Source organism: Grammomys surdaster, unplaced genomic scaffold, assembly GCF_004785775.1.
Source record: "Grammomys surdaster isolate TR1022 unplaced genomic scaffold, NIH_TR_1.0 369, whole genome shotgun sequence".
Taxonomy (NCBI): Eukaryota; Metazoa; Chordata; class Mammalia; order Rodentia; family Muridae; genus Grammomys; species Grammomys surdaster.
In genome coordinates this window covers 920,478-992,566 of record NW_021604788.1, presented here as the reverse complement: position 1 = coordinate 992,566, position 72,089 = coordinate 920,478, and the positions used below count along the sequence as shown (strand labels likewise).

The following is a 72,089-nucleotide window of genomic DNA, read 5'->3' as shown; positions in this document are numbered from 1 at the left end:
ATAAATAAATAAAATGAAAGTAATGAAAAAACAACTGTATCACAAACATAATAACAAAAAATGACATAAATTATATGAAATAAATGAAAAATTTTAAGTAACGAATTAATAATAGCAAAGTAATAAAACAAAAAGGAATCTTGTCCATCAGCAAACAAGAACAATAAAATGGAAATCGGGATAATGTAAGAAATAAAAAAAATAGTAATGGATTCAACATAAACCACAGGGTACCAATCTCATATACAGACACCAAACCCAGAAACTATTGTGGATGCCAAGAATTGCTTGCTGACAGGATCCTGCTACAGCTGTCTCCTTAGAGGCTCTGACAGAGCCTGACCAATAAGAGATGCAGATGCTAACAGCCAACCATCAGTCTGAACACTGGGTCCCTAATGGAGGAATTAGGGAAAGGACTGAAGGAGCTGAAGTTTGCAACCCCACAGGAAGAACAACAGTGTCAGCCAGCCAGACGCCCAAAGCTCCCAAGAACTAAACCACCAACCAAAGAGTGCACATAGAGGAACCCATGGCTCCAGCTGCATATGTAGAAGATGCCTTATCTGGCATCAGTGGGAAGGGAGACCCTTGGTCCCATAAAGGCTTCATGCCCCACTGTAGGGGAATGACAGGGCAGTGAGGAGGGAGTGGGTGGGTGGGAGCCCACCCTCATAGGGCAGGGTGAGGGAGGGCCAGTTGGGAGTTTGCAGAGGGGAAACTGAGAAAGAAGATAACATTTGAAATGTAAATAAAGAACATATCCATTAAAAGAAAAATATGGAATAAATATCTTAAGAAAAAAGAGTAGTGTGGTGGAATATTATCTTTTTGACATGATAAGGCCATCACATCTATCAGTGCATGAGCAACTGTGAATACTGGAGAAGACCTACACAAAAGAGGGCCTTTCAACATCCCATGATACAGACCAGAATGGCTTATATGGCCCTACTCCTCTCTGAGAAGTTTTTAAAAGTTAGTTAATGATTGCTAGGAGAAGAGGTGTCATTTTCTTCAGTGGTGTCATTACTGTGAGTTGTCAATGCTCCAATAAATAATTCTCTACCTACACTAATGTAAGGAACACTAATAAAATTGAGAGGCCTACAAAAAGCAATTAATTTCAAAATAAGAGAGAACCTTATTGTGAAATAGAATTGTATGGGCATGAATGGAAGGAGTTTAAAATAGGATAATTAGAAGTGAATAAGATTGCAAGATATTGTATATGTGTGAAATTGTTAAAAGTAAAGGTAAATTTAAAAATTAAAAAACAAAAAGCCTGGGAGAACTGGTGTATGTTTATGATCAAGCAGTTCAGGCTAATAATACTGGGATTGTGAAGCAAACAAACAAGCAAAATATAAAGCAGCCACATAAAATTTAAGTGAAATGAATAAAATTAGGATAAAGTTAAAACAAAAAAGAAATAAACATAGGAGATAGAAATAAAAATAACATCGATGGCATAATTTAAACATAGAATTTAAGCCTTAGCTTGTTTCCAGCACTTACATGGAAGCATAATATAATTATGTATCCCTATAATGTTAGCACTGTGGAGAAAGAAAGAGAAGGATTACTGTGCTTTGCTCATCATGAGCCAAATTCAGGTTCACTGAGAGAATATGTTTTATAGGAAGAAGACTGAGAGTGCTAAAATAGGATAGCTAATGTCTTCTTCTGCCCTCCAAGTGTGTATACACTAGCAAAACTAAGAGTACTTGCTCCACACACAAATACATACCACCTTCTTTTCTATATCTAAACAAATGAATAAATAGAAAACTACAAAATTTTCCTACATGAGTGCTTGGATTGAGGAAGTCTCTTTTCAGGTCCTATTGTATTAGACAGAGCTAGGAGGGAGAAAGGATGATGTGACACAAAATGAGTAAAATGTAAATCCTGAAGGTTCCTGCCAAATAAGTAGTGCTCAAGTGATAGTCAAGTTAATGTGAGTGACCAAACAGCATTAGCATCAGATACATAACTTCCTTGAATATCAGTGATTGCTGTAGGTTCCAATTAACTTTGATTCTTTTTTTTTCTGGAAAAGATTGTGTTTCTACCAGAAATGTCAAGTTTTTGCATTTGTAATCATAACAAATATCATCACCAAGACTTATTTTCGCATGCCTTGGTGAAGTGGAGAAGTAAAAGTCCCACGCTTTGGACTACAGTAAAAAAGGCTTAGAAAAACAAAACCCCAGCCTTGGACTTTCCCCCAGGAAATGTGACTCCAACTGCATTCAGGGATGGGCTGTCTGAATTAACCTTGAACAAATTCTGTCAGAACCTGACAAAAGAACTTTCTATTCCAATAAAGCTTGATTTACCCTCACTGTCATTACCTAATTCAGGCACCCAATATCATCTACATACAGGGCAATGCAGTTTGTAAAGATAAAACAGATTTGTCTGAAATGGTAGCCTAAAGAATGGAAAAATATTTTTACTGACTCCACATCAAATAGAGGAGTTATATCTCAAATATATAAAAAAAAAAAACTCAAAGAAAAATGTGTGTGTGGGGTGTATGTGTCTATGTGTGTGTATAAAACAAAACAAAATTTTACAAATGGGATATAGATCTAAACAGAAAATTCTCAATAAAGTAATTATCTGTGATTGAGGAACCATTTAAAATATTCAACATCCTTAGCCATCAGAGAAATGCATATAAAAATTAGTTTGGGACCCCATCTTACACCTGTCAGAATGGGTAAGATCAATAACACAAGTGACAAGTTGTACTGTCAAAGCTGTGGAATAAGCAAAACACTCCTTTATTGCTGGTGGTATTGAAAACTTGCACAGCAATGTTGGAAATCAATATGGCAGTCACTCAGAAAATTAGTAACTGATCTACCTCAAGACCCAGCTATACTGTGCTTCGGCATATATCCAAAGGACATTCTAATATACCACAAAGATACTTGTTCAACTATGTTCATAGCAGCTTTATTCATAATAGCCAGGAACTACAAACAACCTTGATGGCCCTCAATAGAAGAATGGATAAGGAAATTATGATACATTTATAAGATGAAGTACTATTTAGCTGATAAAAATGTATTGTGAAATTTGCAGGCAAATGGCTGAAACTAAAAGAAATCAACCTGAGCGAAGTAACCTAGACCCAGAATGATAAAAATGGTATTATAAATGATAAACATAGCTTATATGTTGATATTAGCCATCAAATAAATGATAACCAACCTGAAGTCCATAGTCCCAGAAAAGATAGGTATAGAAGAACTGACTAAGGTGGGTATATGTGATCTCCCTGGGAGGAGGAAATAAAATTGATTTTATGGGTGGACTGTAGGCTCATTGGGATTATGGGGAAGATCAGGTAGGGAGAGTGAGGGGGCATGAGGTTGAGGGAGGAAATGTGGGGAAAACAATAATTTTACACCCTCCAAAGTCTTACAAACTCCTAAGACTATAAAAGTCAACAAAACTTGACTTAAAGATGTATGTTTAATCACTTATGCCTTTGCTAATTTTGTTTAACTTTAGCCATTTGGAGAAGCTGAATCATATAATACTTTGTAAAATTACACTAAAAAATGATCAAAACAATAAAGTTATCATTCTTTCCATAGACTTTTATCTATGTTTTATAGGTTTTCTTTTGATACTCAAAGCATTTAAAGTTAAAAATAAAATATTTAAAGATCAAAATCTTAACAGGGAAAAACTTACAAAATTCTAGTCTTATGAGAGTTACTAATTTATTGAAAAATGTTAAAAATAATTAAGACATAGAATGTCTTTAAAAATGATCAAATATTTTAAAGTACTCAAAACTATGTTTATAGGCATGGTAAGTACAAATGTAATTTATTTAGAGAGACAAGCTTGGAGAAAGATACAAACTTATACCTTCCATTACATAGTCCTCTGTACATGTTCTAAAATTTAAACTTAAAGCAAGTTAACTCAAAACAATTTTAAAATAAACTTAAAACTTAGTTATGTAGAGTAACATCCAAAGCCATGTATATTTAAAATCCAGTTATAAAAAACTTAAATACTTGAATAATATGGATTAGTTTACAATACACCTGCATGGCAGAACATCCCCAAGCTCAAGTATTGCCATTCTCTTGTACTAGACCCAGTCCTACAAGAGAAGGTTGAATGAGTTCCCAATACAATAAAATATGCATGGAGAAATAAGACACACTAGAAATATTCTACTCTTGTCTCTGTCTGTGTAGGTCTGTCCAGCACTGGATATAAAGAGCAGACCATGAAAACCTATTCATCTATAAGGAAGAAAAAATTAGTCCTCATGTTTCACAGGACAGGGGGAAGGATTCTTTTGGGAAGTGTTAGTACAGCCTTAGGGTCTGCATCACACTTTAAATGTCAATGTAACAGAGAGACAAATGGGAATCACACAGTCTTCAACATCTCCCAAACTGACACATGAAGATTCTGTAAATAGAGAAACCTTATACTTAAGCCTACAGCCTAACTGGTATGAGAGCTGTGTGTTAATTCAATTTGGCATGCCCTTTATCCTGGTTTTCAAATATTCCTCTTAGCAAAACCTAATTCTAGGGTCCATACTATAACCTCCCATGTTCCTTGATTAAAACAATCTTCTAGTAACTCTGTCTTTGGAAACTTTGCTAAACCATCCAATAAAAATTACTCAGTATGATACTGTCTCTTTTAAATTGTCAGTTAGATGCTGATTTTAACTTACTACTTTCTACTTTTGTCTTTTACAAAACTTTTCCCTTATATTGGAGTCTGATATAACTAATTATAGTTAACTTGTCTTTCTATGGAACTCTGGTATATGGCCCAGACTATTCTATAATTGCATTTAAACTTCCTAAGCAAAACTTATGTTAATCTTGCTGTAAAAGTTTCTTCATTAATTTTGTCTCATTAATGTTCCCCACAAGATTGTATAGTTATTATCTCCTGACTTAAATTCTGGATCTTTGCCACCTGTTAAGTTTTATTGTGGTGTCTTGGATAGATCCTCCATGAGGCACAGTAACTGCTGTCTTTTCTACATCAACCCTTTTGTTAGATCAAAACAGTTGAGACATTGGTGCCCCAAACTCCTGAAATTAATTTATATGATCTCTGAAGGAGCTATCCTACTCCTTCTTCTTGCCCTTCTCAGGATGTTTTCAGGACTCAATTAAATATCTGGACCAAAGCCTTTACTTCTTCACTTAACTTCTCTGAATAACCTGCTCTCAGAAAGCCTTTAAAATTTTCAGCTCAGCTTGATATCCTACAGAACCAACTCAATAATTTGGCTTCTATAGAACTGCAAAACTAAATCTTGCTACTGCTAATGATGGAATTTATGCTTTCTGTGAATGATGCTGCTTCCACATCAACAAATTTTAGCTGGGTTGATATGGGTCCCAAAATAAAACTTAAAAGACAAGCCTTCCCCTATGTTTGGGTTTTTAAATTTACTCCCATTCTGCATCCTCCACTTGCCTACTTCTTTCCTCTTTATCATACCGGATACTTATGTTTATATTCTCTGTTTTAAATGCTTTACTTACTGAACCCACTTTCCTTAAAATAGCCAGACTTCCCTCCATAACCTAACAACATGTTCCACTACGCATTCCAATGACTTTCACCCTACCAGAGCACCATGTCTTTATGACACAACTGCAAAATATCTCTTATAATCTAAGACTTAGATGCTCTGAAGAAACTCTGCCTACAAAGGACCATCATGACCTGGGCCCCAGGCCAAATAAATTTCTTTTTTATGGTATGACCTGTCATCAACTAGGACTCTCTCACAGATGCCCTCTTTTGGCTCCAGGGGACTTTCATCAAGTACACACCAGACCAAATCCAGTTTTTCTCCCTCTGCTTGTATTTCTTCCTCTTTCTCCTCGGGGAATTTCTGTAACCTCTGTAATCTGCAAGCTGGATACGGAGTTGCCCTTCTCTTCCTAGTGGGCCTGCTATCCATAGACTCTCAAACACCTGGAATTAGAATCTAGCGTTCCTGTATCTTATTCTTGCATATCACTAGGAGTTATCTACTACCATCCCTACCTCAAGACACCTTCTAACTAGACACCCCCTGAATTATGTGCACTCAAATATTGACCCTTTACCCCTGTACCTGCTTCAGCTTCCTCTTGCCACACACTGTCACTCCAGTGTCACAACAAAAATGGAGGATGACCTGTTCCATGGTATGTTTTTCATTTTTGAATTTTTAGTTAGATATTTTCTTTATTTACATTTCAAATATTATCCCCTTTCCTGATAATTCTCCCCACCAAGAAACTCCCTATCCCCTCACCCCTGTTTCTTTGAGGGTGCTTCACCATCCACCCAACCACTCCAACCTCCCCACCCTGGCATTTCCCTACACTGGGGCATTGAGCCTTCACAGGACCAAGGGCCTTGATGCCAGATAAGGCCATCCACTGCTACACATGCGACTGGAGCCATGGGTCTCTCTTTGGTTGGTAGTTTATTCCCTGAATTCCTGGACCCCCACTCCTCTCCTTAGCCTCTAGCACCTCTTTTTTCAGATGGTATGGGTTGCATGGAAGCCACAAAACTGACATTTGCCTTAATTATCATTATGCTGTGTAGGGACCCCATCAGCATGGACCAAAACATGCACCTCTTTCTTAGTCCTACAAAGGACATTTGGGCCTACAGGAGCGTTCCCCAAGATCTCATATATTTTTTCTCAATGTGTATGAGCCTCTTGTTCCTATTTAAAATGCCACCTCACCAGCATCAACAGGGCCTTCAAGGGTCTACACCAGGTCAGTTCCATGCATATTATGACTTCCAGGTTAGTGTTCTAATAGGACTTCTGAGTACGCAAACAAGTAGGTCTCTGTTTCTTGTGCCTTCTCTTAAGCTCTTTTCATTCTGTTTGTTCTGTCTAATTCCAATGTGTTAGTTTCTGTTTTATTATATTTTATTTTAGTTATTCAAAAGAAACCTGTCTTTTTTTCTAACAAAAAGACAGAAAAAGAGTAAATCTGGATAGGAAGAGAATAGGTGGACAGGAACTTGGAGGAGTAGAGGGAGTAGAAACCGCAATCAAGATATAGTATATGAAGAAAAGATATATTTTCAATAAATAGAAAACTAAACTGCCTCACTAAGTTTCTTCAAAAGATGATACAAGCCTTTACCACCTAGAGCATCACAGAATTCTTGATGAAAGGAAGATATCAACCATTACCTACCATCCATCTAGACTGTGCTTTTAGAATTCTGTCAACTCTAGATCTCTACCCATGTTTACTGAGAAACTACATACCTATTCCTGGATCCCCTATACTCTCTAATTCATTCCTTATCTCTTAAGAATTGGGATTCATTAGAGTAAACCTTGAACAAATTCTGCCAGATGTGACCAAGAGACTTTTCACTTCCCTATGGCTTTCTGAATTTCCCCATGCCTATGTTGAAAACCTATTCCCTATCCTTTAGTGCCATTACCTAACTCAGTCACCCACTATCACACACATACTGATAGTCAGGGCAAGGCAGCTTATAAAAACTATATATCTTTATCTGGGCAAACACTCTAGGACAACGAGACAGCAAAAATGCCTGTAGCATCCTGAAGCTGCATTAGTTTCGAATTACTTCTGAAGCTCACCTACCTACCTCAATAAAAGACTCTTGCTAGAGTTCTCTCTTTAAAGATATTCCCATTCCTGAAGGAGAAAGCCTGTCCTTTAAAATGCAGAATAATGTATCTGTTGAGAGATTATATCACTTTTTTTCCTTTTGTCTCTACATGGCAGTCTTTCCTCTCAAATTGGTCACCAAATTGACCTGTACAGCTGAAATTTTCTGATGTTTAACTACCTCCACAGTTTATTGTCTTTTGCATTAGTCTCCCATATAGACAATGTAGGTTGTACCCAAGCCCCAATGTGTGATTATTTTATGTACTAGGACCCTAGGAATGGCTTCAGTTTAAATATTAGACACTTCTTAAGAGGTCCATTGCTTTCACTCTCTCAGATTTGGGGACTGAAGGAACGGGATTCTCCAACTCAAGGTTTCTATGAAGGAGTGACTGTCATGTCAATTCTAGGTGATTAATTTAAGCCCAAATATTTCAAGGCTTCTTATATGGCTAGAACCACCAGTCTGTTGTCTCTAGGGGTGCTTGTACTTTTGAAAAGTTTGACATGTTCACGGGGCATTGTTTTCCCATTCATTGTGGGAATCTAGTTACTATTTACAGATTACTTTCTGCTTTTCCCAGGCCTACCTTCCTGATTCTCGATGGTTGTTAAAGATATTGTTTCCTCTGTCTTAGTTCTTAATGTTCATCCTCTCTATCACCTTTAAGAAAGTGGTATCTCTGAGTTTCGTCATTGCCAGACTCACATAGAATCATCCTCTATTCTAGTAGTTCTCATTGTGTGGATCAAAACCACTTTAGGGGTCAAATGACCCTTTTAGAGGGGTCAACTAAGACCACTGGAAAACACAAATATTTATATTATGATTCATAAAAATAGCAAAATTGTAGTTTTAAAGTAGCAACAAAAATAATTTTATAATTGGGGATCACTACAATACAAGGAAGATTCATAGCATTAGGAATGTTGAGCTAGAGCTCCAAGGTAAAATTCCAAGTGTTTCAATGCATGCTCCCTGTGAACTCTGAGTCTCTGTTATTAGCAATGCAATGAAGTTAGAGGAAGTTACTTTTGTTTCTGTTTTTTTGTTTGTTTGTTTGTTTGTTTGTTATTTATGTTTTGTTTTGCTTTCTGCTTTGTTTTTGTTTGTTTGCATCAGGGCAAGTAGGTTACATATTGCCCCCATCTCTAAACTAAACAAGATATTTGAGCCTTCTTAGGGATAAAAAAGTAATTTCTCAAATTTTCATTAATCTTGAATTTATCTCTTTTAAGTTTACTTTATATGAGTTCACTGTGGTTTTTGTGGCTGATACGGAAGAGTGCTACTAATAAGTCAAATTCTATGATTATAATACTCATGCTGCTATCTTAATCTTCTGAAATTCCCCTGATCACCACCCATCCACCAACCTCCTTACTTTACTCAAGTCGAAGCTGCTTAAAGGTCAAGAGGAAGTCAGGAGATATCCTCCTTCCTCCCTGGTTCTCCCTGGAGGAATGCTTGGTTCTGGTTCTGGGTCCCTTTGGTGCTATATCTGGCTTCCTTTGGTGAGACTTTTAGTTCTCTTTCCTCTTCGTTATTCCTCCAACTCTATCATTTGTCCTTGGCATACCTGTCTGTAAGTTTATGTCTACAGTTTCATTTTGTTGCTTGATTGTTGTGTTTCATGTTCAAAAGAAAAAATGATTAAAATTTCATCTGCTGCCTATTCACCCCTTGGTTTAGTTTTAACTCATTTTAGAGATTTTTAAAAAATGTGGTTGTCATCCCACAGTCAAAATTCTGATCCAGAATTATTTCTGTCTGAAAGAACTGCAGGAACAAAAATAGAGAAGAGCCTGAGGAAAAGGAGGTCCAGTGACAGGCCCAAATTAAGATCTAACTCAGAGGGAGGCCCCAAGGCCTGACACTATTACTCAGGCTATGGTGTGCTTATAAAACGGGGCCTACCATGACTGCCCAACAAGCAGTTGAAAGAATCAGATACAGATATTTACACCCAGCCAATGGATAGACACTGCTGATCCCTGTGGCTGGATTACGGAAAAGCTGGAAGAAGCTGAAAAGGAGGGCCACACTGTAGGATGACCAGCAGTCTGAGTTAACCAGGACCCCAGAGATCTCTCAAACACTGGACCACTAACCAGGCAGCATACACCAGCCCCCAACATATATACAGCAGAGGACATCCAGGTCTGGGTTTAGTCAGGGACTGGAGGCCCCAGGGAGTGGGGAAGTCTGGTGGGGTGGAGATGAGTGGGAGCATCCTCTTGGAGATGGGGAGAAAGGTGGGAAGGAGGTATGGGATGTGGAACAGTCAGAGGGTGGACCAGGAGGGGAATAAACTCTGGAGTGTAAATAAATAAATAAATAAATAAATAAATAAATAAATTCAAAAAAGAAAGAAAAAATTATTGATGCAACAATACCCAATAAAATTTTTGCAAACCAAATAGAAGAGCACATCAAAACTATTATTCAACATGATCAAGTAAGCTTAATTCCAGTGATGCAGAGATGGTTCAATATACATAAGTCCATCAACACACTACATTGTATAGACAAACTCAAGGGAAAAAAGGCCTCATGATCATATCATTAGATGCTTGCCTTTTACAAAATACAACACCCCTTCATTTTAAAATTCTTGGAGAGATCATGAATACATGCCACATACCTAAACATAGTAAAACCAATATACAGCAAATCAACAGCCAACATCAAATTAAATGAAGAGAAATTAGAAGCAATCCCACTAAAATCCAGGACCAGACAAGTTGCTTACTGTCTCCCTATCTATTAATATAGTACTTGAAATTCTAGACAGAGCAATTAGAAAACAAAAGGAGATCAAGGGGATATAAATTGGAAAGAAAAAAGTCAATGTATCACTATTTGTGGATGATATGATAATATTTACATAATTAACCCCCAAAATTCCACCAGAGAATTCCTAAAGCTAATAAACTACTTCAGCAAAGTGACAGGATATAAACTAACTCAAACAAATCAGTAGCCTTCCTTTACACAAATGATAAACAGGCTGAGAAAGAAATAGGGGGAACAACACCCTTCACAATAGTCGCAAATAATATAAAATACCTTGGTGTGAATCTGCCCAAGAAAGTGAAAGCTCTGTATGGCAAGAACTTTAAATCACTGGAAAAAGGAATCAAGCAAAGTTGGAAAGATATTCCATGTTCATGGATTGGCAAAATTAATATAGAAAATGGCCATCATACCAAAAGCCATCTACAGATTCAATGCAATCCCCATCAAAATTCCAACATAATTCTTCACAGACATGGAAAGAGCAATCTCAACATCATTTGAAAAAACATAAAACTCAGGATAGCCAAAACAGTTCTTAACAGTAAAAGAACTTCTGGGGAAATAATCATCCCTGACCTCAAGCTGTACTACAAAGCAATAGTGATAAAACCAGCATGTTATTGGTACAGAGACAGACAGGATGATCAATGGAATAGAATTGAAGACCCAGAAGTAAACCCATACACTTCTGGTCACTTGATATTTGACAAAGAAGCCAAAAACCATTCAGTGGAAAAAAAGACTGCATTTTCAATAAATGGTGCTGGTCTAACTGACAGTTGGTATGTAGAAAACTGAAAATAGATTCATATTGATCACCCTGTACAAAGCTCAAGTCCAGGTGAATCAATACCTCCACATAGAACCAGATATACTGAAACTAATAGAAGAGAAACTGGGAAAGAGCCTCAAACTCTTTGGCACAAGGGCAAGTTTCCTGAACAGAACACCAATGGCTCAGGATCATCAACAATTGATAAATGGGACTTCATGAAGCTGAAAAAGGCTTTTATAAGGCAAAAGACACCATGAATACAACAAATAAGCAACCTACTGATTGGGAAAATATCTTCACCAACCCTAAACTCTCAGAGGGCTAATATCCAAAATATATAAAAAGATCCAGAAGTTAACCTCCAAGACATCAAATAACCCAATTAAAAATGGGGTACAGATATAAGCAGAGAATACACAACAGAAGAATATTGAGTGACTGAGAAATAGTTTAAAAATATTCAAAGTCTTTAGTCATCAGAGAAATGGAAAAAGACCCTTACACCAATAAGAATGGCTAAGATAAAAAACTCAAGTGACAACGCATGCTGGCAAGGATGTGGAGAAAGGTACAATCCTCTATTGCTGGTGGGATTGCAAGCTGGTATAACACCACTGGAAATCAATCTGATGGTTCCTCAGAAAATTGGAAGTATTTCTACCTGAAGACTCAGCTACAGCACTCTTGTGCATATACCCAAAAGATGTCCCACTATTCCACAAGGACATGTGTTCCATAATGCTCATAGCAGACTTATTTGTATTAACCAGAAGCTGTAAATAACCCAGATGTCCCCCAACCAAAGAATGTATACAGAAAATGTGGCTTATTTACACAACTGAATACTATTCATCTTTAAAAAACAAGGACGTCATGAATTTTGCAGGGAAATGGATGGAACTAGAAAATATCATCCTGAGTGAGGTAACTCAGACCCAAAAGGACATGCATGGTATGTACTCACTGATTAGTGGATATTAGCCAAAAAATACAGAATACCTACAACACAACCTACAGACTGTAAAAAGTGTGACAAGCAGAAAGGCTCAAGTACGAGTGTTTCAATTTTACTTAGAAGAGGGAAGGAAATTGTCATTGGAGGCAGAGGAAGGGAGAGCAGGGGGGAGGGAAGGGAGAACAAGATCAGGCATGAGTGGACAGACAGGAGAGAAGCCCAGAGGGCCAAGAGAATGAATGGAGAGAAGCAGTATTGGTTGGGTGGGAAGTGGGTGGACCCTCTAGAAAGTACCAGAGATTCCAGAGGAAGAGATTATAAGAACTCAATGGGGGTGGCCTTAGCCAAAATGCCCAACACTAGGGATAATGAACTCAAAGATACCATCTCCATGAGATAGACTGTGCCTCAAGCAGAGGGAAAGTACTACTAACCCATAGTCAAAATTTCTGCCCCAGAACTGTTTCTGTTTAAAAGAATTGCAGAGACAAAAATAACTACAGGGACAAAAATAGAGAAGAGACTGAAGGAAAGGTGGTGTAATGACCAGCTCAACTTGGGATTCATCTCATGGGAGAGGCCACCAAGGCCTGACACTACTATGCTCTGATATGCTTACAGATGGGAGCCTAGCATGGCTATCCCCTGAAAGATCCTACCAGCAGCTGACTGAGTCAGAAGCAGATACTTACACCCAACCATTGAACTGAAGTTGGGGATCTCTGTGCTTGAAATTAGGGAAAGGCTGGAAGAAACTGAAGGTGAGAGCAACCCCATAGGAAGAGCAGCAGTCTCAACTCACGAAGACCCCAGGGAGCTCCCAGAGACAGAGTCACCAACCAGAAGCACACATGGGCCAGTTCAAGGCCCCTGGCACAAATATAGCAGAGGTCTACCTGCTCAAGCCTTAGTGGGAGAAGATGAGCTTAATCCTTAAGAGAATTGAGGCCCCAGGGAATGGGGAAGCCTGGTAGTAGGGGAGCATCTTTTTGAAGGCAAGGGGGAGGAGAAATGGGATGAGGAACAATGGAAGGGAGGACTGAGAGGGGAGGCATAGATAGGAATGTAAATAAATAAAATAATAAAAATAGAAAAAAAGAGAGAAAATAAAGGAAATATTTCATATTCCCCCATGCATGCTATTGTTATTTCTATGTATAAAATTTTAACATTGAGCCTTGGAGTTCTGATAAACTAATGGGACACTGGCAGTTTATAATTCAGTAACAAGCTCAAGACATTAATTTCTGTTTGGTTGTCTTCAGAATATAAACTTGAGGATGCTTCCCATCATGCTAAAAAAATCTCTGTTCAATTTGTATATCTAGCCCTCTTGATTGAAGAAAGAATGTTCTGTGCCTTTGATCTCAAACCTACAGCTTTTACTATGTCTCAAAGTCTACTGTTGTCTAACAGATACCTGTTAACTGTTTTTTTTTTTGCTAAAATATGGATTTCAATACAACGGTAAATACTAAAGTTCACATAATATTCAGGGAATCAAGAGTCCTATGACTTGGATCTGCCTGCCACAGATCAAATGGACTCCAGATAAGTATACCTGCCTGTTCATGATAATGGGATTTTCCCTTGGTCTTGGGATTCCTTGCCTTACACAATTGCTAGACAATTTTAATTTTTGTCCCTAGTCTATATTTGTCTTAGCAGATTTTTCACCTGGCTAACTCCATCCAGGGATCATCTGTGGAGCTGCTGAACCCTGAACTTGCTGAAAGCTGATGTTAAGTAGTCCAGTTGATGTGATTGCTCCCTGTCTTTCATCTGAATCATCTACGTAGATGCTTCTGATAAATGCTCCATTGCCCAGCCTTTGACTAATACCTCAGCCTTCATGGGCCCTTTGGACAACTTCCTAATGTCAGCAGGAAGCAGATACACAAAAGAGACATGACATTCATTGTCCTAATTTACAGGCTGAAATTCTAGGTCAAAAAGGAACCACCCTGGGCACACTCTGAAGATGAATGTACTTCATGATCCTGACCACCCCAATGGCCATGGAAATAGATGGGATCCAATCATAGATTCATCACTCTTATCTGAAGTTCAACTCCTGGAGACATCAGGACCCAGACCATCATTGGGTCATCAGACAACACCCACAGGACCCGTTAAAAATAAGACTGGCAAAAGTCTCTAAGGACTAGTTTTCTTTTTTGTGTTGCCATGAGCTGCTGAGGCACATGCTCCATTACAACATATATGAACTTTGATTATAACTACAGACAAGAACCTAATTATTAATATCTTTCCATATGGTTCCCCAACCCTCACCTTTGACTTATGTAAATTATTTGGACCAAACTGGTCCAAAGACTGCAAACATATAGGTTCCCTCATTCTCTAGGTCCTTTCAATATAGGATCCAGAATATGGAAAATATGGAAAATAGTTGGGCCAATCTTTAGATATATACCTTTCCCTCAGTGGAGACCCCGATTTTAGGGGACATAATATGCATTTTTCTGTTATATAGGGCTATGAATCATTAGCTCTCTGGGAAACTGATAAGAATAATTATACTTGGTTACAGAGGCTTGAGAGATACTCTGAAAAACTGAAAAAAATCAACCTCATTCAAATAAAAATAAAATTATATATATAATATAGGGGATAATACAGGAAATCAGAGGGTATATTTTGGGTAGGGCCACTTGTTGAGAGCAGTAATAGCCCTTATGGAAATGGTACTACAACAACATAGAAGAGGAAGAAAAGAGTTCTGTGCCCACTTAGACAAAGTATAATTGACATAATTAACACTTTTGTTCTGATAGTACCGCTGCTAAAATACATGAGCATAGCCAGGTCTGCCAGCATGAGAGCACCAACACTTATTGAGGAAGATCAAAATTTCAACTATTTAAGTCAACAAAGTCTGAAATAAAAGTTTGTACCCCTGGCCTCAGAGAAAAAAAAAATTGAGTCAGTGATTTGACTCATTGGGTACAACTCAAAAAGGGAGAAAAGCTGTGATCTGATTCCTCCCTTCCAGAATTGCTGTAGCCACTTGGTTCCATGTCTGTCAGCTAGTTCATATTGTTGTTGTAACATGCCTGCAAGTCACACAGAGAAGTAACTTGGCCCAAGGACATGCTGATCACATACCCTGATTTGTTCTGTATGTTCTGAATGTTATATGCAAGGTTTGTTAATCTTAAGAAATTCCATCCATTAAATCAAAGTTAATAGGAACTACTATGTCTAAAACATCTTGAGTCAAAGAGGACCACCAGGCTGCCCTTCCTGCTCCTCTATATGAGCTCACATTGGTTTTTGTGGCTGACATTGAAGAACACTACTAATAAGCTAAGATTATGATTATAATACTCATGCTGTTATCCCAATGTTCTGAAATTTCTCTATTCACCACCCCTCTATCAACTCCCTTACCTTACTCAGGACCAATAACCTTAAAGATTCCATGGAATCTGACCACAAAAGAAGAGAGAAAAAGATACATTTTCCTTTTCTATGTCATAAATTATCCACCACTTAGAAGACTAAATGTTCTTTGCAAATAAGAACTTAAACTTGTACCACAGACCCAATAATCTTTTCAAATAAGATGTGAAACTCTTGCCATAGGACCCATGTGCATAGAAAGAGCTGCTGTACAGAACCTGTGGGTCAACTCTGGCACAGCTATAGTCACAGTCCACTTTAGCTGTTTCCCATTTGTCTGATCTTCCAGAATTTCCTCATACATATTAGGTAACAAAAACAGTACCATCATTGGCCTAGGTAAAAATGTTCAGAACTTTCATCTTGGTGATGAAATAACTTATAGGTAGTCATAACATGGGGCAATACGACCAGTCCAGCCTGGGCTATATAGTGAGATCCTGTTTACACAAATAAAATCCTTAAGTTAAACATTATAAAATACAATATTTCTTAAACTTGTTTTTATTTTAGATGGCAAATTCAATGAAATCTAAATGATTTCTGGTAAAACAGGAGCCAATCATAAACTGTTTTTGCTGATAAATTTGGAGCCTTTTACCATTCTTATTTGGAGGTGGAAATGAGAATATATTATGAAACAAGTCAGAATCATAGAAGTTAAAGTTGCTTGTCTTCAAAAATAGAAGAGAGTCTGTGATGACAGAGTAAAAACTTCAAAATACTACTAATTTGAAAGACATGTCTTGTTGCTTATATACATATCGCTACAGCTCCATAACTGAATTTAAACCTTGGTCTCAATGATGGACATGTAATTTTTCTAAATGGACTTGCCTTTGAGAATTTACATTTACTTAACACTGCAGTAGACATAAAAGATCTCCAGCATCATGCTGACACAATTATTTTCCACTCTTCTTCTTGCTTCATATTCATGAAATCCTTAATAACTGTCTATACATCACAAAATAAATATCTACCCCAATATCATATCAATATCATCTTACCCAGTTTTGGGTCACAAATCTCCCCAATTTAATTTCATTAGTATGAATATTTGAGAAATAAGATGTCAATAGTTAAAGCTAAACAAGGAAGATTTTATGGTGAAGAGGATGAGCACCAGGGATCTGTACAAGGTGAAGAGCTGGCTGCCAACCATGACATCAGAGGTAAAAGCAATACACATGGGAGTATCACAAAGAAAGAGTACTGCAATGTTAGGGGGAACTATAACTAGGAAGAATCCAGCTCCTTTGTTTGTGACTTTCCCATTTTAGATTTTCTTTTAAACTTTCTGTGACCATGGTCTTAAGACATTTCTCTATACAGATAAATTGATTTGTAATTATTTTTATTTGCTTTCCCTTTAAAAAAGTATTTTATGACCAAACAAAAGGCTGAAAACAAATATAAGATGCAAGGTTTAATCATATTTAATCTCTTCTTCACTGGCACAGTTGCCCTGAATGAAGATGATACCCAGGACACTCATCAGGAAACCGGTCTTGGGTAAGCCTCTGCTAGCACGGATCCTCCCATTGTTGGGGAGCTTCAGCTTGCTGATGAGGTTGTATGAGGGCTGACTGGAGTTGACTTCCCACACGTCCACTGCAAAGGCATCCTCGAGCTTCTCAGAGGCTTTCCTGAGGATCTCAGGAAAGTCGTCTTCATACTTCTTGGTGATAACCTTCAGCATTTCTTCCTTGGTAATGAGCTGCTTCAAATTCTAGTTGTGGGTTACAAACTGAAAAATCCTAGTCACCATTTGGGATAGAAATTGTTGGTATAGATAATAAGAAGTAATTTGAGATTCAATAAAAGCTTCCCTTCTGTTAACTTTCATTACTGACACAATTATGGATCCAAATCAAGAATTGGGTCCAGTATTTGTGGATGGTGGACCTTTCTTCAGCTGTTTGGTGATGCTACAGTACCCAGCCTCATTCCAACTATGGGAAGGAGGAGGTTGATGCTTCTGTTTTATAAGCACCCCGACAAGCCTGAGCATCTCTTTGATATTGGTGGTGGTGATTGCCTTTCCCATATGCATGATTCCTACCCTTCTGACCTTGAGACATGATGACTTATTTAGAGATGATAATAAGGAGTGTAGACACTCTGCTGGAGTAGCAGACACTGGGTTAAGGAATAAAGATATGGTATGAGCACCTTCAGCATGGAACTACATTGTTGCTTTTCACAGTGAAGGCTACTTTTGATATATTTTATGAGAGATCTACTTTACAAACTCTTCTGGCTCCCATTCTAATCAGCCTGTCTCTTGGGAGGAAAGTAATTAAACATTATTCTAAAGCCTGTCTTTAGTACCAGCACTATACAGTGATGGTAGCAGGTCTAGATAAAAAGGTGTGTGGATTGTCCCAGTTCACTCTACATCATCATATCAGCTCTTGCTAAATCCTGTGTCTGTCTCTTCTCCTCCAATGAATAAGCTAATATGATTGCTCCTGAGGCCCCCTAGTAAGAAGTTAAAGAGATTCTCACACTCTGATTCATATTGTATGGGGCAAGACACAACTGAGAGTTGCCTGCAGCTCTTTATATAACAGGATGCATGACAAATGGTTTTCTCTAATCAACAATTTTACCTGATTCCTATGTACTCTTTTTTTGGGGGAGGGGTTCTGCTAAGTGATGCACCTATATCTAGAATATCTCACCTCTTTTAGTTTTCATCACATGAACAAGATATAGTTAGGAAGAGCTGCAATACCATATACTTGAGAAGCTGAGGCAGGATGATCACAATTGCAGACACTTCCTGGGCTGTAGAGAGAGCTTTAGTGCAGTGTAGGCAAATCAATGATACCATGTCACAAAATGAAATTAAAAGTTGGCTTGTGATACTGTTTTCCTCAGAAATGTGGCTATTGAGGAGAAGGAATTGGATGAACAATAGGAGATAGAGTTATGGGATAAGTTATGAGGAGAGAATAATAGTAAAAATAATTACTTATAAAAATATCATCATGAAACCTGTGTTATATGCTCACTTAACATTATAAATAATTTCAATAAAATTTATTTAGAACTAATGATTGTGAATATTACATTATAAACCCTAATGGTGCTACTTGACACAGCATATGGTGTCTGTCCATAAGCATAGCAGAGGAAGAAAAGGCTGGCAAATTTTGTATTTCTGCACTGACCTGTGCTCCCCTGTCACCCTAACCTGGCAATTATTTTATACCTGGTGATATCTGTCATAGATATAGACTGTATTCTTTTAAACTGAATCGGATGATTACTGTTTGGACCTTAGATGTTAACATAATTATGGCCTTGTCTGGCATCAATGGGAGGGGAGGCTCTTGGTACTGTAATGGCTCAATACCCCAGAGTAGAGGGATGCTAGAGTGGTGAGGTAGAAGTAGGTGGGTGGCTGGGGGAACACCCTCATAGAGGAAAAGGCGATGGGGAATGGGAAGGGGGGGTTGTGGAGGAGTAACTGGGAAGGGGGAATATCATTTGAAACGTAAATGAGTACAATGGTTACTTTAAAAAAAAAGAAAGAAAGAAAAGAAAAGAAAAATGTAGGTTCAAAAGAGGGTCACTGTAACAGGAAGAAAATCCCACTGTGGCTGTAAGGAAGTCTACATATACACTTTTCATTGAAAGAACTGTTCTGGAAACCTACTGGACTCCTGATCTCCCTAGAATAAGTTTAAAAGCATGTTCTTTTCTAATGTGACATCAAAAAGGAATGGATCCATAATGGAGGGGAGGAGGTGTGAGAAGTAGACACAGGGACAACTATAAGCAGGATATAATGTATGAGAAAATTTATTTTTAGTAAAGGAAAAAATGGAAAAAAGAAAACAAGACACAGCAAACCTCTGAAATACACAAAAGCAGCCCTATGAAGGAAATTTATACCTTTAAGTGCCTTCATTAGAAAAAGTATGAATAAATGGATTAATGATGCAACCCTCTAAATTGGATAAACAAGAACAAACCAAATCCAAAACCAATTGATAGTAAATGATAAGAAAAATAAAAGCAGAAATCAATGAAATAGAAGCAAAAACAAAAAACAAACAAAAAAAAACAAGCAAAAAAAACCCCAACAAATTTAAAAGAAAACTAACAGGGGCTGGAGAGATAGCTCAGTGATTAAGAGCACTGACTGATCTTCTAGAGGTCCTGATTTCAATTCCTAGCAGCCACATGGTTGCTCACAACCATCTGCAGTGGGGTTTGATGCCCTCTTCTGCTGTGTCTGAAGAGACCAATAGTGTACCTATATACATAAAATAAATAATCTTTTAAAAAAAAGAAAGAAAGAAAACTAACAAATCCTGAGCTCAATTAACCAGGGGAAAGAAAGAGAGGACTCAAATTAACAGAAACAAGAAAAAACAGGGAAATATTAAAACAGACACAAGGCTGTTTTATTCAGACTTCTTTACAGAGTATTTTCTAAAACTTACATTGCTTTAAGCTGGAAAACTTAAAAGAAATGAATTATTTTTCTAAATTCATCCTTCCACCAAATAAACCAAAAAGAAGTCAACAACCTAGACAGACCCATAACAAATGGGGTTATTGAAATAGTAATAAAAAGCTTTGTTACTAGAGAAGACAAATGGTCCAGGACCAGATATATTCACAGAAGAATTCTATTAGCCATTCAAAAAAGATCTATAGCCAGTACTTAAAGTATTCAAAAATATAAACAGAAGGAACATCCCTAAACTCCTATGAAACCAGTATCCAGTCTAGGACACAAACCATGTGAAGACACAACAAAAAAAAGGAAGAAAGAAGGAAAAGAAAAGAACAAGAAAAAAAAGAAAACTATAGGCTAATAGAAAGACATACATCAAAAAAGATTCTGCAACATGACCAAGCTGTTTCTATCCCTGAAATCCAGAGATGGTTCAACATATGCAAGTCAATAGATATAATAAACTATACAAATAGGCTATTTAAAAGACAAAAATAGCATTATTATCTCAATAGATACAAAAATCCAATGTATCTTTATGAAAAAAATCATGGAGAATATAAGGCTACAAATTGCATACCTCAACATATTAAAAGCTGTATGTCAGATACTTAAAGCTATCACCATGCTAAATGGATAAAATCTTGAAGTAGTCACACTGAACTAAAAAATTAGAAATAGCTTTCTCTATTCTTACTTCTTCTCAATATTATGCTTGAAGTAGTAGCTTGAGCAATTAGGCAAATGAGGAAAATAAGAGGAATAAAAATAAAGAAATTTAACTATCTCAATTATAGATGACATCATTCTATATATTATGGATCCAAAAATTACTACCAGAAAACTAGAAACAATTTTAAAAATGAATCAATGTGGCAAGACACAGAGTCAACTTGCAAACAGATCAAAAGCATACAAACAAGAACAAGGATACACTGCATGATAGCTTCAAAGTAAATAAAACATGTAAAATAAACCTGGCCAATAAAAAGGACATTGAGCATCAACTTTCAAATCACTGTCTAGAAAGAAATAAAGAAAGGCATCAGAAAAGGGAAAGTCATCCCATCCTTATGGACTGGTAGAATTAATACTGTAAAAATGACCATTCTACCAAAAATCAATTTATAAATTTAATGCAATCCATACAGTAACCACAAAAGAGTCCCAGATAGCCATAAAAATCCTGAACAGAGAAACAATGCTGGCAAGATTACCATTACAGAGCTTAAGATATATTGTATCTGTTACTGGCAAGACAGACATGTAGTGAAATAGACCCAAATCAAAGACCCATATGCGAATATATAACTTCAGCCACTTAATATTTGACAAGGAAGCCAGAAACATAATTTAGAGAAAAGAAAGTATCCTCAACAAATTGTTCTGAGAAAACTGGATATCCACATGTTAAAGAGTGAAATTAAACTCGTATCCATCACCTTAAACCTGGTAAAAATTAATACAAAATGAATAAAAGACATAAACCTGAAACCTCAAACATTGAAACTGCTAGAAGACAATGTACACATTATCCTAGATGATGTAGGTATAGGAAAGAACTTCCTAAATAGAATTCCCTTTGTGCAAGAGATAAGGCCAACAACTGACAAGTGGGACCTCTTGGAATTCAGAAGTTTCTGCATAGCTAAAGAAACAATCAATTGAGTTATAAAGAAACTCATAAAACTGGAGAGAAACTTGATAGCTATAAATCTTATAGAGCTTTACTATTCAGATTATTCAAATATGGAAAAAATCAATAAATTTCTGAGTAAGCTCAAAATGCAGGAGCACTCACATTTGTAAAATGAATATTACTAAAGCTTAGGTCACACATTGAACAACTTTGGGAATCAATTTTGCAGTTTCTCAGAAAAATTGGAATAGTTCTACCTCAATTCCAAGTTATAACACTCTAAGGCATAACCCAAGAGAAGCTTCACCATATCAAAAAGAATAACAGGTTTATTAGTAATAGCCAGACAGAAGGAGCAGGAGTTGTATCTGACTCAGTTGCCTGCCTTTGGATCCATTTCCCCTATCTGGACTTCATTCCCTAGCCACAATAGAAGATGTGTCTAGTCCACTGCATCTTGATATGCCAAGGTGAGTTGGCATCCATGAGAGTCCTCTCTTTTTTGAGCCTTTTCTGAGGACAAAGGAAATACAAGAGGATGGCAGGGAAGTGAGGTGAGAGGGATTACAAGTAGAGAAGGGAGGGAAAGCTATGATCAGGATGTAAATTTAATTAATTAATTAATTAATTAATTAAAGTATTCAAATGGGGAAAACATTGAAAAACTACTGCATTAGAAGTTTCCTAAAAATATACATAATATGAAAGGAATATAAATAGAATCAGCAATAATAAGGGATAATGCTTTAACTATAAATCTCATGCTATCAAGTACAGCATCCTGTACCAGAAATCAACTACATCTTGTTAAGTCATTGGCCCAAACCTCATAGGTATGACAATGTCAAGTTGTCTCTTTCTACAACATACAGTAAGGCCATCCTGCTAAGGACAACATTTACTTATGTAATGAAACATTAAGAAATAGAGCTGGTGCCTATAAAAAACTTCACCTCTACTGACTAGCATTCATGTTAATGGAAGGTACTTTACATGGTACTAGAAGGTATTCTGAATGCTACTGAAGGAAAAAGGTAATCATTAATGTTACCCAACTACAAATACTGAGACCTGTAGCAGTAACCTGCCTGTGAGATATAATGATACAAGAGGAATCAAAGGTTATGGGAGTTAACTATCCACTTTTCGATTGTACTTAAGGCCCACTCCATGAGATGGACCCAATTCCTTATACTGTTAAAATAGCCAAGATCTTGAGACTAGGTAGGATATGGGCCTACACAAAAACTATTATGCTGCAAAAGGAACATACCATTAAAAGAATATATCATAATGGCATAGTGCTATACTCATAGATCACTACTGTATTCAACCCTCAGCAGAGGAGATTCTTCTTGCTGTAGTTGGAAATTAACACAGAAACTCACAACTGGAGAGTGATTACAGAGTGAAAGACTTTGGAACACTCAGTCCTAAATAGGATGCCTTCATCAAAGCCCTCTCCTTGGGGCTCAAGAATCTATGTGGAATAGAAGGAAAAAAGATTGTAACAATCAGAAGTGATGCATGACTCCAAAGAAATGCTGTCTTTTAGGCACAACATAATTGACAAACATATTAATTTTCAGAGACTATAGCAGCATACACAAGACATGCGAAGGTTCAATTCAGATAGAGTCCTACCACTGAGATGGGGAACTAAACAAGGTATGTCACCTCTAAACAGGAAGCTATCTGCAATGGATACTTGCTGGCAAAGGAAAATTGGGTTTTCTCCAATGGAGTGTCACTGTTATGTTAACCACCCTACAGAACAGACCCACATCTTGGAGTAGTTTCTTTCATTGTTTTCATGCTTTGTTTTGGCAATTTTGTCTTATTTATCTTTTGTTGATTTTGCTTTCCAAGTTTGTAGGATTTGGTGTGTTTTGTGCTGTTTAGGTTGTTTTGTTTTTCATGTATTTGAAGTAGAGGCAGAAAGAAAACAGAGTTTGGAGGATATAAAGGTGGGGAAGATCTGGAAGGAATTATGGAAGGGGGAAAACATTATCAAAATATATGAAAAACTTAATAAAAATATTGTTATTGCAAATAATATTAAACTAAAATCCTAAAAACTGAACATTAAAAGCTAGGATCCACAAATAACAACGATCATACAGTAGTTTGTCTTGCTGAGTCTGGGTTACCACATTCAGTATAATATTGTCCAGTTCCATCCATTTATCTGCAAATTTCATAGTTTTATTTTTCAAGATATTTCAGATGGTTCTACATCTGTTTATATAGTTTTCTGACTGTTTCAGAATACTTGGGGTCTTTTCTGGTCAGGGATGTGTCCTTAGTACTTACTCAGGACTTTAACCTTCCCGTCTTGCAATCCATTTGTTTCTATTTTATTTTATATGTCTCCTCTATATATTATTTTATAAAAACAAAATAAGATTTTTAACAGACATATAAAATAAAATCTTTCACATAATTATAAGATGCAATATGATGCTTACTGTTTTTAAACACTGTGGATTATTTAAATCTGAGTGAATATATCGTCTAAAACATATACACTTTGTTTATAATGAAAACATGCAATATCATTTTCTCACATTTTTCAGATGTCAGTTCATTTGTGTTATACATAGTCACCCCTCTTGCTGTATAAAACAATAGATTTTGCCCTCATCTAACTATGGCACAGTATCTAATAAACACCCTTGCTTCACTGAACACCATCTTGGGTCTGTACTCTCGGCTCTCTCATTTTTACAATTCTACTTAAGTTTAAATGATAAAACTATTTTAAAATTCAACTTATGAGTAATAAAATTAATATGTAAATGAAACAAATCTCTATACATAATGCTTTTCTTATTGCTTGTGCTCTTGAGAATCTTATTAGTTGATGGACTATTCATATAGCCCTGCCTCATTCTTTGGATCTGAATGAAGACCTAGGCTTCTTTCTTTGTGATTACTTTTACTATTTACCTCTTTGGTTCTTATTTATGTGTGTCTTCTTATTGATTTTTAAATCTTCCATGGCAAGTATATAAGCTGGGCTTTCCATTGCTGTGAAGAGACACCATGACCAAGGTAATTCTTATAAAGGGCAATATTTAATTAGGGCTGGCTTACAGGTTCAGATAGTTAGTCCATTACCAACATGGCAAGGAGCACAGTAGCATGCCGGTAGGCATGGTGCAGGAGAAGCTGAGAGTTCTACATCTTGTTTGAAGGCAAACAGGAGAAGACTGTTTACAGGCAGCTAAGAGGAGGGGCTCAAATCCCACCATTACTGTCACACACTTCCTCCAACAAGGCCACACCTCCTAATAGTGACACTCCCTGGGCCAAGTATATTCAATCTATTACAGCAAGCATCCAAGAAAATGCCACCCCATTCTGAATTCTTAGTCATTTTACCTCTGAAGGCCTTGCAGGGTATAGGCTAAGTCTCAGTAACAATGTAAGATGTGGAAAGGGAAGCAAAAAGTAGAAATCTCAGGACAGGTGTGCTATCACACATAAAATATAATAATCAGTCAGCTCTTCTATGCAAATGTGCATAAATTCTACAGGACAAAGAATGAGTCTTATGACTTGTCGTCCTTAATCTTTGAATTTTAATTACATTGACAGTGTTGATAGTGAGACTGCCAAGCAGTCACTCTTTTTTTCAGGCAGTGTATGGCACAGGCTGACCTCAAAATCACTATGTGGGTCAGGTTGGTTTCATACTCACAAACGTTGTGTTTCTAATGTACTATTCACAATAATTCAAAAATTAATAATTTCATTGCTTATTCTTTGGATTGTGTATGAAAATGATTGTTTGGGGCTTCAGGCCTTGAGTTTATTAATAAAAATACATTTAGAAATAGTAATCAAAAATTAAATAAGTGACCCATGGCCTGATTCATGCTTGGAGGACTACAACAATGTAGATTTTAGAGAAATTTAGACAATGTAGTTAATCCTTCTGTACCAATCGTGCAAACTTCAGAAATTAGTAGGTTGTTTTACTACAGAGTGAATCTGATAAAGCCTGTCATATAGGATTTGGGTATGAAATGGATCTAAATCACATGGCAAAAACTGGGTCTTTAATTAATGGAAGTTATTGCTAAAATTATTTTGGCCTAAGATGGTAAAAATCATTCTCTTACAGAATTCTATTTTAAAATTCTATTAGACAATAAAATTTTGTTAAAGAATATACAAGAATCTATTAGATTCTTAATAGAACATTCAGAGATTCTCTTTGTATTCTATTAGAGAAGTTACAAGGCACTCATAGTTGCATGGACCATTTATCTTCAGACAACATGGTGATGATGTAGATTTCCAATATTAATTAGTTAAAAAAAATACTAGCTAAAAGCATACCTCTAGGAAACCATGAAACAATTAATACATTGAGTAATCAACTCCATGTTTGTCTCAATAGATATTACAAACAATAGACAAAATCATACAGCTAATTAGTTTATTACTGTATTTGTTTCACCAATGTGTGGCATTACATTTCCATGAGAATCACTTTTACAAATTCATGTTTTCTTATGTAATTCTAAAAAAGAACTTGTGAAAAATTTTCAAGTTGTTTTTAAAGTAACAGAACTCTTGGTTGTAACATTGAAATGCAGCAATAAATTTATCAAGCATAGCATGGAGAAACAAAGATTGTGAAACAAATTAACTTTCCATCAGTAGAACATTTGCAGTTCACCAAAGCAAATATACATATCATTTACTCATGTATAAACAAATAAAAGAAAACATATGCTTTATTCCTGTAACCCATAAACTCTCCACTACATAGAAGGTTGACTACATTTCAAACAGGAATTGAAAGCTCAACTTCAGTTGCAGCTATTTGTGGGAAAAGCTGCAGGACATACACCTGGGATGAACCCTGTCCATTGCAGCTGGGGGACCCAAGGCTAAAGATCCCCGTTGTGTTCTCTCCATTTGTTCTTTAAGAGCTTCTTCATACGGAACAGGGAAGAAGCTAGGAACGGTGTCATTGATCTTAGCCCAAACTTCAAGGACTTTCATTTTACTGGTTTCTAAATGGGCCCGAAAACCCCACAGGAAATCATATCTTGGGGATTTACCCTCAGACATCTTGCGGATCTCAAGGTAATTTTGCTCAACCAGATCTTTGGTGATGAGCCTTCGGGGTTCCCCAAAAATCATGTGCTTCCTCCCTGCATACACTCCTAACACATTCAGGAATTTCCAGATCTCATCCTCAGTGGCACGGTTGCCTTTTGTGAAAATCAGACCCAAGATGGTCATCAAAAGACCCATCTTTGGCAATCCCCTCTTGCCACTTAGAATTTCAGCAGTGGAGAGACCTAGCTTGCTGACAATGGCATAGGATTGACTACTGGTATTGATTTTCTTTAACTGCATTCCAAAGATCATTTCCATTCGGGAGGAAGATTTCCTCAGGATGTCAGAAAACTGTGTCTTGTATTTCTTACTGACCACTCTCAGCATATCAGCATCTGTAAACTCTTCACTCTTCTGAAACTTCTCCAGCAGGAACTCTACCAACATACTAGCCTTCTTGGTAAGAGCATCTGTGCATATCGGCTGAGTGATGGCTTCTGCTTTGAAGGTACATAGACTTTCTGTATCACCACTACCAGTAGGAGCCTCAGCACCTAGATCAGAGCCTGTGCTGGATATATCTGCATCAGGAGATGCAGAAAACACAGCTCTCTGAGGAGTGGAAGCCCCAGAAAAGCTTGGGGAATTAGCTTGGCTAACAGGAAGAGACGCTGACCTTCTGCCTGAAGTAGGGTGATCACTCTGGAGACCTTGGCTACCCCCACGTCCACGGTGACGTTTAGCATGGGAGTGGCCCTTATTCTTGTGGCCCCTTGGCATGACAACAGGGGTCAGAGGCAACAGGCAGGGCTGTAGTCAGGAGAGCTGGCAAAGCAGGAACCTGGAAGAATAGAATGACAATATGTGAGCACCATACCATTGCAAAGTAGTGAACACCTTTGCTTTTAGAAAGGTCTCCTTCATTGCTTTCCTGTAGGGCAACATACTGTGTTCCTCTTCTCCTGTTCAGCTTGGTTAGGACTACTATTCTCTTTGTCTGCTTGAATCCCAAGAACCCTGCAAAAGAAAATAGTTTATTAGATTGCTGTATGATAGCCTAGTTACCTAGAGTGAGAGAACAGGCTGTTCCCACTAAATAAGAATAAAAATGCTCATGATCTATATTCCCAACTAGGTATCCACAGTTATTAAATTCTGAAGAGCCACTTCCCTCTGTTACTCTGAAGTTCATTCTACAAACTTCTCTAGTTGCACACAGGAAATTTTAACAACCACTTCACTGCTACCACTTTATTCAGAGGACCTCAGGACTTGTAGTGCTGCATCAGAGGAGATATTGAAGAGCTCTTGTTGCTGTTATCAAGAGTATGATTCCCATACTCCGCAGACCCAAAGAAGTTAAACAAGAAGGAAGGCCCAAGCAAGGAGTTTGAATCTCACTTAGAAGAAGCAATAAAATAGTCATAAGAGGCAGATGGAAAGAGGGAACTGGATGGGGGATGGGTAGGGAAATGGGGAAATCAGGATCAGATGTGGGGGGGGGGGACAGGAAAGATGGCTAAATGGTCATAAGAATGAATGGAAATCTGCAATTTATAGGGGTGAGGAGGTGGGGGCATATACAGGGGGAGACAGAGACCTAGGATAATGAAGTTTCACAATAATCAATGGGGTTGACCTTAACTGTGACTCCCAGCATTAGGCATATGGAACCTAAAGAGACCCCCTCCTGAAGCCAGGCAGGAACCCCAGTGGAGCAATAGACATACCAACTCACGCACAAAACTTTCAACCCAAAATTTATCCCATCTGCAAGAAATGTAAACACAGGGGATGGAGCAGAGACTGAGGTAATGGTCATCCAATAACCAACCCAACTTGAGACCCATCCCATGGCCAAGCATCAATCTTTAGCATAATCAATGATACTTTGTTAGGCTTGAAGACAGGAGCAAGTTGTCCTCTGAGAGGATCCACTTACCAGCTGACTCAGACATATATAGACACCCATAGTCAAGCAGTGGATTGTGGACCCCAAAGGAGATAGGAGTTCCACAGGAAGACCAAGACAGTCAATTAACCTGGACCCTTGGGGTTCTCAGAGTCTGACCTACCAACCAAAACTTACATGGGCTGGACCTAGGCCTCCTTGCACATATGAAACATTTGTGTAGTTTGACCTTCATATAGGTCCCGAACAACTGGAATGGGGGATATCCCAAACGTTGTTTCCTGTATGTGGGATACATTCTAGCTGAGCTGCCTTGTCTGGCTTCAGTGGGAGAGGGAGCCCCTAGCATCCCCAAAACTTCAAGTGTCAAGATGGTGGCATAACTGGGGTTGGGGGAACCTACTCAGAGAAGAAAGGGAGAAAGGGAGAATGATTGTGGCAGGAGTGACTGGAAGGGGGCAGTGAGCAGAATATAAAGTGAATAAGTAAAAAGAAAATAAATATTTTTTTAAAAAAATGATTATCACAATAAGCAAAGTCCTCAGCAGGCAAAGCCCCTTACAACAAAGCTCTAATCTCCCTATTCTACCAGACACAAAGGTGGGTAGTATATCATTTTTTGTGGATGCCTTGATCCACAATTGCTATAATACAGATTTCTGCTATCTGCCCCTCTCCCAACTAGTTATGGAACACTAAATCTTTAAAATTTGACAATTAACCAGTTTGTAATGCTGCAAGTCTCAAGAATTCCCCTTTTGCTGCCAGAGTCAACCAGCCTTACACCTAAGACTTCATTCCCTTAGAGACCATTGGGAAAGATAATGGCCTCTGGTCCTAGCTGCCAGCGTTCTAGAACTTCAGAGACAAGAGTAAGGGTGAGGCCTCTGTGACCTCCTTTACAGGATTAATTATGGTTTAGGGGAACTTACAAGGGTTTAGTGTTGTCACAGTTTTAATTCAAATTATCCCCCAAGGCACATAATAACACTTACAGGTCTTTCTTACTTGATCACAGGCCACAGACGAAGACCTTGACTCAAAGGCCGTGAAAGCGGAAGTCAGAGTCCTCTTCTTCCGGTTCCCTGTGCTCCCTGCCCCCCAACCCCCACCCCGCTCTGCCCCTTGACCCTTTTCTAAGTGGCCAGTTCCATTGTTCAGGTAAGGGGAGGATGTTCTCAGAGAAAAAAAATGTTTTTTTTTCCTGTTGATTTTTTCACAGGGCTGGGACACCTCTTGAATGAACTGAGAGTAGAACTAAACATCTCATTTCTATCAGAGTCCTAAATAGAAAGGAAGATGAAGCAATTTTGAGTTTATGATTCATGCCCACCACCTTGTCATTAATTATGGATAAGTCTCTAGGTAGTCAGTCTTCTTTTGAGAAGAAAGCCCTGCATCTTCTTAAAGTTTTGAATACTTTCCTTCCAGGAATACCTACATAGCCTAGGGTTGTCTGAAACTTTGATCATCCTTCCTCAGTTTCCAGAATCCAAAGTTAACACTAATGTTCCACAGTGCTTGGTTGCTACAAATATTCTAATTAGATATTAGCTTGTTTAAAATTTTTATTTTTATTTTGAGGCAGCGTCTAACTATGTAGTCCAAAGTAGCCTCAGACTTTCTGTATAACAAAGGGTGGCCTCAAACTGAAAATCCAGCTGCCTCTGTGTTTTTAATCTTCCCACTGAAGGCCTGAACACCTAAGCTCTTATCTTGATTATATATAAGTGCTTGGCTACTTCTCTATTGAAATTCCTAAGGATTTTAGGCCAGCCACTCAGAACCGGACTAATGCTTACAACTGCTGATATGAAATACTATAAGCTGTATGTGACCACTTCTGACTGGATTGATTATTGTAGGTAAGTCAGCATGAGGGGAAGATAGATGCTTGTTGGCTCCTTTGTAATTTGATGTGTGACGTCCTTCTCTCCTTATGCAATGTCATGATACTGACTGCTGGCTGGGCCTGGAAGTACAAATTTTCTGATATGAAATTATCTCTTTCCTCTAAACAAGGTGTTACACAATAGCACCTAAAGGTAAAGGTGAAAGTGCGTCTTGACCTAACATCCATGATTGGGTCCTATGTAATTTTGGCTTTATGATATGCTCAAGATTTGTGACTTGAGTTTCCACTCGTATCAGATGTAGTCAGAAGACTTGATACTTGATTTCCTGTTCATATTTGTGGGTATATTTTGTTAAATATGAGATTAAAGTAATAACCAGGTATCATCCATTAATATTTTATGTTTTTAGTGGCATAATCTCTCAACACATTTGCTTATACAGGCTTCAGATCTGCTTCTACTTCTATACATATTTAGTGGCACTGCTGTTAATTATTAATATCTTTTATTTACTTCACAATTTTTTCATGGTTTATTTCAATCATGGAAACAGCTGTTTAAGGGCAGTTGTCATTCATATATTCATTAATGTAAAACAGTTAAATGTGTGAAAAATTAAGATTTAGTGACATCTTTACAGTGATATCATATGTGGCAAATAAACAGTATACATGGTAATGCAGATATATTTCTTTCCTGTTTTATGAATAGGTTGTTATATCTGCTCTATAAAGAATTTTTACATTTATATTTACTTTTATATTTTGTACAGTTAGAATATTCTTGATGTTTTGAAACTTGTCCTTTTTATTAGATGATTAACCAAGACTTCTAAATATATATTTTTTCATTTGTTTTTAATCCTGCACATGGTCATGTTTGTTTTAACTTCTTTTTTTTTTTTTGAGACAGGGTTTCTCTGTGTCGTCCTGGCTGTCCTGGAACTCACTCTGTAGACCAGGCTGGCCTTAAACTTGTTTTAACTTCTTAAGGAAGCACTAGCTTCCAATGTACTATTTTCTAATGTGAATTCACCCTTTTGTTTTTATTTCACACATGCACAACACAACACAGCCTATTTACACTTGTGCACTACAAAATTATATATACCTGAACTTGTAGAAAATATTATTTTCTCTGTGAGTAAGCTCTCTTACCTGCCAGTTAATTGGTGTATTGTCATCTTGTCTTTGAATAAAGGGAAACTAGCCTACTAAAATGGTTGAGTGATTATAATTACATAATTTCCCCTATACTTTTCTACTTCTGTCATCTCTAATATCCTTGTTCTCTTTAAAATTTAGAGATATAAAATATCCCTAAATTCTGTGTACAGCCTGATAAACCTGTATAATGCTATTTATATGTATATTTTCAGAGCTGGCCATTTGCTATTGGATAACCAAGTAGTGTGCCTTCCATGGGGAAAACTATTGCTTTTAGGATTCCCTATCTGCCTGTAATTATTTAAGGTAAGGTTGGAGCTTCACAGGCATTCTCTAGTCCACTTTGGCATGCCAATTGGTGTTGTGCTTATTCAGCTAATATTTAGGTAGTCATGCCAGGGGGATTTTATATTTATAATCTAAAAAAAATGAAATAATTAAAAAATACTAAAGTGATTTTTAATATTTTTACATGATTTGGATGGAGATAAATGAAATGGAAATGTGTTCATTTCTTCATACCTAATGAGATAGGTCCATAAGCCAGGCTTGTCTAGAACACTTTTTGAAAGTGTGATGGACAATTTATTTAATATACAACTTACAGTCCATTGGTTTTCTGCTCCTCTAGATCCTCTCTCTCTCTTTTTTTTTTACTTTACCAAACAGAAAACATTAAATTTCAAAAGGAGGTGGGACACTATATATGTTAGTGTTCTGGGATATCTTTCTTTTTCTCTTCTTCTTTTTTTTTCATATAACTATTTTTTTATGGGATATTTTGTTTACATTTCAGATGTGATTCCCCCTTACCCCTTTCCTCCTACCCTGGAGCCCCCAATCCTATGCCCCCATCCTCCTGCTTCTATGAGGATGTGCCCCCACCCACCCGCCCAGTCCTACCTCCCCACCCTTGAATTTCCCATCACTTGGCGTCCAGCCTTCATGGGACCAAGGATCTCCTCTCCCACCTATGCCCAACAAGGCCATTTTCCCCTACATATACAGCTGGAGCCATAGGTCCCTCCCTATGTGCTCTCAGGCTGGAGCTCTGGTTGGTTGATATTGTCACTCTTCTTATGGGGCCACAAGCTCCTTCAGCTCCTTCAGTCTTCACTCTAACTCCTCCATTGGAAACCCTGTGATCAGTTCAATGGTTAGCTGCAAGCATCTGCCTCTGAATATGTTAGACTCTGGCAGAGCCTCTCAGGAGACATCTATAACAGGCTCCTGTCAGAAAGCATTTCTTGGCATCTGCAATAGTGTCTGGGTTTGGTGACTGTATATGGCATGGATACCCATGTGGGGCAACCTCTTATTGGCCTTTCCTTCAATCTCTGCTCCACTCTTTGTCCCTGTGTTTCCTCCTGTGAGTATTATGTTTGCCCTTCTAAGAAGCACTTAAACAGCCACACTTTTGTCTTCTTTCTTCTTGGACCTGTGGTCTGTGAATTGAATATTGGGTATTCTAAACTTTTGGGTTAATATCCTCTTATCAGTGAATACATACCATGTGTTTTCTAGTTCCATCCATTTGTCTGTGAGTTTCATGGAGTCATTGTTTTTAATAGCTGAGTAGTATGCCCTTGTGTAAATGCACCATATTTTCTGTATCCATTCCTCTGTTGAGAGACATTTGGGTTGTTTCCAGATTCTGGCTATTATAAATATGGCTGATATGAAGATGGTGGAACATTTGTCCTTATTACATGCCCAGGAGTGGTATAGCTGGTCCTCAGGTAATGCTATGTCCAATTTTTTGAGGAACTGCCAGACTGATTTCCAGAGTGATTATACCTGCCTACAATGGTCTCCTTTTACTTTACTGCTTTCATTAGACTTGTAGGACTGAGAAATAGATGAGTTGGTAAAGTGCTTACATTACAAATATGAGGGACTGAGTTCAAACACAAGAAACAACATGAAAGTCTAGTATATTTTTAATACCCATACTTATGGTATCCTCTATGTTATGTTTATAGCTTATATCTTTTCCCTTTTTAATATGGACAGAAGTCTATGAGCTTTATTTACCAATTTATTTAAATGCTATAATTCGTTTCTATTGTTTTTCTCTATTAGTTTTCAGTTTCATTTGTTCATTTTAATTCAAGTTTAAATTTTCTTTTTATTATAATTATCTATGATAGGAAGTTTGCATGATTATAGTATATATCATTTATTTTTAACACAAAAATTTAATTCCTATAAATATCCCCCAAATACTGCTTTTGATGACACTCAGATATTTTGATGAATTTGCTTTCATTCCATTTATCTTTAAAAATGCTTTAAAGACTCCTTTGATTTGTGTTTTCTTTAGAAGTATTACTGCAATCTCTAAATATTTTAGGGTATTCTTATAATGTTTCTGTAGTGAATTTCTACATTAATTTTTTCATGGACTTATAGAATACATTGTAAGGTTTCTGTTCCTTTAAATTTGTCACATAAGTTATTAAATGGGGAAGAATGCGGTCCTTGTGTGTGTTTATTCTATGTAAACTTCAAGTTGTGAACTATTGTGATCAATATTGTAGAAAGACTACATATATTTCAGTAAATGATTATTCTTTACAACTAAATCCTTTAATTATTTGCTTTGGACTTGTAAATTACACAAAGGGGAATGTTGAAATATTTAACTATACAAATGGATTTGTCTTTTTAACTATTTAATTTTCATTAAAAATTTATTTTTCATTTTATGTATCTGGGTATTTTGCCTGCATACATCTTTTAACTGCAAGTGCTGTGTGTCCCTAGTGCCTGCAAAGGCTAAAAGAAGGCATCACATTCCCTGGAACTGGAGTTAAAGATGTCAGTGAGCTGCCATGTGGGTGCTGGGAATTAAACCTGAATGCAGAGGAAGAGCAAGCAGTGCTCTTAACTGCTAAGACATCACTCCAGTCTCTTTATAATTTATTTTTAACTCAGGAATATTCAGTGTATATACAACTATGATTGTTATATATTTTCTATTGTAATTGAGAATTTTTATTTTCCTGTTTCTTTTGTAACATAGAAATTTTAAATTTTCAAAAACTTGTTGCTGATTTCTTTAGATATTTAAATGAATGTTTGCAAACAAAGTCTAGTTTGAAATTCTACTGTAATACTTTATAAATCATGCAAATATATTTTAGCAGACTATTCTCAACTTTTGCTTCCTGTTTCTTATTCTATTGCTCTCATATATTTTGCTATTCATAACATATACCTGAATGCAGTCATTTCAAGCAAATTTTATACGCTAGATCTACTGAAAAAAAAAACAGAATAAAATGTTATTTTGTGTATTTATTTATTCTACCACACAATCATGTTTTCCTATACTTCTGTGTTTCTGATTTACATAATTTATTTTTTATGAAGGAATTATTTTAATATTCCTTGCAAACCATGTTTTGCAAAACATGTCAGATTTTGCTTATCACAGAGCTTTCCATTCTTCATGTTGAAGAAAAATATGGTGGCTATAGAATTCTAAGTTGGTGGGTTATTTAAAAATACTGAATGTATTCAACTTTATTCTCTCTCATGTATCTGCTTAAACTCCAGTTAATATGTGTATATTTTATATTTTACTTTTAGGATTCTTAATATTTTAGGCAGAGGTATTTTAATTACCTAAACTGATAATTCTAAAATGCATTCCATATTAGAAGCTGATTATAAATATTCATTTTATCCATAATTTTTTTAAAGCACAGTATGATGTCTTGGTTTATTAATACTGAATTCAGTATGAAATTTTATATTTTTATGGTTAGAATTAATGTTGCATTCACTATACTCATAGGTGTTAAAAGCTAAAACTTCTGCTGTCTTTCATTTTTGTCTCCCTTCTTCTTTCAAATATGTAATTTTATATTTAATATTCCTGTGGTACTACACAGGAGCCTTCTAGATGTGATGGTATAGTGTAAGATGAGAAGAATCATTCTATAACACTATGATTATGCCTCAGTATCTTGGTGAGACTGTCTTGATTACTTCATGAGGATTTCTTAAATATTTTACACCCCAGGTGAGGAAAGAAAGTGAGGTGCTTATATTACTTGGCATTTTACTGCCATGTCTTAGAAAGCTAGAATGGTGGGTGTTTGTCTATTCATCTTTGTAATTTGTTAGAACTCTAGTGAAATCATATGTCACTTAAATTATATTAAAGGGTCTAGTGTTGTAAGACTCTGACGAGCCTTAATTTACCAGAGACCCCCTCCCCTGAGTGAACAATGTGGAGCCAGGGGATCATTGCAAAAGCAAGAAGAATTTATTGTTCCAGCATGCTGGGGTTATCCTGCATCAAAAAGGAGAGGTGACCCCAGGCAACTCATTCAGCAGATCTTTTATACAATTTCTAGGTGTAGCATAGAGAAAAGCAGTTAGGCATAATATGATTGGTAGAACAGTGTGACTTTTAAACTGATTAGCCTTTAGGGAATGAGGTAGCAGGGAATTCCCTTGTCTGTGGATGGCCAAGGTCAGTCCTGTGGGATGTGCCCATGTGCTCTGGGCTTCCCCCACCCTCAGGTGGGTCCCCTCCCCCTGTGGTCTGAGGAATGTTAATTAGCCTCTCTCTCCCAGAGGAACAAGTGTTCTAAAGTTCCTGAGCTGAGCTCTTCAGTGTCTTCTCAGGGATTTAAATAGATAGGTAGACAGACAGACAGACAGACAGACAGACAGACATAGGGATAGATATTTTATTGTTTCTATAATATTGATTACACACAAACACACACAAAAACATTGCACACACACACACACACTCACACACACACACACACACACACTACAGGTTCTTTCCATATATATTATGGTTTCTAGTTTAGTGTTTTTATGGGATCCCTGGGTGTGCAAAAGAGTGGGTCAGTTGCGCTTTCTCTGTTTATTTTTCCTTCTCCTTTTTATATGTTAGTTTTGTTATATTATATTATCCCTTAGAAGCCTGTTTGTTTTCTAAGGAGAGACAGAAAAGGGATGGGATGGAAGTGGGGAGGAACTGGGAGGCATAGAGGGAGGTGAAGTGTAATCAGAATATATTGTGTGAGAAAAATATATTTTAAATAAAACAGAAAACCTGTGTAAGACTATGAATACTATGTATGATGTAATTTTGATATTAATTAGCTTCTTATATTCCAATTGGCCTAAAGAAGAAAGCTACCCTATTTTGTACCAACTGTGGAAAGAGAAATGTTTCATAGTATAGTATTGATTTTGGCCTCTAGGCTACAGAAAAAAAAAGATAGTCTCTGGTTCAAAACACAAAATAAATCCTGAAAACAAATAATACGCTCTTGCACAGGTTTTCTTATCACTTCTAATTTTTGTCTAGCATATAAAGAGATTAGATGTTACCATTTAAATAATCTTGAGAATTTAACAGCTGAATAAACTGAAAGTCAATATTATTTCATAGATCCTGGCCCCTGGATTCATAATTGGCCTGTCTGAAGAGGTACCTGCTCATCTGCCTTCTAGGCACCTTAATGGGTACCTCATGATTCCTGTTCCTTTGCTCCAATCTCTTTCACTGAATAAATATCCCCTTTGGAATCTTGATGCCTTGTAGTACAAAATGGGTGCCAGGAACAATTGGTCCAAGGGCCACTACTCTGAGGGCATGGAGCTGGTAAACTCAGTGCTAAATGTGGTGTGCAAAGAGTGTGAGCACTGGGGCTGTCTGAAAGGCTTGTAGCTCACACATTTTCTGGGCAGTGGCACAGGCTCAGGCATGGGCACACTGCTCTTCAGCAAGATCCGAGAGGAGTACCTGGACTGCATCATGAACACCTTCAACATCATGCAGCCACCCAAGGTCTTAGACACTGTTGTGAAGCCCTATAATGTCATGCTGTCTGTGTGCACTAGCTGGTGGAGTATACCAATAGGACCTACTGAATGGACAATGATTCCCTCTACAATAGACATCTGCTTCCACACACTCAAGTGGATCATACCCACTTATGGGGGACCTCAACCACTTGGTGTCTGCCACCTTGAGCAGTGTCACCAAGTCACTGTGTTTCCATGGCCAACACATGAAACAACTCATGACCAACCTGGTTGTGAACATGGTGCCCTTCCTGTGCCTGCACTTCTTCATGCCTGGCTTCGCCCACCTCACCCCAGACAATCAGCAGTACCAGGCTCTGATAGTGCCTGAGCTCACACAGCAGATGTTCAACGCCAAGAACATGCTGGCTGCCTGTGACTATCACCACTGTCTTCATGGACTTCACCCATGTCCATGAAGGAGGCAGATGTGCAGATGCTGGCCATTCAGAACAAGAACAGCAGCTACTTTGTGGAGTACATACCCAACAACATTATGGTAACTGTGTATGACATCCCACCATGGGGACTAAAGATATTCTCCACTTTCATTGGCAATAGCAATGCCATCCAGGAGCTATTCAAGCACATCTCAGTGCAATTCTAAGCCACATTCCACCACAAGACCTTCCTTCACTGGTTCATGGATGCTGAGAGTAACATGAATGACCTAGTGGCCAAATAATAGCAGTACCAAAATGCCACTATCAACAACAGGGAAGAGGCTTTTGAAGATGAGGATGAAGAACAGATCAACGAATAGGGGGCCTTCAGATGCTAAGGTGTACATCTACTCTTTTATTAGTTCTGATGGTGTGGCAATGGTGCCCTGGCATGTCAAAGGCCCTCTCAAACCAAATACACCAAACTGTTCCCCAGGTTTGTTGGAACATAGAAATGTCCTTTAACAGAGAATTGGCAATCCCAGCAGACCAGGGAGATTTTATACAGGAACACTGTAGCAAAGTAGGGGGCTGTACAGGGCTAATGAAAGTGACCACCTTTTGTTTGCACCACCACCACCCCCAATCAGAATTAGCAGGGGAATTAGAATGAGGATTTGATTTTTATCCTTGGTGATAAAAACTAGAGCCACACAGTGTTGCCTTAATTGAATACACAATAAGGAACTTTATGCCAATCTGTTCATAATAAAATGCTAAACCTGCTTGTTGGTGTCTTGAACTCCATCAAAGCACTGTGATACATAGGTCTCAATTTTCAGATACCTATTTTGTGAGATACCAGAACATCACATCTATCCTGGAAATAGTTGTTGGAAAAAGATAAATTTGCCAGAAAACTGGAGTCCTTAACTCCATTGTTTTCAGGCACTAATGTTGCCAGTGTCTCCAATGAAGCTTCTTTGATTGCTACAAGACACCTTTCAGATGTCATTAATAAGAAGCACTTTGAGCAAGCAATTGAGCAAGTGATTAGAGACTTGGAGGAAAAAAAATAATTTCTGCAGCCTGAGGAGTAGAAGACTGGCTTACCACAGAGCAGGTCATGCAGTCACTGGCTGGTATCTGGAGCATGCAGACCCACTCTTAAAAGTGCCCATCATCCCTCTGGGATAAGTAAGGGACTGGGCTATGTTCAGTATTTGCCCAAGCAGCAGTATCTGTACAAAAAGGAGCAGTTGCTGGACATATTGTCCATGAGTCTGGGTGGCTGTGTTTCTGAAGATGTCTTTTTCTTTTATAAAGATGCTAAAAGAAAAAACAATGAAAAATTACTATTATTTACTTATGTCTTTTTCTTGTCTATAATTATTTTACTTCAGAATCTGTTTACATTCCCCTAAAAGCCCCACTTCTGTTGTATTGGTTCCTAGTTCCTGATCGTTATAAGTGATTGTAGGTTTCTAATTTTTTTAAATATAAATTTTCTGACTTCTGACTTAGAAAGTCAGCTATAAATTTATGATTCATGATATGTATATATGAATATATCATTCTGATATATTCTTAGCTCTTGAAGTCTGATGAATTTTAAAGACATAATTAGAAGGAAACAAAGCATATCATTTTTATGGCTATCACAACTGTTGAAAGCCTTGCATTGAAAGCAGGGTTGGGTGGTAAATGGGAACCAACCATGTTGGATAAAATCTAGGATAAAGAATCACCTGAACCCAGCAAAGTAGTTAACAGCAAACTACAGTGTAGTATTATTAGCTAAAACTGAAAATTCTGAAATTGCAAGCATCCCAATATTTCTTTTTACAGGTAATATGACATATTAAGTATAACATTTCATAGATCACTGTTAATTATCATTTAAGAGTACAAATAACGCCAATTTAGTTGACTTGAACATTGGATTGACATTGATTCTCATTGTAGTTTTCTTTTTCCTGTTTTCCAGCTATCTCTTCCCATCTAGGTCCACCACTTACTGAATAAAATAGACTTACAGAGGTTAATGAAACCACTACTGCATGTGATTTTCACACACATCTTTCAATATTCAGTTCATTTGAAGGGTCCAGTCTAAACAATTTGCATAATTTTGATGTTCTTATATTATTTTTAAGTTCTTTATATGTTTTATCACATTCACAAGTTGGTCACATTAGCTTATGGATGTACCTGTGAGTTAATAACACATAGGCATCAGAGATTAGAGAGATGTATAGGGCAGGTGCCTGTCTAGGACAGACTTTCCTGAAGCTTAAGGAGTTTATCTTGTCAGAAGAAACTTTCAAGAATGTGGCCTATTGTTTAACCAACACACTAAACCAAGTGTGTGAATAGTTCGCTCAATGAAACTCTGGTATCTCAACTTTCAGAAATCATAGTTGAAAGTGTTTACAAAACAGAACACTTTTTAGTTACAATATGAGGAATTGATGGTATAGGAATTTTTACATGGGGAAAAAGTCATAGAGTAAAAGGTAGCTTGGTATGGTATAGTGGAAAATATGAAACCCTGTTAATTCAACATAATAAATACCAATTGATACCTTTCATTTTTTTTTACCTTTTCCTCTGATCTCTAAGATAAGTTAGGAATTAATATTTGCCAATTTCAACCTACGTAAGATACGTGTGTCTCTATTCTTCCTAGTTGTTCTACTCTTCTTAAGGAATTTACCTAGTTTGATGTCTTGGTAGAATATATCTTTAATTTTAAAGAATACTATTGAATTCCTTTACTGTTGTTTTCCAAATTGTGATTTCATCTATGAATTTCTATGTTTCCAACGGCATACTTTCTCAGTCCTTGAAATATAATATCAAATTTGACTAACTTATCCTAGTTAAAAAAAAATCATGCCTATAAGGCAGTGTGTGGTTTGTTTTGAAGCAGGTTTACAAGGGACAAAGTCGCAGACCAGTTGAAATTAGAAAGTGTTGCAGAGATTGATGGAACTAATTCTAAGTAGTCATTGTAGTCATTCTGAATAGAATTCAATCTGAGAAAGCATGGCCTATTTTATGACTATTTGAGATCTTCATAAACCACCCAAAGACTCTAAATTTCATTTTACAGAATCAGTTCAAAGCACAAGTGCTGTTGGGTTGGGTTTCTGTTTGCTTGCTTGTTTGTTTCTAATCAGAGTTGTGTTATTAAAAATGATAATGTGAATCAGGAGAGATGATTCAGGGTTAACAACACTGACTACTCTTCAAGAGGCCCCTGGTTCATTTCCTACCACCTAACATGGTAGCGCAAACCATCTCTAACTTTAGTCACAGGGAACTTAGAGGACCTGACATGCACAGGATAAACAAAGAAGCAAGGCACCCATGAACATTGTGGACAAGTGCTAATGATTTTGTGTAAAGGACTTGTTTTCAGTAATTAAATATAGTTTAATACTTAAAGAAAAGAAGAAAATATTTTCTTTATTAATTAATGAATTTATTCAGTTTACATCCTGATTGCAGCTCCATTCCCTCCTCTAATCCCAGTCCTACCCTCACAAACCTCTCCACCCACTATCCCCTCACATTTTCAGAGAAGGGAAAGTCCCCATGAGGTACCAAAAAGCACTGACACTGCCAGAGACATCAGGACTAAGCACATCCTCTACCACTGAAGCCTGTCAGCTAGGAGAAGTGGATGCCAAGGTAAATAATACAACCCATAACCTCTATTTGTATTTATCCAACATTTGTGCTTTTAATTTTTTATTTATGCCTTTCTTATTTCTCTTCATATAAGCTAGAATTCTACAGAAAGACTTTTATAGCTTGGCTATAAATACTACAGCTGAACTATCATGTATTTGTTGCTTATATATCAGATCTCATTTGGCTTTTTTTTTCTGTTTCAAAATCAGTTGTTACTTTCTTGTTTTGTTTGTTTTTATTTTTATTTTTATTCATTATTTTATTTATTTAAATTTCAAATGTTGTTCCCCTTCCTGGTCTCCCCTCCAAAAACCCCCATGCCATGCTTCCTCCCCTTTGCCTCTAAGAGGGGAGGAACCCACCCACTTACTACTTCATCACCCCTCTACCATCTCTGTACCAATACCATGTGGTTTTTATCACTACTGCTCAGTAGTGAAGCTTGAGGTCAAGGATGATGATTCCCCCAGAAGTTCTTTTATTGTTAAAAATTGGTTTGCACTATTCTGGGGTTTTTGTTTTTCCATATGAATTTGAGAGTTGGTCTTTCCATGGCTGTGAAGAACTGTGTTACAATCTTGATGTGGATTACATTGAATCTATAGATTTCTTTTGGTAGAATGGCCATTTTTATTGTTAATCCCGCCAATCCATGAGCATGGGAAATCTTTCCATCTTTTGTGGTCTTCTTTGATTTCTTTTTTTTCAGGATTCAAAGTTCTTGTAGTATAGATCTTTCATTTGCTTGGTAAGAGTTACACTAAGATATTTTATATTATTTGTGACTATTGTGAAGGGTGTTGTTTCTCTAATTTCTTTCTCAGCCTGTTTATCATTTGTATCAGAGGAAGGCTACTAATTTGTTCGGGTTAATTTTATATCCAGCCACATTGCTGAAGATGTTTTCTTTTGTGACTTCTTCAAACACATCTAAGACAGCTAGGTGGAGCAGAGGAATGTGTTTTCTGGCCTCAGTGGGAGAGGATGTGCTTTATCCTGTAGAAAATTGATGCCCTAGGGAAGTGGGATGCTGGTGAGGGTGAGGTGGGGTGGGTGAGTGGGTGAGGGAACATCCTCTCAGAAGAAAGGGGAAGGGAATGGGGTGAAGAACTTAGGGAGAGGGACCAGGAAGTGAGTAACATTTGGAATGTAAATAAGTAAAATAATTTAATAAAAAAAGACTGCTGGATGAGAGAAGACATACCAAATTATCCCAGAACAAATACACAAACAGTCCATTCTTGTTTCTTCTTGCCTCTTTTTTCACCCTTTAGTTCCAGCTAACCATGAAGTTTATTTTATTTATTTTTCTTCATCTATGCCAAAATGTCTATAGAGACAGCTGAAAGCTGTTCTGTAGATGAGAAGCTTCTATACCAGAGATCTTGTACAGAAAAGAAATGGATGCTAAGTGTTCAACTACAATCATTGTCTTACTTTTTTATTCCTTTTATCTATAATATAATATCATTTCAAGGAATCTTTTTTGCACTCCTTAATTTTCTTATTGCATTAACCTAAGACACATGTATTTAAATTTGTTTTCAAAATAGCAAGATCATGTCTTAAAATATCAGTTCAAAATATGATTTTTAAAAATCAATCAATTAACAACATTGGTAAAGTTCTTATTTGCCCAAGAAAATGAAATAAAAAATGATATTCATTTCCAGGTGTCTTGATGGACATGCGATTCTAGAACTCTATTATTTGTCCTTCTGGAGCACAGGACTCCAGTGAACATTTTCCATATACTTGCTTGTCCACCTGCTATGCCTAGGTGATTATGATATTTCTTCTAACATTATCTGAAAGAGTCTATATTTAATTAATAGAAATCTGCTTTGACAATTCTTAGGGCTTACCATGATTGCTAACAGGCACCACTACTAAGTTTCTTAGTGAATATACAAGTGTGTCTCAGTATTGAAGTAGGAGACACATGTGTTCCACCTTGTTTTCCAAAGCACTGAAAATCATTCTCTGTAAATCTCTTATATTCGATTGGTTCCTAGGTAAATGGATGGAACTAGAAATTATCATCCTGAGTGAGGTAAGCCAATCACAAAAGAACACACATGGTATTCACTCACTGATTATTGGATATTAGCCTAGAACCTTGAAATGCCCAAGATGCAACTCACAGGCCACATGAAGCCCATAAAGAAGGAAGACCAAGTGAGGGTGATTCGGTCCTTCTTAGAAGGAGCAACAAAATACTCAAGGGAGCAAATATGGAGACAAAGTGAGGGACAGAAACTGAAGGAGGGGCCGTCTCAAGACCACTCCACCTGAGTATCTATCCCATGTGCAATCACCAAAGGTAGATGCTGATGTGGAAGACAGGAAGTGCATGCTGATAAGAGCCTGATATGGATATCTCCTCAGAGGCCTTCAAGAGTCAGACATATTCAGAGGCAGATGCTCACAACTAGCCATTGAACTGATCATGGGGTTCTCAATAGAGCAGTTAGAGTGAAGACTGAAGGAGCTGAAAGGATTTATGGCACCATGAGGAGAGCAACAATACCAACCAACCACAGCTCCCAGGGTCTAAACCACCAGCCTGGGAGCACTTAGGGGGGGATCCAGGGCTTCAGCTGAATATGTAAAAGTGGAGGGCCCTGCTGGGCATAGGCGGAAGAAGAGAACCTTGACCTCATGAAGAATGGATGCCCCAGGGGGTGGGAATTTTGAGGGTGGGGAGGTGGGAGTGGGGGGGGGTAGATAGAGGTTACATCCACAGAGAAGAAGGAGGAGGGGCGAGGGGATTGGGGGTTCCGAGGGGGTGGTGGGGGATGGGGTAAGGGGACAACATAGGAAATGTAAATAAATCATCCAATAAAAAAAAAAAAAGAAAACACAACTCTTTCGTTTCCCAGGCTAGTTTTCCAGGGCTTATCCATTCATTTTCCTGTCTCTTCATCCACTTTTGTTGTCTTTTGCTACAATTTTCCTTAGCATTTTTCTTATTAACTTTTCACAGAATATATTTTGATAATATTGCTCTTCCCCCAGCTCCCCCAGCTCCCCCAGCAGCTCCCCAGCTCCTCCCCCAGCTCCTCTCTGCCTCCCTTTCTACCCAACTTAGTATTTTTGTCTCTCTAAAACAACAAATATAAAAATAACAAAAATAAAATTAAAAACAAAACCAACAAGACAATAAAGTGTCAAAGCAAAACAAAATGAAACAAAAAGCCCTTACACAGAAAAAAAAAACAACCAAAAAATATGAAGTTAATTTTGTTGTTGTTGTTGTTAACCAGCTACTCCTCAGCATGAGACTTATCCTAGTATGTGGTTGAGATACCCAGTGAAAACTCCACTGGAGAAAACTTACTTTCCCTTTCCCAGCAGGCATAAATTGCAAATAGCTCCTTGCTGAGGGGACCCATTGTCTACTTCCTTCTCAGTTTTGGGAGAGACTGTCTGATTTTATACTGTGAAGGTTCTATGTATGCTGCCACAGCCTCTGTGAGTTCATAAGTGCATTAGACTGGAAGTGTCTGGAAGACCCTGTTTCCTGGGAGTTCTTCACTACCCCGGTACTAAGATTTAACACCTTCGTTATCTTATAATTTTAGTGAAAACAATTTCAGTTTTCCCCTAATCAATATTTTTGCTGTTTATTTGTCATATTTAGCCTTTTATTTTGTTATTATATTTCTTCTATTCCTAATTTCTTTACAGATTTTTTTTTTATCATGAAAGGCTATTGCACTTTCTCAGATTTGTCAGGTAACTGTTGGCATAACCGTGCAGTTTTTATTCTTCTCTTTATGTGCTGCATTGTGTTTACAGATTTGCATACCCTGTGCAATTTACATATTCCTGGATTAAAAACAAATTTGTCATGCCATGTTATCTTTGCATACCTTGCTGTATTCAATCTTCAATGAGTTTATTAAGGATATTTGCTTCTATAATCAGCAGTGATGGTAGTGAATAGTTCTGTCTTTCCTAATGTCCATATCAAGTTTGGTTATCAGGGTAGTTTTGTCTTAATGGAGTGATTTCAGAAGTGTTTCTTTACTCTCTGTAGTATGACACAGTTTTTGGAGCATTAGTATTGGTTAATATTTTCACTTGTGGTATAACTTAACAGATAATTCATTCATTTTCCTAGTATTTTCATCATTTGGACCCACTACAGCTTCAATCTGTGTTTAGAGTTTTATAGCCTCTAAGTTCAATTTTGGTAAAACATATATAGTTAGAAATTTTGCCATTTATACTTTTCTAATTTAATGGAGTATAATTTTAATATATATTATATATGTAAATTAATATATGTACACACACATATATATAATATTTAGCTAAAATAAAATATTCACCTACTAATATGATATACCTGTGATAGATAATCTTGCTTGTCTATTTCACATACCTTGTGTTGTCATTTCCCTTCATACTGAAACATCCCCACACAAAGGATACGCTCTTTCTAGGAGGGAGGGTAGGGCTCTGAGACTTGGGAGGTAAATAAAAAAAAGTAACATCTTTAGAGAGAAAAATTTGGAAGATTCTTGAGAGCCTCTCCCCAGCAGTATAAAAAGGAATGCTGAGGAAGGAGATTCTTACCAGCCAATTTTCACAGAGAACAGAAGGTCAAGTTGCCTGCAAGTTGTGCAGAGAGCATTCCTGAATACTCCCGTGGAAGTGGATTTTTTTTCATGTGTGTATGTGTACGTTTGAGTCATCCTGCTTCTTGTAAGTAATTCTTCCCCATACTTCTCTTAGTAACCTTGGTAAAAATTCGTTTATTCACCAAGTTGGAAATTACTGAAATGTTACTTTAGTATGTCATGGGTTCCCTTTGTAAATAGACATAGGTTGTTTGCTTATGTGTTTGTGTGTTCTGTCTCTCTAGGAAAAAATTATCACACAACACCTGGAAATGGGGCACCTTGTTTGGGTAATTGCCATTATTGAATTGGCCTGAGGAGGCAGTTTCTTGATTGATAATTGATGAAGGGAGGCCCCGACATGCTCTGTAGACAGTTATATCCCTAAGTAGGTAGACCTGAGATGTATAGCAAAGACATCTAAACATGGCTCTAGAAGCATACCAGTAGGCAGTATTCCTTGAGTTCCTGCCTCCAAGTTCTTATTTGAGCTCCTGTCCTAGCTTCGGATAGCTTCCTCCCCAAGTTGCTCTTGTCATAGTGTTTTTCATTCAAAAGCAAACTAAGAGAGTATCACATATTTATTATTCATTCATCAGTTGATGCACATTTTGGCTATTTCCATTTATTGGCTATTGTGAACAAAGCAGAAACAAATATGGATAAGCAAGAATCTCTGTAGTGGATATAGAGTCCTTTGGGAATATGTTCAGGAGTGATAGAGCTATTTCTAGTTTTTTGATGAAATGTCACATTGATCTTAATTGTAGATGAACCAATGTGTGTTTCACTAACAGCTAATGTGTTTGTCTTTCCCCATATCCATTCTAGCAATTGTTGGTGTTATTTTATCTTAGCTATCCTGACTAGTGTAAAATGAAATCTCAAAGTAGTTTTAGTTTGGCATTTCCTTGATGGCCAAGGATACTGAACATTAAAATTATTTTACCAGCTATTTCTGTACATAAAATTTAATCAGAGAAATTGTTTTCTTGATGTTTACCTTTTTAAATTTTTTATGTGTCCTAGTCACAAACCCTCTGTCAAAAGAATAAGTGGTAAAGATTTTCCTATTCTGTAGGCTACCTTTTCAATCAAATGATGGTGTCCTTTGCTATACTGAAGATGTATGCATGAAATTCTCAAACAATAAAATAATAAAAATGTTTTATATTCTGCTTTGGAGAAACTTCCAAGAGATGTTGGGAAAATATATTTTGTGTAGCTTTTCAATCTAATTGATCTATAGCACAGCTAAACTTTGATGTTTCTTTTCTGAGTATATCTCTGAATGGCCTGTCTATTGGTAAAGATTAGATGTTGCTTTGGGCATATATGCTCCTTTATGGGGAATAGTGTTATTTTATGAAATTGAATAGACCAACATTCAGTATTTATATATTTAAAACCATTGTTTCTGTTTGGTAAATGTCATGTTTATTTGTAGACACCTTTATTTATTTTGACGGCATTTTTTACTAAATTTTATTTGGATTCTGCTTTGTCAGGTAAAAATATAGCCAGTTTTGTTTTCTTTTGATTTCATTTGCTTGAATATACTTTTCCATTTTTCCATTTTTTGCTTTTATACAACTTTATAGATAATGTGAGTTTCTTGCAGTTGTGGTTTTCTTTCTAATCAGTCAGTATGTGTCCTTGAACATTAAAATAAATGCCTTTCAGCCTCAAGGGTTATTTAAAACAATCTACTAATTTTGAGGATTTTTATGTTTTTTGGTTTTTTTCGTATCAAATACACGGTATCCTTTCATTTTCATTAGACATTTTCTGTAATGGTGGCTTAGTGGTCATGAATTGCTTAGATTATGCTTATCTTGGAAGGTTATTATTTTTCATTTAATTTCAAGAGTAAAATATAAAGGAAAAATAGACCAGGTTGGCAGTTATATTCATTCAATACCTAGAAATGTTACTCCAAGATTTCCCAAGATTTTATGCTTTCTGCCTAGAAATAAAAAATTATCATTGTTTCCCTTTGTAACTGAAGTTGCCATGCCTCTGGCTGCTATCAACATTCAATTTTTAAATATATTGGCCATTTAAATGAAATATGATGTAGAGAAATTCCTCCTGATTATCTCTACTTGTCATTCGAAGGGATGCCAGTACCTTGATGTTCATAACTTCTCAGAATTTGTCAATTAGTTCACTTAATATGTTTTTGATATTTCATTATAATATATGTGCACCTTCAACTAACTGCTTTGTTCTAAAGATTGATCTCTTAAGGTTATCTCAAAGATCTTCAATGTTCTAGGCATAATTTTTTTTGTTTTCAGATTTACTATTAGAAGATAATAATTCATCAATATTATGCTAAATACTGGTAATCTTCCTTCTGCTTGATTTAGAATTCCAGAGCGGTTTTCAGCTGAATTTCTGTTTAAACTGAATTATTGAAGTTTTAATTCTCAGAAATCATATTTGTAATCTGAGAAGACCTAAAACAGAAACAGGTGCATTGTGAATTAGAGGCCAACCTGGATTATATAACAATGTATCAAAAAGAAACAAATGACTTCCCTCACTTACTCTCTGAGATTGTACTCTCACCACCCCACCGATGGCCCTCAGAAATGCTTCAGATGGGCACTGATTACTCATCTCATTCAGGCCTATGCTAAAATGTACAATTTAATGTGTGTTCTGGAGCCAAAAGACTTCAAGTTGTAGATCTTTTAGCTAATGCTATAGGTGTTACAATGGGGTCAAAGAGAACAGTGATTATGGAACTGAGGTGTGGAAGTCCCCATGTAACAAAAGATGAGGCAGATGTTCAAAAATCAATTGATTTAAAGGATAAATACAAAAATATGAGAATTAATCTAATTAAAGATATTTCCAGTAAAACAAATACAGAGGCTTGGAATGGCACCACCACTGCTTCTGGTTTGGCATGTTCTATTGCCAAGGAGGGCTTTGACTAGATCAGTGCAGGTACTATCCTGGTGGAGATGAGAGAATTGTGATATTGGCTATTAACAACTGTCAACTGTTGTTGCTATAATTGCTGAACTTATAAAAAAATTTAAATATGTGACAACTACTGAAGAAATTGCTTAGGTTGCTACAGTCTCCGCATATATAGACAAAGAAATTATTTTTCTGATGCATTGAAAAAGGTTGGATGAAAGGGTCTCATCACAGTGAAGTATGGAAACCTCCTGAAAGATGAATTATAAATTATTGAAGGAAGGAAGTTTGATAGAGGATACATTTCTCCATATTTTATTAACATATCAAAAATAAAATGTGAGGCCTATGTTCTCTAGAGTAAAAGAAATTTTCTAGTATTCGATCCATTATATATGCTTTGAGGTTGCCACTGCTCATGAGAAGCCCTTGGTCATATTCAGTGAAGCTATTAATGCAGAAGCTTTAAGTATACTGGTTTGGAGCAGGCTAAAAGTTGGTCTTCAGGTTGTAGCAGCCAAAGTTCCAGGCTTTGAGACAGTAAGAAGAATCACATGAAGATATGACTATGGATGGTGCCATATTTGGAGAAGGGTTGTATCTAAATCTTAAAAGTGTTCAAGTTCATTACTTAGCAAAGGTAGGAGAGGTCACTGGTACCAGCAAAGAAAATTCCATGGTTTTGAAAAGAAATTGAGGAACACAGAACATGTGCTCCAGCCCACACTCCCATCCCCACACCCAGAGACAGTCTGATTCCCAGGAGATTCATCACAACCAGGAATACCTGTCCTAATTGTGATTTCCCAAGATCCTAGAGGACTCAGGACCTATTCTTCTGCTGGAGACACGTCATTCTTCTAGTCTACAACTGTGCCTGGGGTCAGCACTCCCCACCCTCCCATACCTAGAGACAACCTGATACATCATAACGAGGTTCACAGGAAGGACAGGCTCCAGTCAGAGACAGCAAGGCCAATTAACACCAGAGATAACCAGATGGTGAGAAACAAGCACAAGAACGTAAGCAACTGAAACCAATGTCACTTGACACAATCAGAACCCAGTTCTTCTACCACAGCAAGATGAATTCTCAATTCTGTACATCTACACCCCAAATGCAAGGGCACCTACATTTTAAAAAGAAACATTACTAAAGCTCAAAGCACATATTGGATCTCACACAATAATAATGGGAGACTTCAGCACTCCACTCTCACCAGTGGACAGATCATGGAAATAGAAACTAAACTGCTACAGTAAAAAAAAAAAAAATAGCAGAAGTTATGACCCAAATGGATTTAACAGATATCTATAGAACATTTCACCCTAAAACAAAAGAATATACCTTCTTCTCAGCACCTCATGGTACCATCTCCAAAACTGGCCAGATAATCAGACACAAAATGAGCTTCAATAGATACAAGAAAACTGAATTAATCCCATACATTCTATCAGATCACCATTAAGTCTAGACTTCAATAACAACCAAAACAACATTCTCAAGGAAAGTAAACAACTCTCTACTCAATGGTAACTTGGTCAGGAAAGAAATATAGAAAGAAATTAAAGACTTTCTAGAATTTAATGAAAATTAAGGCACAGCATACCCAAACTTATGGGACACAATGAAAGCAGTGCTAAGAGGAAAAGTCATACCACTGAATGCCTTCATGAATAAATTGGAGAGATCCTACATTAGCAGATTAACTGCACATCTGAAAGCTCTAGAACAAAAAGAAGGAAACACACCAAAGAGGAGTAGACTGCAGGAAATAATCAAACTCAGGGCTGAATTCAACCAAGTAGAAACAAACAGAACTATACAAAGAATCAATACTAAGAGCTGGTTTTTTGAGAAAAGCAGCAAGATAGATAAACCTTTAGCCATCTAACTAGAGGGCAAGAGACAGTATACAAATTAACAAAATCAGAAATGAAAAGAGAGACATAGCAACAAAAACTGAGGAAATTCAAAACAACAACAACAAAACAAACAGATCCTACTACAAGGATCATATGGGGCTTAACAAGAAGGAAGATCAAAGTGTGGATGCTTCAATCCTACTTCCACAGGTCAGGGTCTAGCAAGAGAGAGAGTGGGGACAGAGGGGTGAGAGACGCGAAAGATGAATACAAGACACTATTGCTGATATCAAGAAGTGCTTGCAGACAAGTTTAGTATGGCTGTCCAATGAGAGGTTCTGCCAGCACCTGACTGGGACAGATGCAGATATTCACAACCAACCATTGGAATGAGTTGAGGAGATCCCACTTGAACAGTTAGGGGAAGGGCTGAAGGAGCTGAAGGGGGTTGCAACCCCATAGGAAGAACAACAGTATCAACTAACTGGACCCCTCAGAACTCCCAGGGACTAAACCACCAACCAAAGAATATACATGTGCTGATTGGTGACCGCCCCTCTTCATATGTAACAGAGTATTGCTTTAACTGGCATCGATGGGAGGGGAGGTGTGTGGTCTTGTTGAGGATTGATGACTCAGAGAAGGTGAATGCTGGAGGGTTGAGGCAGGAGTAAGTGGGTAGGTGGGGGATCACCTTATTAGAGGCAAAGGGGAGGAGGGTTGGGATGGGGGTTTGTGGAGGGTAGACTAGGAAGGGGGACAACATTTGAAATATAAATAAATAATCAAAAATAAAAAAAATAAGAGGAAGTTGAAATTGAAAATCATGTGTAAGAAATCACTAAGAAGGTATATATGACAACTAGTAAACTAGCGCTAATGAAGACCAGAAAGCAGGCACAGAAATGTTTAGTGGTTTCAGTTGACAATATACAGTTGCTTATGGCTATCATTGCCTATGCCTAAATATAATTTGTTATATTTTTGAGTAAAGACATTTATAAAGTCCTTAAAATATAAACAAATGAAATAAAAACTAGACACAGAAAATGTAGACTATAAAACCAGAAAAAGAAAGAAAGGTAAAAGAATGATAAGGACAAAATGACAAAATTCCCATTTCTAGAGTCTTAGATTTGAGAAATTTCCTTACAGGTCTTTGTGTTGGGGTCTATTTGTCATCCCACCAGCAACACAAACACTAATCTCAGTCAGACATGGGTGATTTATTGAACACACACCCTAATACTAAACTATCAGGAACATGGCTCAGAATTCAGAACTGAGGCTACTGCTCCGAACAGTACAAACATTTCTCAGGGCCAGCTTATAATGAAAAATAATAATAACAATAATAATAATAATAATAATAATAATAAAATAATAGACAAAAACAACGCTGAACTCATAGGCAGGTGCAGGAAGTGCTGCCAAGTAGTAAACCCTGACTCACGCCATTTTAGACTAAAAGTTTATATTGACCTTTAGTTTGATGGGTCCTACATAAAGCTTTGTGGAATTTCTTAAGATTTTAACAAACCTCAGAAATTACAGAACAGAACAGGGGATGTGATCTGCATGCTCTTGCTGTGAGTCATGTTATTTTTCTGTGTCAATGACTAGCAGGCACATTACAGCAACAATATGAAATAGCTGTCAGGCATGGAACAAAATGGCTACAGCTATGCTGGGGAGAAGGTAGACCTCAACATTAGTATACTGGACAAATCAGGTATAGTATGTAAGAAATGTCTAATTTAATTTCTGTCTGTTCCTATGTATGCAGGCTAAGACTCAGGTCCAATCCAAATTGTGACATCAGTGACAAGACAGCATTCACTCAAAATACTTAACTTCTTTGAACACTAGTAACTACTTCTGGTATAATGAGCTCTGAGCTTTTGAGCTAGAAAGTGGTTGCGTTAGCTGCAGAGACTCCCAGTCTGTGTACTCCTTGGCATGTTAAATGTCATCATCAAGTCTTACTCTCACATGTGTTGGAGGAAAATAATCACTCTTTTTTATTCCTTAGGGTGAGAGTTTTAGTTGAAGAAGCAAAGCAAAAACAAAAATAAATAAATAAATAAATAAATACCCAAAGCAAACAAACAAACAAAAAACCCCACCACTACCAAAACAAAAAAAACAAAAAAACAAAAAATAATCTTTTGGCCTTTGGCTCTAGGCAAGATAGAAGTATCTCCTTACTACAGAGGATTTATACCAGCAACACCAATGTACTTTGTAATAAGAAAAAATCCTTGCTGTATAACGCCTCAAATTGATTTATATCAGAGACTTACCATCTCTATGAGTTTCTTCCACGTCAGCCTTCCACACATACCTTTTGACAGAATATTCTCAGGTTCCCTGACTGGTAATTATTGTGATTACTCCATATATTCAGGTACCCAGAGTGGCTTATAGTCAAACATTCATCTCCCTTTTAAGATTTCCAGTAGATATAGCTTTTTCAGATATAGGAAATATCTGGGTGGTATTCTCTAGTTCTTCAACTCAAGAACATATTATCACCACACTTATTGCATGTGCTGAATGTACGGCCTGGAAGAGCTATTGATTTGTCCTGTGGCTAGGACCACCAATCTGTTGTCAGTAGGATTTCCTGACTTCCTCAAGTTTTTGTGCATTAGTCTTTGCAGCCTCTTTCTCCACAGAGAGCTTACATTCTAATGATAGCCTACTTTCTACTTTTCTCTGGCCTGCCTTTGTACTTTTCCATGATTTGAGATTCCTTATCTCCTCTACCTTGGTTCCTGATGCTTTTTATCATTACTCTTCTTTAGAATGTAGTTTACTTTTTTTCTAATAGATTTTGTTCACTTTACATTCAAATATCAATGTTCTTCTCCTCCTAGTATCCTCTCACATAGATCCTCTCCCCACGCCATTCTCCTTCTCTTCTCAGAAGAAGACACCCTTTCCTACCAGGAACATCAAGTCATTGCAGGACTAGACACATATAAGGGAAAGGGATCCACAGCCAGGCAACAGATTCAAGAAGAGCCCCTGCCCCAGTTGTTCAGGGATTTACCTGAAGACCAAGCTCCACATCTGCTATATATGTGTAGGGATGCTAGGTCCAGCCCATGCTTGCTCTTCAGTTGGTGGTTCACTCTCTGGGAGCACACAATGGTCAAGGTTAGTTGACTCTGTTGGTCTTCCTATGGAGTCTTATGGTATAGTCAGGAAAGATTGAGGGACTGAAGAGGACAGGGACTCTAGAATACAGTTTCTTTGACTATGCTCATTGGCAAACTCAAATAGAGAAATCATAATTTTCCACCTCATCCAAGATTACAGTGCCTGTTGGTTTAATGAAGACTCTCTGTGAGCTCTGTTCATCTCCTATGATCAATGCAATGAAGTCATAAGTACCTGATAATGTCATTTGGGTATGTCTGGACAAAATTGATTGTATTTCCTGATCTGAACAAAGTAAGCTAGAAGGCTATCGAAGTAGGTATGCTTTAATTTCTTAAAATTGCCTTAATACTCGCTGGGAAATCTACCTGCTTTTATGCACTCAATGTGGTTAAATAATTTATGTACATGCAAGTTACCCATTCCCCATCTAATTCTCCTTCCCCAGGCCTTTAGCTCTCTTTAAATAAAAAGTCTTAAAAGAATGCAAATTTGTGTGGATATATAAACATTTTCACTACCCTTTTGTACATCACCATTTAAACAATTGGACTCCTTGGAAATGTGTTTCATTTCCACCTTAAATATAGATCTCTTTATTCCATGGCCTTTATATAATGTGACAGAAAAAATTGTCCTGTGGCAGTTTATAATTTAGGCTTATATGGAAATGTTGTGAAGAATTATTTGTGCTACCAGAAAAATGCTGGGGAACCAGAAACTTTATGATATTTGGTACATTATGTGTTTGGTTTTGGATTCTAAGACAAGAAAAATGTGGACATATTCCAGGGAGAAGATGAGTCATATGATTCCCTACCATTATGAACTGATATCAAGTAAAATGAAAATTATAAAAAAAAATCCTTTTTCCCTTGGTTTCCTAGCTATTCTCTCACAGAAATGAGACATCACGAACACAATGTAGTTGTTTTCATGGACACTGGCAAATCACTGGCCCTTCTTCATTCATGTGATTACATCAAAGTTTCTTGAAACTCTTCATACTCAAAAGAAAGTTTGAAAAAGAAATATGAAAGTTTCTTCATATTATGAACAGTCATTGGTGGGTATCTACCATTACACAAGGGATTTTTGTGCTCTAAATGTATATTGGCAAGTTCAATGGCTCTTTATATATGAAGCCTTTGCCCCAGCACATGCCTGCATATTTACATTTATTAATGTGTATATATGTGTATTCATATGTAAATACCATATCACATATGTAGATGTCAGAAGACAGCTTTCAGGAGTCTTTCCCTGGTACCATGGTACCATGTAAGTTTCAGGAATTGAAACCACATATATCATCAGGTTTTACAAGAAACATTTTACCTACTGAGATTTCTCCAGTGCACATTCCCAAATCTTTGGTGGTTTTTAAAATATAATGTATCTTTTAGTTTAGCTTTGTTTTTTGAGGCAAGTTTTTGATATGTAGTGTTGGCTATCCTGGAACTTGTTGTGTAGACCAAATAAACACATAGAAATGCACCTGCCTCTTCTTTCTGGGTTCTGGAATGAAAGGTATGCACCATCACAAGTGAGTTCTTATGCCCATATGCTATTCCACAAAACTAGTTTTGTAAAGAGCTCTTTCACTTCAAAAATCTCAAACCTTCGACATACAGAGCTGCAGTCTAAGTCTCCAGCAAAGGCCTTTCCATGTTCGTGGACACTAGTGTCTAAGCAAGGCACGAGTTCCCCCTCCCTCTGGTCCTGGGCTCCTCTTCACAGGGCCAGACAGGATCCCTTTGTTCAGACTCCACACAGTTTCCAGCAGCATCCAGATGGTGAGGAACTTCGGAACCCCTGACTCTTCAGTCTCAATCTGTGCTTTTTTTCACCCAGGCTGGGGTCCTCATCCTAGACAACACTGCTTTCCCACCACTAGCCTTACATCAGTGCTTCCCTGTAGCCCAGCACCTGATGGTATCAGGGGGTAAATGCAGTCTAGCATCTGCCTAAGAGGAATTCACACACCCTGGCTGCAGTGAGAGGGAAGCTGGAGCCATAGGAATTATTTTAGGATTCTCATGCATGTTTTTAGAGGGTCTCTACATGAGCAGTGGGTGGAAGATTGTGCCTGGCAGGTCCTTAGTCTTCACTAATTTCCAGTCTGGGCCATTTTATCAAATTGTGCACCTGAACTGCCTGCAAAGAAATAGTGATGGCTGGACTGCAGAGGGACATCCTGACAGTAGATCTCTGAGAAATATCTCTGGAAAAAAAGGAAATGAAATGAGGTATTTTTATTGTTATTATTATTATTGGATATTTTTTTATTTACATTACAAATTACATTTCCTGGTATCATCCCCTGGAAGCCCCCTATCCCATCCCCCCTCCACCTGCTTCTATGAGGATGTTCACCTATCCACCCACCCCCTCCTGCCTCCAGGCCCTCAAATTCCCGTACACTGGGGCATAGAGCCTTCACAGGACCAAGGGCCTCTCCTCCCATTGATGCCTGACAAGGCCATCCTTTGCAACATATGTGGAAGCCAGGTATTCTTGCCGGGCTTAGTACTCTCAAGTCCGTGTGGCTTTTCTCATGTACACATAATTTGGTCTTTTTCTATAAAACCTCTCTTGGGTGAGGGATAGCAGACCTGAATTCATTATTGTAATTTAAGTATATGTCATATGCAGAATGAGATGGTATGAGCAGGGGGCATCTACCTTTACTTTCACTGAGACGACAAGTATAGATTTCTCTGTCCTACAAACCTAAATGGGTGCCTTTCTCAGCATATCCTCTGTGTGGAAATAGAAGAAGCAAAATCTATATCCTGTCACCCTTGTTAGGGGCATACACATGAGACTGCATGGCTTTACAGTTGGGCACCTAATGTGTGGGAGTAGGAGTCTTTCCAGTTTAAATTCAGGATCATCATGTCATCTTGCAGCAGCATTAAGGAAAACTTTCCAACACAGATAACTTGAAAGACAAGAATTAAATAACAGGAGCTTCATTACACCACACCTACCAGAGGTGATGTAATTCTAAGTAATGAAAACGCTAGGAAATGCTTTCTTTCCTGGGATCATTAAATCATAGTAATTTTTTTTTCTTTCAGAAAACTTAGTCTTTACCTCTGGTGGTTGATAGGATTTAGTCTTGTTTTTGTTTCTGTTTGGGTTTAGTTGTTGTTGTTGTTGTCTTGATCCTCATTCTGCCTTTTGTTGAAAATAGACTTTTTCTTACATATTATATCCTAAATATGGTTTCCCCTCCCTCTACTCCTCCCAGTTCCTCTCCACCCCCAATGTAGTCCTGATCAACTCACTTTCTGTCTCTCAGAAAACATACAGGCTTCTAATTTATAATTATAAAATAAAATAAATTATAATAAGGTAAAACTAAAACTAACACATTGGAATTGGACAAAACAAACAGAAGGAAAAGTGCCTAAGAAAATGAGTATAGCTGGATCTTGGTGTACATTGATTCCCATCTTCCTGGGGAACCAGCACACTAATTTGTTCAGTGGTTGTACAGATGTGCACTCCCACAAGCATCCTTGCCAATGTGACTCGTTATTTGTTTCATTGTTATTTGTTTCATCTTAGTCATTCTGACTAGTGTAAGAAGAAATCTCAAAGTAGTGTTGACTTCCATTTGTTAAGATCTGTATCCTATTTTAATTTGGTTATTTGTTTTCTTAACATCTAATTTTTGAGCTCTTTATATGTTTTGAATATTGACCCTCTACTGGATGTGTTGTTGGTATTTTTTCTGTAGGCTTCCACTTTGTCCAAATGATGATGCAGAATCCTTTCAGTTCCATTAGGTCTCATTGAATGATTGATTATCTTAGTGCCTGTGCTTACATTGTTCTTTTCAAAATGTCTTTTCCTGTTCTAAAGATTTCAAGGTTTTTCCCCACTTTCTCTTCTATTGGATTAGTATATCTGCTTTCATGTTGAGGTCTTTGATCCATTTGTATTTGAGTTTTGTGCAGGGTGATAAAGATGGATCCTTTTGCACTTTATATGGAGCCATTGAATTTGATCTGCAACATTTGTTGAAGATGCTTTATTTTAATTTTAGACTGTTTCTAGCTTCTTTATCAAAAAGATGGGGTTTTCATAGGTGTGTGTGTGTGTGTGTGTGTGTGTGTGTGTGTGTATTTACGTCTGGACCTTCAGTTTCATTCCATGGATCCTCATGTCTGTTTTTGTTCCAATGCTATGCTGCTTTTGTTACTGTACCTCAGTAATACAACTTGAAATCAGTGATATTGTTATTTCCTGTGGTACCACTGTTATTCAGTACTGCTTTATTATTTTAGTTATTTGTGTGTGTGTGTGTGTGTGTGTGTGTGTGTGTATGTATGTGGGGGGTGTTTTCTTATAAAGCTAAAAATTATTCTTTCATCATCTATGTAGAACTATGATGCAGTTTTGATGGGGACTGCATTGAATGTGTGGATTTTTGGTGGGATGGCAGTTTTTACTATATTATTCCTACTGTTCCATTAACCTGACAGATCTTTCCACCTTGTAATAACTTTTTGCATTTTATTTCTTCAATGTCTTGAAATTTTTATCATAAAAGTCGCTCATTTGCTTGGTTAGAGTTACCCTAAGATATTTAATATTATTAGAGGTGATTAAAAAATTTTGGTTTTCTTGATTTTTCTCTCAGTCTGTTTAACACTTGCATGTATGAGGGCTACTGATTTTTGTGAGTTAATTTCAGTTTTAGCTACTTTGCTTGAAGTATTTTCAGGTGTTGTAGTGTATACAATCAGATTATCTGCAAATAAAATACTTTGTCTTCTTCCTTTCCAACTTGTACCCCCTTGGTCACTGTCAGCTGTCTTATTGATCTTGGTAAAACTTCCAGTACTATAGTGAATAGATAAAGAAAAATTGGACAACCTTTTCTTGTTCCTGATTTTCATGGAATCTGTTTTAATTTCTCTTGATTTAATTTGATGGTGGCTATAAGCTTCCTATAAACTGCTTTTATTACGCTGAGGTATGTTCCTTACATCCATGATCTCTCCCAGATTTTTATCATAAAAGGGCCTTTTCTGTATCTAATAATAGGATCATGTTTTGTTTTTCCTTTCAGTCTATTTATTTGGTGGATTACATTTATCAACTTACATATGTAGGACCATCCCTGAATCTCTGAGATGAAGCCTATTTGACCATGTTGGATGACTTTTTGCATGTGTTTGAGTACTTGCTTTGCAAGTACTTTATAAAGAATTTTTGCAACTATGTTCATATGTGAAATTGATCTGTAATTCTCTTTTTTGTTAGGTCATTGTGGTGGTTTGAATTTCCTTGGCCCAGGGAGTGGCACTATTAGGAGGTGTGGCATTATTGGAAGAAAATTGTCACTGCTGGGGTGGGTCTTTAGACCATTTTCTTAGCCATCTGGGAGCCAGTCTGTTCCTGTCTTCCTTTGGATGAAGATGTAGAACTCCCAGCTCCTTCTCCAGTGCCATGCTATTCTTGCAAGGAAGCTACCATGTTCCTGTCTTGATGATAATGAACTGAACCTCTGAACCTGGAAGCCATCCCCAATTAAATTTTGTCCTTATAAGATTTGCCTTCATCACAAAATAGAAACAGAAGGAACATTTTCCATTTTGTTTTAAGAGACCACAGTTATCCTAATACTCAAAACCGAACAATAACTATGTTGGTTAAGGTTTCCATTGTTGTGAAGTGACACCTTGACCTATATAGCCTAAATTTCATTTTGTATCAAGAGTTTTTTAAATTTCACATTTTCTTTTGACTGGGTATTAATTTGTTTCATCATTTCTTCAATGACTTAGACTCTATCTTTCCTATCTTGTATTCTGATGATAAGGTTGTGGATATTCTGAGGTTCCTGTTTGAATTTCTAAATTTTTCATGTACAAATTTCTATTGTTTTTTGTTTACTGATTTTATTTCCACTTTTAGGTCTTAAGCTGTTTTATTCATTTGTTTTCATTGTTTTACTGAGTTTTCATATATTTATTTAAGGGACTTATTAATTTCTTTTTTAAGGACCTCTATTATAATCACAAAGGATACTTTATGGTCTTTTTTTCTTGTGCTTCAGCTATGTTGCAGTTTTCAACATCTGCTATGGCAGGCTTACTGGACTCTAGGGGAGACATATTATCCTGGATGCTGTTTATTGTGTTTTTACTTGGACATCTGAGTATCTTGGTGTCTGGAATTGAGAAGATTCTGATTTTAGGTGCTGAGATATGGTCTTGTCTTTGTTGGGTTGGTATTTTGTTTATTGGTTTATATTGCCTTCTCTTTTCCTTAGGAGATTGTGATGACTGTCTTTTACCTGGCAGGAATTTCTTCTGGGATGCTTATAGGTGTGACTGGGGGTTTCTGGTAAAATAGGTTTCTGAGTATTGGAAGCTGAGAATTAAGAATAAAGATTGAGTGGGGAAGGCTGGGAGTATTCACAGGAATTAGAAAAGCAAGATGTTTTACCAGTCTGCTTAGTCCCCTGGGAATGGGTGCAAAGAGTGAGGAGAAGCCACAACAAAAGTGTTGGGGATGAGACTTGGGAACTGAACTTGAAACAGAAGAGGGAGAGTGAAGATCTATTTGTTTCCTTGGTAAGAGTGGCCTGTGGATTCCCAGGAAGTGCCTGCTAGAGTTGTGGCCCAGGAGAAAGTAATGAGTAGGAGGATGATCTATATATCCACTAGAAATGAGGATTGTGGGTAGTGGCTTCAGCTGGTGGTTTTCTGAAGGGCTGGTGATGAGACAGGGACATTGAATTTGGAGGAGCTGAAGGAGATATGAAGATCTTCTGTTAGCCTATCTTCTTCCCTGCCCAGAATTGGGGATCCAACCTTATATTTTCCTTGACTTCACTTTCAGTCTAAAACTTTACTTTTGATAGGCTAGACTATTGAAGGAAAAAGGAAGGCTCTGCTGGCAAACCCCCTCTTGTTTTTCAGGTGATGGTTGCATCTGTAGAGCAATATTATTAGGTTTTTCTCTGTATTGAAGTAGATCATATCATTTTGCCTTAACATGTTTTCAATTTTTTATACTGGAATATGACATTCAGGGTATTTTTTTTCTTGTTTTTTTTGTTTGTTTTTGTTTGTTTTTTATATGTAATTTTTTTTCAAATTGTAATTTATACTCATTCACACAGGGGTTATAAACACAAAAAGACAGGACATGGGGAAGGGGATGACACTGGAGCGTGGATGTTCAGGGGGAATACAGATATCTTTCAGAACAGGATATCAGCTGGGTGAGGGTTCAGGGGATAGGTCAATATGACTCTGCCTATGATTCACTTGTCCTTATCTAAGTTGGTATTATCTGCCAAGGCTACCTATTTACAAACTCTATGACTACTCAGGCTGGTAAATTGTCACAAAAACTGCCTGTTTACAATAGCTTACAGCCATCTGTTTCAATGTTTTTCCACTGAGACCCAAGACTTGGTGTTAGTATACATGTATGACAGGCCTATTGCTGATTTTAGGACTATGGCTGATTTTAGGCCTTCAGTGTGTAATCAGGGCTGCCCCTGAAATCTCCTCCTTTTTCTAAGTATAGACTGGCTGTGGCGAATCTAATCTTGCGAAGGCAGGGATAGAGGCCTGACCTCCAGTATTTGAAGGGGACCTTGTAATGGCTCCGATACCCCTGTTGTTGTCCAGTGAGGCATGAGAGCCATACCCATCCCGATGTCTTTTTCCTGGAGAGGGGATACTTTTGACATCAACCCCTATGCAGTCAGTCTTGTCCCTCAGGGAACCCAGAGAGATATTTTTAACTTTTATTGATATTCCCTTGCAGTGCTTAGCCTCACACCCTAAGCAAGAACTCAGATCACCTGTCAGAGGGGGTTCTGGGTTGCCCCTCTCTGCTTGGTCTAGGGGCAGAAGTCCCCTCTTTTAGGTTGGGTGGAGATGGGTTTTGGGAACACCCTGTATAAAGTAACAACCTCATCTTGAGTCTTGTGGTCCTCCATGGCTAACTTATGATAATGTATCTGCATAGGTTTTGCTTCAAAATTATTTGTCTGTTGTTTCATAGAGTTAGTGAGCCTATTTGAGGCCCAGGGACCAGAAGAAATAAGCAAAAATAACCCAAGTAATGGTCCCAAGATGAGAGGAGGTAGGGTTGACAACTCTGGAGAGGCTGAAAACCAATTCTTGTACTAGCATTCATCTTTCTATTTCTCTCTCTGACTTTTCTCAGGGACTTCTCTGACCTTTTTCATGCTCTCTTTAACTATCCCTGTCTTGTCTTGGTAAAGGCAATGTTCTTCTTTAAGGGCTGTACACAGCCAAGAGCTGTACATAGTCTTTTCTATTGTAATAGAAAATGAAGTCCAATAAGGATCTTTGCGATTTTAGGAGGTCTCTTCAGACAGCGAAACGAGGGATTTCTTCAGATTAGTGATGTCAATCTCTAGCTGTTTGATGTTCTTGTCAGTGGCCCTTCGAAGGTCTGAGTAGTATATGTTCGGAGGCCAGAATCTGGATTAGAACTTCTAACAGCAGGCATCATGGGTGATTCATTTTTTCCTGGAAAGGAAAAAGAAGGGAATTCTCAGGGAGATTTCTCTTCCCTGGATGTAAATTGGTATTCATATTATTTATGGTTGGGCCTGGCTTTGTGGGGGTATCTATTTATTTCATTAATCTTTTTGGTAGCCAATTAGCTGTGCCTTCTATGGTATCAAACAGGCATATCAATCCTCAGCCCCATAAGGGAACTGGATCTGGACCATTCGCTTTAAGGGTAAGAGGGTCCTTCCCCATATCTGTGTCATAGTTTTTATTGGTCTCGGTGATGTCAGAGGCAGTCAGCAGCAGATTTGCCATGAGATTTCAGTTTTAGAGAGTTAAAAGTGAACAAGGCATGATGGAGAGTATTTCAGGGGGACTTTTTCTGAGGGGGTACCATTCCCCCTCTTTTGTTTTTAAAGCCAATTTTTCAGAGTTCTTGTAAAATCAGGACAGAAGCACCAACAGTTGCTCCTTCCACACTAAGAGAGCCATGCAGACATTATTTAAAGAAACATAAATCTATATTAATAATCTCTTTTATCAAAGGACTGTTATAGCACCGACGACAATTAATCAGACTATATAATATATCGATTAGTAATAGCTTCTTCTACTTTTTGTGAGATTACTTCTCTTTTGTCAATTAATTGTTGAAAGAAATTAGGATTTACATCTCTCTTGAGAATATTAAACAGAGACTTAAATTCTTTTGTGGAGAGCTTAAAATAAGATCTTAGCCAATTAGTATCTCCTAGAAACTTTTAAAAATAATATGAATTAAGTAAACTCTCTCTCTTTTTTTTTCAGACACTTTATCTGTTTTTTTTATTGGATATTTTAGGTATTTATCTTTCAATGTTATCTCCTCTCCCATTCTCCCCCAAAATCCCTTATCCCATACCCACCCCTCCTATTTTTATGAGGGTGTGTCCAAACAACCTCCCAGTCCCATCTCCCTGCTCTCGAATTCCACAACACTAGGGAATCCAAATTTTCGGGAACCATGGCCCTCCACTTCCACTGATGTCTGACAAGGCCTCCCTCAATTACCTATATAGGTGGAGACATGAGTCCCTCCCTTTGTGCTCTCAGGCTGGAGGTTTAGACTTTGGGAGCTCTGGTTGAAACTTTTGATACTCCTTCTAGGAAAGACCAAAGCACTGACACTTCGGTCTTCCTTCTTGTTCTTGACTTTCATGTGGTCTATGCGTTGTGTCTTAGGTATTGTGAGCTTTTGGGCTAATATCCACTTATCAGTGAGTGCATGCCATGTATGTTCTTTTGAGATTGGGTCACCTCACTCAGGATATTTTCCAGCTCCATCCATTTGCCTAAAAATTTCATGAGCTCATTGTTTTTAATAGCTGTTTAGTACTCCATTGTATAAATGTACCACATTTTCTGCATCCATTCTTCTGTTGAAGGGCATCTGGGTTCTTTCCAACTTCTGGCTATTATAAATAAGGCTGCTATGAACATAGTGTAGCATGTGTCCCTGCTTCATGTTGAAACATCTTTTGCGTATATGCCCAAGAGTGGTATAGCTAGGTCCTCCAGTAACAGTATGTTCAATTTTCTGAGATACTGCCAGACTGCTTTCCATAGTGGTTGTACCAGTTTACAATCCCACCAACAGTGGAAGAGTGTTCCTCTTTCTCCACATCCTCGCCAACATCTGCTGTCACCTGTGTTTTTGATCTTAGCCATTCTGACTGGTGTGAGGTGGAATCTCAGGGTTGTTTTCATTTGCATTTCCCTGATGACTAGGGATGCTGAACACTTCTTTAGGTGCTTCTCAACCATTTGAGCTTCCACAGTTGAGAATTCTTTGTTCAGGTCTGTGCTCCATTTTTTAATAGGGCTCTTTGATTGTCTAAAGTCTAACTTCTTCAGTTCTTTGTACACCTTAGATATTAGCCCTTTATCAGATGTAGGGTTGGTGAAGATCTTTTCCCAATCTATTGGTTGACACTTTGTCCTATTGACTGTGTCCTTTGATTTACAGGCAGGGTTTTTTTTTAATTTGATGATTTTTATTTTTTTTTATTCTTTAATCATTTTATATAGTCATATTCATCCCCCTCCTGGTCTGCCCCTGACTGCTCCCCATTCCATACCTCCTCCCACCCTACCCAGTCTCCAAGAGGATGTCCCCACTCCTCCAACTCTACCCCACCAAACCATCCCCACTTGCTGGGGCCTCAAGTCTCTCTAGGGTTAGGTGTATCTTCTCTCACTGATGCCAGACCAGGCAGTCCTCTGCTGTATATTATTTAGTGGAGCTCATATCAGCTGGTGTATGCTGCCTAGTTGGTGGCTCAGTGTTTGAGAGATCTCTGAGGTTCAGGAGAGTTGAGACTGCTGGTTTTCCCATGGGGCTGTCCTCCTCCTAAACTTCATCCAGCTTTTCCTCAATTTAACTGCAGAGGTGCCCAGCTTCTATCCATTGGTTGGGTGCTAGTATCTGCATCTGACTCTTTCAGTTGCTCATTGTGCCTCTTGGAGGGCAGCCATTCTAGGCTCCTGTTTGTAAGCACACCACAGCATCAGTAACAGTGTCAGGCCCCCAGGCCATTCTGTGAGCTGGATCCCAATTTGGGCCTATCACTGAATCTCCTTTCTCTAAGGCTCTTCTCCATTTTTGTCACTGCATTTCCTTCAGACAAGAACAATTCTGGGTAAGAGCTTTTGACTGTGGGATGGCATCCCTATCACTCCACTTGATGTCCTGTCCCTCCACTGGAGATGGACTCTACAAGTTACCCCTCCCCACTGTAGAGCATGTTATCCAAGGTCCCTCCCTTTGAGTCCTGAGAGTCTCTCACCTTCCAGGTCTCTGGTAGATTCTAGAGGGTCCCCCTACCTCCCATCTCCTGAAGTTGCCTGTTTCTGTTCTTTCTGCTGGCCCTCAGGGCTTCAGGCCTGTCCCCTAAATACCTGGTGATGTCCCCCCTTCACCTCTCTGTCCCCTCTCCCACCTAGGTCCCTCCCTCCCTCTGCCCACCATGACTGCTTATTATTTTTACAGGTTGAGAATTTACCATCTTAAAGTTCTATAGGCTGAGGTATTGGAGAGACCACATCTGATGAAGACAATCTTTTATTATTTTAGTTTGTTGAGAATTTTATCTGATGAGTTTTGACCATATTTACTGCCTTCCCAACTTTTCCCAGACTCACCCCACATCTTTCCCTTCACAATCAATTTTTTGCTCTCTTTGTTTTTTTACCCATCAAGTTGAAGTTTTACTTCTCATATATTCATGTATATTTGGCCTTCTAGTGGAGTGCGGTCAGCCTATTGGTCAGTTGCTTTTTTGTGGGAACTAACTGTAGAGTTCCCATGTAAAATAGAGTATCTCATTGAGAAGTGGAAACAGTTCAGGATACAGATTTGTATGAAATTCATCAGAGATCCACTGTCAGGATATACATAAATGAATCAATTAATCGTCTATGAGCAAATATATATACCCTGAGTCACTTCTGTGTGGTTTCACTAGTCACAGCTAATAAATAACCTGAGAACTATATTTCAACATGGATTTTATCAGTAGTATTTATATCATAATAGGTGTAGCACCATCATTAATCCTTACTTAGTGTTCTCAATTTGACTTCTTGTGGGGAATCCAATTCATCTTTCTTAACTGCCATCTTCTCATAATAAAACCTTGACCTCTCTCAGATCTACTATAGGGAAGAGACACCAACCTACCTTGGCCATAACTATCTGTAGTTTGCTAGCACAGAAATCTATGACAAGAAGATTATATATATATATTCAATTTCAAAGATCTTTTCATAGTTTCCTATCCATATATCCATTGCAGCCATAATGAAATCTACCCCTCAGTTAAAATTTTCATAACCACAAGCAAAATACCCTCTTTTTAGATATGCTTCTAATGCAATCTAATCTATTTTTTCCCAGGCCAAGGCAAACACATTCAGTGTAGTAATTTTTCTATTTCTAATCTTCCTATTCTAATCTTCTCCCTGCTTCTTAAAGAAGTTTTTGGGAGAATATACATAGACCAACTGCTATGTAAACAGTGTACCCTAGCATTGAAAATAAAATCCAGGGTACTTTCCCTTTCTTTTCAAGTCGAGAGTCCCTGATATATACAACACCTCAATGTCACTTATGAAAGCACTTTGCCATTGTTAATTGAAACTTTCAACCCAAAAATTGTCCTGTCTAAAAGAAATACAGTAACAAAGATGGAGCCAAGACTGAGGGAATGACCAAACAATAACTGGCCCAAATTGAGACCCATACTATGGGCAAGCACCAATCCCTGACACCATTAATGATACATTGTTATGCTTGCAGACATGAAACTAGCATAACTGTCCTCTGAGAGGCTTACTAAAACAGATGCAGATGCCCACAACTCAACACTAGACAGAGGTTGAGAGTTCTTATGGAAGAGTTGGGGGAAGGATCAAATAAAATAGACTTCATAGGTGGATAGAGCAGGAATCTGAGTGGGAGAGGATATGAGAAGGGGAACAGAGACTGGCATCAAGTATGGGGAGTGGGAGTGCAGGAGAGGGCTGAGAGAGAGAACAGACATCTGTGGAAGGCAGCTGTGGGACTGGCCAGAGACCTGGGATACGGGAGGCTTCCAGGAGTCTATGGGGGTGACACTAACTGAGACTCTTAGCAGTGGAGGAAATGGAGACTGAAGTAACCACCAACGGTAGCCAAGCAGAATTTCTAGCAGATGGAGGGGAACCTCAAACTACCCACAAAACCTTCAATCAAGAATTTGTCTTCCTTACAAGGAATGCAGGGATAAAGACAGAGTACAGATTGAGGGAATGCACAACCAATGACTGGCTTGACTTGAGAACCATCCAATGGCAGAGAGCCAACCCTTGATGCTATTAATGATACTCTGCTATGCTTTCTGAAAGAAGCCTAGCGTAAATGTCACCTGAGAGGTTTCAGCGGATGGAAACAGATGCAGAGACCCACAGCCAAACAGCTTGGAAACACTGTGAAAAAATGGGGGATAGGATTTGAGAGAGCAAGAGGGGTCAAGGACACCACAAGAAGACCTATGAAATCCATTAACCTAGGCCCATGGGTGCTCACATTGGCTGAACCACCAACCAAAGAGGATTCAGGGACTGAACCTAGGACCCCCTACACATTTGTAGCAGATGTTAAGCTTGCTTTTCATGTGGATTCCCTAACAGTTGGAGCAGGGTCTCTCCCTGACTGTTGTTTGCCATTGGATTCCCTTCCCCTAGCTGGACTGCATGGTTTGGCCTCAGTGGGAGAAGATGTACTTCGTCCTGCTGCAAATTGATGTTCTAGGGCAAGCTGGTACCCAAAGAGAGTTTTCTTTCTCTGAGGAGAAGGGGATGGGTAATGAGGAGAGGGATATGTAAGAATAGGACTAGAGGTGGTGACTGTGACCAAGATATAAAGTGAAAAATGAATGAATGAATGAATGAATGAATGAATTAACAGAAAAAAGGTCACAGTAATTAAATTACCCTGAAAAACTATTATGAAATGTGGTAGAATTATAATGATGGCCCTCAGAAATAATAATGATTTTATGATGTTTTGAGGGTAAGCTCCCATTCCTGGATTCAAGGCCCTATAAAAAAGAGTATAATTTCACTTTTTTCTCCATGCTTCTCCCCTTACCACTTCTCCCCTCTCTCCTTTCCCCTGTTTCCCCTAATTTTCTCCCCATCCCCTCTACCCTCATTTCCCCTCCTCCCTCCTCCCTCCTCCCTCCTCTGTCCTCTTCTGCCTTTCCACTTCCCTCCATGATTCTCCCATATTCCTCTCTGTCATTCTCTCAATCCCTGCCTCTTCCCTCCTTCTTTCCTTCCCTCCCTTCTCTATACATCAGGAAATATACTGTCCTTGGGAAGTTGAATTCTGGACAGCCTGATCTTGTAGTTCCAAGCCTCTGAGATGTAGAAAATTACGATCAGTTAACATGGTGCATGTCACCCACCCATTGCATATTTTGTTACAGAAGCCAGCATGAACTTGCATAATTCTGCCCCTTGACTCTGAAGCACATCAGCTGAACTTATGTATTTACTCACCACTTCAGTTAGATCACCACCCACATGGCCAGTGAAAGTTATATATCCTGTTATGCTAGTCAATGTTTCCCCACATCACATGGTTTTTAGTAGATGTATTTCCACTTAATAACTTTCATAAGAAACTCCCTCATCCACATCCCTTCTTTTCACTAGAACTTAACCAATAAATGGGTATTCAACATCATAGTGGTTGCACTGCAGTTCATATACTTAAAAATTATAAAAGCAGAAGCTAACTATTTATTTTAGCATCCCAGTTTGACCAATGACTTCTAAAGAATGAGTGTTAATTATACATTTGTTGAGTAACAGTCAAGAAGAATAAATTTTAAGTCATAACATTTAATTTCTACAAATTTCATGCATAAATCAAGAATCATATTCAATTGCATGTAACTTTACCAAACCACACAGTAAAACTAATGAAAGGAAACTAGGTTTAAACATCTATTAACACTTCTAACTGTATATCTACTTTATATTATCAAGAAAAATTGTGATGCATTGTCTTTTTGATGACAGGAAACCTTCAAGTGTCAACAGGGGTGGGAGAAGCTGCTGGTGATTTTTCTGGGGAGCCTTCAGTAGATTGGTCAGTGGTGTCAGTATTATCTTCATCTCTGGCTTCTGCTTGCTTTTGCTGATCTTTCAAAGCCTCTTCATAAAGGATTGAGATGGCTCTAGGTGTTGTTTTGTTGATCTTGGCCAAATATTCCAGGATTTTCATCTTGCTTGTTTCAGCATGGGCTTGGGGACCCCACAGGAACTCATAGCTTGGAGGATTACTGTTGGCCACCTGCCGATACTCCAGGTACTTCAGCTTCACCAAATAGTGGGTCATGAGCTTCCGGGGCTCACCAAAGATGCGGTGCTTCTTCCCTGGATAGATTCGCTTCTTCTTCAGGATTTTCCATATCTCTTCTTCACTGGCACAGTTGCCCTGAATGAAGATGATACCCAGGACACTCATCAGGAAACTGGTCTTGGGTAAGCCTCTGCCAGCACGGATCCTCCCATTGTTGGGGAGCTTCAGCTTGCTGATGAGGTTGTATGAGGGCTGACTGGAGTTGACTTCCCTCACTTCCACTGCAAAGGCATCCTCGAGCTTCTCAGAGACTTTCCTGAGGATCTCAGGAAAGTCGTCTTCATACTTCTTGGTGATAACCTTCAGCATTTCTTCCTTGGTAGTGAGCTGCTTCAAATTGTAGTTGTGGAGCAGGTGCTGTAGCAGAACCATTGCTCTCCTTGCAATCATATCTTGGTGCAGAATGGTAGTGGTTGGGATGGGCTCAAAAGGGCACTCCTTTTGCATACGTGGCTCACTTTCCTCACAGGAGCTTACATCTGATTCTGAGGAAGAGCTACTCAGAATAAGTGTTGAAGTGGATGTTGCTTTCTGAGGTTCTTTGAGAGGACTGGAAGACTCAGCCCCAGGCTGGCTCTGGGAGGCAGCAGAAAACTCTTCTGCTGTTTCTGGTGTTTCTTCTGCTGCTTCCTGAGCATCTTCATAAGCCCGAGTCTCACATCGGGCCTGGTGGCGTTTCTCCCGGGCATGGAGCTTACTCTTCTGACCACGAGGCATGATGACTCTGGTTAAGCTAAAGTACAGGAAGTAGTAGAAGGATGCTAGAGATGCAGATACCTGCAACAAACAAAAGATGATATGAACACAGAGATAGTGTGCAAGTTACGTAAGGCTGCCAATGCAGGTTTCTGTGAGCAGTTTTTGGAATCCGATATACTGCTGTTCTAAAACTTTTATCCTATGAGTAGGAAGGTAGATACTTTTCTAGCCTGGGACCTCTCTACCTTGCCTGTGTTGTATTTACCTAATTTGGGGGGGTGTCAGAGGAGGACATCTGTTTTGAGATTCAGGGAGCCTCTCAGTCTCTCTCAATTCATATCTCCACCTGAAAAGTTTTGATCTGGTCTCCTTTTTCAACTCTGATGCTGCCATTTCTGTGAAATTCTAGTTCCTGCTTAGACAATATTCTATACCTTAGCCCCTTCCCCCCCCAAAAAAAATACTCAGAAATCACCCTAGTATGGATTTAGTTCAACTCCTTTCCAAAAAACAAAAACAAAACACAAAACCAAACATGTCACTACTATTATTATAAGCACCAACCACATCATATGTCATAGCACCAGAGTAAGCCAGTGTCTCTTCCATCACAACTTCCCAGTCAATTCAGATTGCCATTAATGAAGGGCTTACATAGGTCTTCCTGCTTCTTTACCTTGATTTCTGGGCATATTTAAGATACTTCTCTGTGCTGATTTAAGGCTCTTCTACTCACATTGAATTCATCATATTTCCAGGTAGAAACAGATTTTCTCGGAGACTCTCAGGACTGATAGCAGAGACAGGCCTCAAGCTTCCTGACACTGCTAAGATGGGTGATTCCTTCAGAACTCACTTAACATTCTGCCTTTTAATTTCCTATAGAACATGATACTCTTTTTGCTTAACGAAGGCAGCTTTACCTTCTATCTTCACCTCAGTAACTTTCCTAGTATTTCCCATTGTAAACATGGGCTTTTCACTGCCTCTGCTCCCTAGTTTTATTTACCGTCTAACTCTAGAAACCTTAGAGGCAAAATGAGCTGTGGATCTCTACTGGTCCAGTCAACTCAGGACTTCTCAAGTGTGAGGACAGTAGAGCATGAGAGATGGTTCAGTGTTTACGAGCCCATACTGCTCCGACAGAAAACCCCAAGTTGCATTCTCAGATCCCAATGAGGATGACTTATAATCACCAGTAGCTAGAGCTCCAGAGTGTCTAGCACCCTCTTCTGGCTTTAACCAGTAACTGCACCCAGGATGCATATACCCACACAAAGATACACATAATTAAAAATAAAATAAATCTAAAAAAAAATAAGACTAAGAATAAGGTGCAACTGGGGAGTCCCGTGGATGAGAGTGAACACAGAGCTTTCGTGAATGGGAGATTTGACTTCCTACTTTGACCAAGAAAATAAAAACCGCCAGCTACCTCACCGCCTCTGCACCTGCTCCCCCCACCCCCACTTTGGTTTCTGAAGGACGGAGTATCATCTAAGCTCGCAGAAAGGAAAAAGTCAGCCAGAAAAAGAGCATAGCTTACGGGTTTGAAAGATAGGGACTAGGGACACTATTCTCTAAGACTGGCCATAACTTAACATGAGCACCGGTGGGGCCGAAGGAAGGTGCGGCC

General features: G+C 37.9%; 2 protein-coding genes and 2 pseudogenes across 2 annotated transcripts; 2 read left to right on the top strand and 2 right to left on the bottom strand.

Moving 5' to 3' along the window:
- Nucleotides 1-26,184: 26,184 nt before the first annotated feature.
- Nucleotides 26,185-27,849, bottom strand: LOC114631955 (melanoma-associated antigen B4-like). The gene is made up of 2 exons (XM_028780329.1): nt 27,781-27,849; nt 26,185-27,674 (listed from the first exon to the last, which is right to left on the bottom strand). Exon 2 carries the CDS (start codon nt 27,611-27,613, stop codon nt 26,588-26,590), a length of 1,026 nt encoding a protein of 341 aa, XP_028636162.1. The 5' UTR covers nt 27,614-27,674; nt 27,781-27,849; the 3' UTR covers nt 26,185-26,587.
- A 9,511-nt stretch (nt 27,850-37,360) lies between these two features.
- LOC114631945 lies at nt 37,361-38,371 on the top strand (annotated as a pseudogene).
- An 8,373-nt stretch (nt 38,372-46,744) lies between these two features.
- On the top strand, nt 46,745-49,949 carry LOC114631926 (annotated as a pseudogene).
- A 19,469-nt stretch (nt 49,950-69,418) lies between these two features.
- Nucleotides 69,419-70,471, bottom strand: LOC114631925 (melanoma-associated antigen B3-like). Its single transcript, XM_028780319.1, has one exon. The coding sequence runs from the start codon at nt 70,469-70,471 to the stop codon at nt 69,419-69,421; it is 1,053 nt and encodes a 350-aa protein (XP_028636152.1).
- Between the last annotated feature and the right edge of the window lie 1,618 nt (nt 70,472-72,089).

What these genes read in the sequence shown, in the direction of transcription:
- LOC114631955 (XM_028780329.1), bottom strand. Translation starts at nt 27,613, where the DNA reads ATGCCAAGGGGCCACAAGAATAAGGGCCACTCCCATGCTAAACGTCAC.
- LOC114631925 (XM_028780319.1), bottom strand. Translation starts at nt 70,471, where the DNA reads ATGCCTCGTGGTCAGAAGAGTAAGCTCCATGCCCGGGAGAAACGCCAC.